This window comes from Silurus meridionalis, chromosome 4 (assembly GCF_014805685.1).
Source record: "Silurus meridionalis isolate SWU-2019-XX chromosome 4, ASM1480568v1, whole genome shotgun sequence".
Taxonomy (NCBI): Eukaryota; Metazoa; Chordata; class Actinopteri; order Siluriformes; family Siluridae; genus Silurus; species Silurus meridionalis.
The window spans coordinates 14,875,853-14,947,941 of NC_060887.1; the positions used below are offsets into that span (position 1 = coordinate 14,875,853).

Sequence of the window (72,089 nt, forward strand, 5' to 3'; positions counted from 1 at the left end):
TCCCTGAATTGAAACCTATTAAAAATTTCTCGAGAGACCTGAAAGTGGCTGTCCACTGATGGTCCTTATCCAACCTGCACCAGCAAGTGGCTTAGGGACATCTCTGCGAATGTCTCAGAGTGGCCAGCCAGATCCCTGAATTGAAACCTATTAAAAATCTCTCGAGAGAGACCTGAAAGTGGCTGTCCACTGATGGTCCCCATCCAACCTGCACCAGCAAATTTTTTTATTTTTTTTATTTATTTAATAAATGTAATTTGTGCCAATTTAATTGATTACTCAATTTAATCAATATAATAAAAAGGTGTATTGCATTAATTTAATTTAGTTTATTTTATCTTATGTAAAATATAATAAAATATTATTTCCATACTAATGGTCCCCATCCAACCTGCACCAGCAAATTTTTATTTTTTAAATTTATTTAATAAATGTAATTTGTGCCAATTTAATTGATTACTCAATTTAATCAATATAATAAAAAAGTGTATTGCATTAATTTAATTTAGTCTATTTTATCTTTTGTAAAATATAATAAAATATTATTTTTATATTATTTAACAAAGCATACATTTTTTCAAATTGTTTTAACTGGTGAAATGTTCATGATCACAAAAATTTAAATGTTTTAAATTTTTTCCCCCTAACCATAACGAAATTGAATCAAACCGTGACGTTTTTAAGTCTTCATCTCGCACTTTGAGCTCATTTTTTACATTATTATTAAACTTAAAAACATACACAACAATACCAGGGGTATAAAAGACAAAGCAGAGGTAGCGCATTGTTACTGTGGCTACTCTGCACTGGAAATCATAAAATTGTGGCCACTTACGGTTTTACAACAGTCTCGTGATATGGCTTCTTTTGCATTTTATGTCCAACTACAAGACTTTTGAAAGCAGACAATTCCGCATACAACCCGAATTCCGTAAATGTCCGGACGTTTTTAAGATTTTAATAAAATAAAAAGACAGGAGCCAATATTTTATTCACAATAGAGAATGTGAATGTAGAGAACATAACAAATTTTTAAACTGAGAAAGTTTACACTTTTTGTATAAAATTAGCTAATTTCAATTTTGATGCCTGCTACAGGTCAAAAGTTGGCACGAGGGCAACAAAGAGCAGAAAAAGCCAGAAATGTTGAAAATATTCAGCTGGAAGGACATCTAGCAACTAATCAAGTTAATTGACACCAGGTCTGTAACTTAATGAGCTATAAAAGGGATGACTTAGAGAGGCAGAGTCTCTCAGAAGTAAAGATGGGCAGTTCCACATCTCCAGATCTCCAATCTGCAAACGATTTGTAAAAAGATTGTGGAATACTTTAAAAACAGTGTTCCTCAAAGTCTAATTTCAAAGGCTTTGCAAATCTCTTCATCTACAGTACATAACATCATCAAAAAATTCAGAGAGCCCGGAGTAATCTCGGTGCGTAAGGGACGAGGCCGAAGACAACACTGCAACACTCATCGGCATGATTGTGTCATTGACATTACTAAATAGACTCAGAAATACTTCCAGAAACCACTGTCAGTAAACACAATGATGCCGTGCCATCTGCAGATACAAACTAAAGCTCTATCATGAAAAAAGAAAGCCATATGTGAACATGGTCCATAAGCACTTTCGTGTCCTGTGGGCCAAGCCTAATTTAAAATGGACTGTTCCAAAGTAGGAAAGTGTGTTCTATGGTCAGATGAGTCCAAATTTAACATTATGGTTAGAAATCACAGAGACCGTGTCCTCCAGGCTAAATAGGTGGGAGACCTTCCAGCATGTTATCAGCGTTCAGTTCAAAGGCCAGCATCTCTAATGGTATGGGGGTGCAAAAGTGCATATGGTATGGGCAGCTTGCATGTTTTGAAAGGCACTATGAATGCTGAAAGGTATATAAAGGTTTTAGAGCAACATATGCTCCCCTTCAGATGACATATATTCCAGGAAAGATCTTTCACCTATAGAGAGCATCATTAAACAAAAAAATAAGCCAAAGAACACAAACTCTTCAGCAACTGGATCAGGCAAGAATGTGACCAAAAAACTTAAAAAAATGCAGTGGCGGGCCGTGCATTTGGTACCTGGGCCTTCAGTGAGGACTTACCCGACTTAATCCGACTCTTAATACCACCACTATCACGTCGCAATTATAGAAACCATCAAAACTATAAATAAAAACCCAATATAACAAAGCATGGCATTACAGAGAGAGAAAGACATTTCACATATGACGGGTGAATACTAGTTTACTAAAGCAAGCTCCAAACCTCTACACTACAACCACAACTGTGCCGCCTAGATCATCTGGAGCAGTTCAGAATCAGTATTTGTCTAATAACATGACAAAAACATTAAAATTAAATAAAATACAACCTACTGACAGGGGCACAATTAACAGTTTTAAGGGGGGTATGCAAGACAGAATTTTGGTGCCCCATATATATATATATATACAGTGAAACCCGGTTATCTCGCCCTCGGTTAACTCGACAACCCTATTAAGTCGACGTTTTTGAAGTGGAACCGCCAAATTCTCGCTTTTTCTACGCATTTTGTATCGGTTATGTCGACTTTTTTTATGTCGTGGAACCCTAATATCTCGAGCACGAGGGGGAAAAATTATACATTTTAACGTCAGTTATGTCGATCGGCACTGTGCAGCCGCAGAAGAACTCGCGAAAGTGGTGGAAAAATCAAACCTTACAGATACTACAGGTGTTTGTATTGTATACTGGTGAATCTCTGCTGTTAGTAAGTGCACATATGCATTTTTTTGTTAAATGTTATGCGATGAACGGGAGCGCGGCGCTCCCGGCTTCAACTCCTTACCGGCGGCGTCGCTCCTTACCGAGAGCCGTGCTCCTTACCGAGCGCGCGGGCGAGCAGGGTAAGGAGCACGGCTCTCGGAAGGAGCGACGCGCGGCGCCGGTAAGGAGCACGGCTCTCTCGGTAAGGAGTTGAAGCCAGGAGCTTCAGAGAAAGCGGCCGAGAAAGCACCTGCCACGCCCCCTTCGGCCGTTCACGTTTGAGACTTTTCTGTCCCTCGTTTTTGGTTTCGGGTTCGGTTTTGGATCTTCCGGGTTTTTTTCCGGCTTCGCGCCGTGCCTCCGGTCGCGGTATTTCTCCTCCTCGGCATCGCGGACGTAAGTTTTTTCGGACACTTTGCTTTGTGTGTTTGTGCGGATTACTTCAGCCTGATGGTCATAACTTTTTAAAAAATTTAGTTACTGTTTATTTTTTCTTTTTTTTCCACATGTGGACTAAATGTGAGACGGCACTGTGCAGCCGCTGTTTTTTTTTTTTTTTGAGCGATCTGTGTGTTTATAATGTTGGAGAATATAATAAAGGTTTGTATGGAGAATGGACGGTGGTTTGTATTGTATACTGGTAAATCTCTGCTGTTAGTAGGTGCACTTATGCCTTTTGTTGTTAACAAACGTATGTACATTCAAAAACACATGCATGTACATTCTCTTTTATTAACGCACATCATGTACATAAAGAAATTACAAGCACGTTAATATACTGCCGCCATTTTGATTTTCGTTTATCTCGATCATCGTTTACCTCGATGCTTTTTGGTGACCCCCTAGGACATCGACATAACCGGGTTCCACTGTATATATATACAATGTTATATTATTAATAATAAAGTAAATATAGTTTAATTTTATTTACAGGGAATTTATTTTATTTCACCACAGTGTTATTATTTAAAATATATGTGTGAATGTACGATTAAAAAATAAAACTAATTGGAAAAATTTTAATTGATGATTGTGGGGCCCCCTAGCGTTCTCTAGGGCCCATATGCCTGGCATACTCTGCACCCCCCCCTAACGGCGGCCCTACCTACTGACCAGAGATGCATACTTATAATTTGCACCGTTTCTCAGAGGCTGAAAGCCAGTGGTACCACTCGTATTCACTGGTCTGGAAGTGGTGAACAAACCCTTTCCCGAGCTGAGAAAAGCTAGCTAGCTTCAAGGTTGGCCGACCTCTCCTCACGATGTCTAGCTTTCTTGAAAATTAATTTTTAAATATGTCCGTTACAAATCAATTTGACAAATCAATTTCTCTTCCTCCTTAGGCATAAAAAGTCTAACGATGATGTATTAATGTGTGCAGCGCTCTTCACATGCGTTTCGACAGTCAAACTTGGCTGTAACATTTCCCTCTGACCAACCAATGAGAGGACGGAAAAATGCTGACGCTATTCTGGGCCAGCTAGCAAGGATGGACACAATGCGGGCAGAAGCCCTGAAGACTTGCTACGCCCGGATGCAGCTCTAGTGGCCTTGAGAGAGGTGGCGAGTACTCCTGGTCCACAATGATGCCAGGTGAAATCCAAGGAGGGAGCTTGCTGGAGCTGGCTGTGCCCTAAAGCACATTTGTGGCAGAGTGAATGAACCAGGACCCCCCAGAATGTCCTGTCAGGACCTTTTGGTCAAAGCTCTCTTATTAAAGATGACAGTCCTCAGATCTGTCACCTCATGGGGCTTCGGAGTGAGAAGGGAGGATGGATAAATGAAACTTTGCATCCTTTAAATCTAACGTGACAAACCAATCCTCCGATCTGATCTGAGACATGACCTGCTTGAGGGTCTGCAGTTTGAACCTGAGTCTCATTAGTGAGCCTTTCTCAGGAGAGTGCTTACTTCTTATTCCATGACCAAAATGCTGTTGACGCAGCTTGAGTTCCTAAAAGGGAACGTCTCCAGGTTACATATGTAACCCTGGTTCCCTGAGGAAACGAGACTCCTGGCACCATCTTTCCAGGTTTTTAATCTCCTGTAGATAGGCCGTCTCATAATTTTTAGAGATCAGGCCCACCACAACAGTGTCGCCAGCAAACTTGATGATGGTGGTAAAGTTGGTGGCCACACAGTCATGTGTGTACAGTAAGTACAGCAGGGGGCTCAGAACACAACTCTGAGGTGCTTCAGTGCTGAGGGTTAGGGTGGATGAGCTGTGTTTGCCCACCCATACGTCTTGTGGTCTGTCTGTCAGGAAGTTGGAGATCCATTGACGCAATAATGGGCTGAGTCACAGGACCTCCAACGTAGAGGTCAGTGTGAAGGGAATTGCGGTGTTAAATGCTGAACTGTAGCTTACAAACAGCATTTTTGCATAATTCCCTTTTCTGCAGTCCAGGTGGCTCATTGTTGTGTGGAGAAGATGTGCAATAGCATCCTTACTACAGCGGTACTGGTGGTACCTGAACTGTAGAGGACCCAGTATGTGTCTGGTAGTGTTGCAATGAATGCAATTCTTTGACCAGTCTTTCAAAGCACTTCATCACTACTGAGGTCAGGGCTATGGGGCAGTAGTCATTGAGGCAGGTGGGCTGGGTTTTCTTTGGGACAGGAACAATGGTGCACTGTTTGGGGGACAACAGACTGATTCAGGGAGAGGTTAAATATCTCTGTGAATACCAGCGCATTTGGTCAGCGCATGCTTTCAGAACCCAACCTGTGATGCCATCTGTTCTTTCCTGATACTTACTCTCCTAAAATGTCCCCCCTCACATCATGCTCCGAGATGGTAAACGTGTTTACCTCTCCGGCTCTCTTAGTGTGCATGTGGTTAGCTGCAGTGAACATAAAAGATGTTTAGTTTGTCTGCCAGAGAAGCGTCCACATTCAAGTCCGCACAGGAGATGGTGTTTTATAGACTGTGATGGTTCTTAGGTCCTGCCACATGATGCAGCCTTGTACTCGTCCATGTCCCTGGTGGTGAGCCCTGTGTTGTAGGCAGCAGAGCAGGATCTCAGAGCATCACTGATCACCCACAGGGTCTGGTTGGGAAACGTTCTACAGGTGGTTTTCTGTTCCGTATCATCCGCTAGTTTCCAGATGAATCCCACAAACATGTAAACATGTTCACGTCATTAGAGCTGCGCCTGAACATGTCCCAGTCTGCATCATCTAAAGCATCCTGCAAAGTGGCCACCGATGGATCAGTCCAACGTGCAACCTCCCTCTGAACCGGAGCTTCCTGTTTCCTGTTTTGCATGAGGAAGATGGCGGCAGGGCCTGATTTTCCAAACAGTGACCGTAATTGTGCCTTGTAGCTGTTCTTAAAAGGTTTGTAGCAGTGATCTAGTGTCCTTTCGCCCCTGGTGGGGCAGGCGATTTGCTGCTGGAAGTTCAGCAGTGGTTGGCACTGATGAAGTCTCCCACCACAATGAGTGCAGCTTCCCAATGCTGTGTTTGGTGTAGCGTTAGTGTCTCAAGTAAATCCCAAATTGCAGTGTCCGTGTTCAGTTGAGGTGGAATGTAAACGTGACTGACTATGACCAAGCTGAATTCCAGAGTTAGATAGAAGGGGCGACATTTGATGGTCAGAAGTTCCAGATTTGGTGTGCAGGAGCGAGAAAGAGGAACAATGCTCGCACTGTCACAATAGTAGTTGTTCACCATCAGACACTCTCCACCTCCTCTTGAATTCCCCGACTTCAATGTTCTGTCCATGTGGTGAACTGCTAAAAACTTTTGGCCGGCCGAATGGCATATTCCGGTACTGCTTGGTTCAGCCATGTCTCGGTGAAGCAGAGAAAGTTGCAGTCCCGAATGTCTCTTTGGAACTTGACCCTTGCCCTGAGGTCGTCGAGCTTATTTTCCAGATAATGAATGTTGGCTAACAGGATACGAGGTAACGGAGCGCAGAGCTCAGCCTTTTCCTGAGGCCGACTCGTTTCCCTCACAGACACCGGTACTGGTCACCTTTGTTCTTCCTCAGGCTCTCGCTTAGCCAGCATTAGTCTCGGTTTAAAAACAGTGAAAGGTTAGTAGATTGTAAACCAATAGATATAAGAGTGGCTCTGTCATATGTAATGATGGCCATCTTATATAAAGAAAATGGTAGATACGAAAATAAATAAAAAAAACCCCAAAAAAACAAAGTGTAGCCGGAGCAGACCTCACCGGCACCATCTTGAAAATTGGTTATGTTCTCTATGTTCTGTTGTGAATAAAATATTCGCTCATGTGATTTGAAAGTCTTTTAGTTTTTTTTATTTTATTCAAATATAAAAAAAATTCCTAACATTTCCGGAATTTAGGTTGTATTGGATTAGTGAATGAATCAAGGATGAAAGGAAGTAAAGATATTTGTTAAGGTATGCTGAAATAAGTAGAACAGTTAAGTAGAACATATATTTAGGAAATTAAATAATAAATGTAAAATAAACACACAATTACATAACCATCTGTATTACTCAAATAGGGTATAACAAATTTAATATATTTTTTCATTTATTTATTTTTTCCATTTATTTAATTTAACAATAACGGACTGCGAGTGTGTGGAGGTGAGGGGCTTAAATAGGAGATGGGATGAGTGAGTGAATGAGAGTCAGGTGTGTGTGATCAGCATGACTGCGACGAGCTCCGTGAGGGAAAAGAAGCACGGTGCTTCGGGGAATGCCGCCGGCGAAGGGGGCGTTGCAAGCGGATTCCTGACATAACCGATGTTAAGTGGCAAATTTGCCCCCCCCTTGTGCTCGAGATATTAGGGTTCCGCGACATAAAAAATCTACATAACCGATTAAAAAAATGCTAAGACAAAGCGAGAATTTGGCGGTTCCACTTCAAAAACGTCGACTTAGAGTTTGCGAGTTAACCGAGGTCGAGATAAGTGTAATAATAAAGACTGTAGACTGTAATAATGAAGTTGATTGCATTATTTTGATTTATTACATTTTATTTTCATATTAAATTTTTTTATTAAACATAAATTTATAAAATATTTAACCAAGCAGGCATTTTTATTTGAAAATGTTTTTAAAATAGTAAACTGTTAATGCTCACTGATGTTAAGAATAATAAACTGCGTTAATAAAAAACAACAAGCAATTAAAGTTTTTTTGCATTTCCTCCCCCTAACTGTACTGAAATGTAACCGAATGGTGACTTAAAAACCAAGGTACATACCGAATTGTGAATTTAGTGTATAAATATATATGCCAAATGTAGAAAGGATGTGAGAGGTCTTTTTTTACTTGTGATTTATTCTTAAATGAACTTTCTAACCTTCTTCTAAGTAAAAAAAAAACAGACATGATCTGGGACCAGGGATTGGTGAAGTGTTTCTAATCCATCACTTATCTCCACCGAAAAACAAAAAAAGTCAAACTGCATTTGTGTTCAATAACAGGCTTGTGGATAAACAAGCATCAGATAAATGAAAGTACGCACAACCGATTAATGAGAAATGAGCAAGCTTCTGCTGCAAAAAATTGCCATTTTCAAACAGTTTATTCATACACACACAAATCCAATCTGTTTTTCTCACCAATACATCAATATCCAATCTGATCATCAACCTCACACATCTCTTACATAACACCACACTCAGCACTTAATAAAGGGGAAAGCAGATGGACTCCAGCCACCTGATTGTTTTGTGATGATTCGCGTGCTGCTGAATCTAAGCTTCTGATTATTTCGAGGCCATGGCCGGATTGTCGTTTCTGAATCGGATAGCTAAAACCCGAGCAGCACCTGAGAATGATGGGGTAAAACATATTAACTCAGGGACAGAGAAAACTACTTGTTTTGTCGGATTGAGACACAGCCTGTGGTGTGAAAAAAATAATAAGGCTGATGTTTTAAACAAAGAAATCAAACCAGATGGGATAAGACAAACAGAGAGTGAAGTAAATTAAGTAAAATAGTGCATTGCATGACCCCATAATGGCGCCATGTCCTTTCAGGAAGTGTGTGCTCAGCGCTCGTGTCACCACGACCCAGTTATGAAGCACTTTAAACTGCTTGAGAGTGGAGTGTAAACAAGGTTATTACACAACAGCACTGAGGCATAATATACAACCTCTAAATACCAAAAAAGGCCAAAAATTTGATCATGTGTTGGGCTGGGGCTAATGCATCTGTACTACACTATTTACTATTACAGTTTTATTATACTCATGTTATACTCAAACCTTATGTGTAATCCACTACACACAAACTTTGGTAAATGCATGTTTTCCTGGGCTTGGTCTTTCTTCCACTTTGACGTTCAGCCACATCTTTTACCTATCAGCTTTGTGATTCTGTATACACCTCATGACCCCACCAAGCCCTGAAAGATCTAAATATGTTTATCTTGCAAAATGATAATTAAAATAAAATTAATTAAGGGGTATACCAGAGATGGCAAAAGTACACACATCCTTCACTCAAGTAAAAGTACAGATACTCATGTTTTGAAAGACTGGTAAAAGTTGAAGTACTGACTACACTTTTCACTTAAGGTAAAGTAAATAAGTGTGGACTTTGACATGTACTTAAGTAAAATGTAGCCATTACTACTACCTGTTTTAGTGTCACATTGGTAACTGAGCCTCACATCATGTTAATATATTAATTCAAAATAATTTTTTATTTTGTTATCTAATGAATGTATTCAGGCTGAACAACCACCATATAGAACATAAGCAGAGAAAAGATGATGATGATCAGGTGATCAGGAATGTCTCTGCTCTCAGTCATGTTTACACCATGTTGCACTTGTTTATACTTAGAGCTAAATGCAAAAGTTTGTATCCTGAGCTTGTAGTTGAAATTTGATTGAATAATCTTTATTTCAAAATTGAATGTGGTTGATCAATTTTTAGCACTGTATTCTGAACATTTTTGCTACACCAAAATGCATGTATTCACATGGACCTACACTAAGTCAAAAATGTATTGTGTGAATGCTAATGGATGTGTTACATTAGCACATTAGCTTTCTAAAGAAATTGAACAAATGAATTTTATATATGTATATATATATATATATATATATATATATATATATATATATATATATATATATATATATATATATATATATATATATATATATATATATATATATATATATATATATATATATATATATATATATATATATATATATATATATATATATATATATAAATAAAATTAATTCGTTCAATTCTTGGTTGATGATGCCATCTTTTGGCCAGTAACTGAAACACAGCAGAGTTCAGAATGAGCAGGTTTATTCCGTAAGGTACTTCAACCCCCATGATGCCAAACTAGGCCTTTGCTTTTCTTACTTGTTAGCAACATTAACCTTAATACTTCGATCAGAATAAAATAATAAAATTTCTTTACCTTACATTTCAATGAATGATTACGTTTTATAGTTACATTAACATTGTCTGCTAAACAAGCTAGTTGCTAACCAAACTGATCCATGAAGCATAAATTCCTCTTTCCACTTACATTGTAACAACATCTTATGGTGTAGATATTATAAAATTATGGAAGAATTTACATCCACATTTTTATTCTGTTGAACCTCCATACACACTTTGGTCAGTTAATAAAGGCTAGGCTCATACGACACTATGCTATTACGTGTATTGTACCTTGCTACATATTATATAAATAATATGTGCAAAACATTCATCCTCGAAACACAACCAACTGTTTACACTATTGTCACTAATGCAAGGTGCGGCAATGTTAATGGCGCAACAGTGTATGCAGTGTGTATGTTCTGGTGACAGAGGATTTGTCCTGACACAAAGAAATGAGTGTCACTAAATCACCAGTGAAGTATATTGCGGTGTGTGCATTGTAGTGTAGTGTGTGTTGCACAGCCATAGAGTCCAGCATGGCTATTAGGGCAAAAAACAAACTCAGCAGCATTAATGTGGGTCAATGTTATTTTTTCTTTTTATGTAATTTTTTAAGGTTACAGCATATTGTTGCTAAGTTATATTTCATTCCTTTTATGTTGTTTGTGTTATAGTATAGTTAAACGTTTCTTGTTTGCTGTTTTATGTTATGTTCTATTGATACTATATTTTTTGTAAACTGTTCATTGTCATGGGATTCTTATGTTTAAATAGATCCTTGTTATAATGTCATGCTGGTGCTTATGTTATGAATAAAACATGTGTGTGTGTGTGCGGTAGATCTCATTGTACTCAAAAGAGAAGCATATTCTGGATCACAGTGCCCAGGTCCATTCTCTCTCTCTTTTAGAGTCTCTCTAGGTAAAACCCTGGCCCAGTTTATTTTCCTGAATCCTGTCTCGAATGTAATTAAGTGTTGCATGTCTGAAGTTAGATTCCAGTGTTGTTATGCAACGCAATAAACAAACACATTGTACTGATGCAGGTTCTAACTTCATAATACATTCCCTGTGTGTCCAATTAATTTGCTCCTGCCAAGCAACACACAGCCAGTGGAACAGACACATTTATACACAAGAGGTATATTATTAACACCACTATAAGGCCTTACATTAACACAATATTCCCACCAAATAAGCTATAATTACATAGATATATGACCTTAATGTAGTAATGTAGTACAGGGAAGGGGTCTGAAGCCTGACAGTGTGGTGTGCAACCAACAACCTGACCCTGAACATCATGAAGACTAAGGAGCTCATTGTTGACTTTCGGAAATCTAACAGCAGGAGACACTTACCAGTCTACATTAATGGAACTGAGGTAGAGAGGTTCTCCAGCTTTAAAGTCTTGGGAGTTCACATCTCTAAAGATCTGTCCTAGCACCAGAACACTTCAGCTCTGGTTAGGAAGGCACTACACCACCTGTACTTCTTGAGGAGTCTTAGAAAAGCTCATCTGTTCCCAGGGATTCTTATAACTTTTTACTGCTGCATCATCGAGAACATCCTGACCAACTCCATCACTGAATGGTATGGAGGCTTTGCTGTGTGTAAACGTAAAGCCCTGCAAAATGTGGTCAAAACGGCCAAATGTATCACTGGTATCCAACTACCTGCCATTGAGCATATATATATATATATATATATATATATATATATATATATATATATATATATATATATATATATATATATATATATAATAGTGTCATAGTGTAAAAAAATGCTATAAAGTATATAGAAGAAAGAAATCTTAATCAAACCAATATTTGGTGCACTTTGGATTTATTCACTTGCAAATAATGAGGGATTTTTTAGAATCAGATTCAGATCTATGATTAAACAATTATACCATGCAAGTGCAAATGGACATGAATTTCATATGTAGGTTGAAACACAATCATTAACTGAAACAGAAACAGTTGTATAGAAGGCTTAAAATTGGGTGAGGAACAGTCAAACTCTGTTAATAAGGTGATGTTGTGCAAGACAGTTTCATGTCAGGTCATACACCATGGAAAGACTGAGCACAGCAACAAGACACAAAAAAAAAACAGGTAATGTTGATGACCATAAAAGCAGTGATCAGCCAAGGAAACTTAATGCAGCATATGAAAGACACATCATGTTCACTTCCTTTTAACTTTAAAAGATGTCCTGCAGTGCCATCAGCAAAAAAATTGTGGAAACCAATAGGTCCCAGGTACACCCGTGTACTATCTGGAGACATCAGGCCAGAAGTGGTTTTCATTAGACAGAAGACAAGAGACAGTAGATATTATATTATTATAATTATAATATCAGAGAGCACTCTCAACTCTCAAGATGATTCTCAACAGCCTAAAGATCCAGTAAATTACTGAGCAACTCAAGAACTTTAAGGATAAGTTTAGACTGTAATTAATATCAACAGTCTACTGAAATGGCTCATGACCACAGGTTGGATAAAGGTTTGCATTTGAGCACCTATCAACGCACACCTCAACAATGATTAACCTGTAATGAATGTACATTTGATTGCCACCCAAATGAGGATGGTTCCCTTTTGAATCTGATTTCTTCCTCATGCCATCTCAGGGAGTTTTCCTTGCCACAGTCGCCACTGGCTTGCTCATTAGGCATACTTACAATAACTTACAATTATAAGGAACAAACTTACAGCATAGGCACTAAACATATACAGTATATAGGCACTCTCTTATACTATATTTACTCTATCACTGCTTTATCTCTGTAAAGCTGCTTTAAGAAAATGTCCATTATTGAAAGAACTATAAAAATAAGAATTAATTAAACTGTAGTGGCAGCTTTAACCTGTCAGAGCAGGTTAGTAACCCTGATACAAGATCCATGGCTAGGGGTGTTATACCATTTTAGTGTTCTCTGCTTTGCGCTGTGAATTAAAATCGTTGTGCACACCTAGCTGTGGATTATTCCTTACTAATATCAAACAAGCACACCACAGTAAAGCACAATTCTGAATTCTGAATTCTGAATGAAGTCCACATTTGAGTTAATTTCACATTTTTTCAGTCTTTTTTTTCATGTCATTCCTAATGTCCCACAAATTCACACAGATTCGTCAAGGTTTAAAATGTAAGAAAAGACTCTCAAGTGCAGTCAGGGGTAAATCTGTAACATGAACAGTATGGTTTGTCTTTGAAGTGTCAACATGTGGTGGTTTTTTTTTTTTTTTTTTTTGGGTCTTAAAAGTGAAAAAACATAGTTGATTACTGTAGGTAAGTAGATAAGTTAATTAGGGCTGTTTTTTTTTTTATTATTATTCCTGGGTCCATCTTTCCAAGAACAACTTCCACACAGTTCTCACACAGATGCATCACTGTGATAAAGGTACTGTATAACATTTAAGGAAGCAGTCTTCTTTGCAGTCAGAGATAAAGCTGTAACATGTACTCCTTACATTTAACATGTGACAAGATGCGTTTGTTCTTTCTTTAAAGAAAGGAAAAAGGCGAGGAAAGCGGAGTAGGACTGTTTATACGACCTGACAGCTGCTACAACATTAATTCTATTTGTATAAATAGAAATAATCCTTGCCCCTGTTTCCACACCTGTGCCTTGCCATGTTTGTTTCAGATCCACCTCTTGCATCGGGTACCGACGTCTCCCTGACAACCATTCAAAATAATCCCAGTGTGACCCGAAATGCTCGGCGTCAGTTCTGAGCGCGCGCGGCACGGCCGCTTCTCCTCCTTTATTTTCTGATTATTACACTTTTTTCTTTTTCCAAATTACAATGCAGTGCTTTTAACATCGATTGGTAATAATGATTATAATGATGATGGCTTGCGCGCGACTGCCTTCAGAAATTTCCAGTAATTTTCGGATCACTATTTGGAACGGAGATTTTAATCTGCCTACGTTATGTATCGTTAAATCCAACTTCCGGTGATTTTTCTAATTTCTTTAAGTTCCCCCCCTCTTAAATAAATTTTTAATACATTTGAAAGTGATGTCCGATGATAAGACGAACTTCCGCGCGCAGCCGGCGGTGAAGAGCATCTTCGTGTACCGTAACGGCGACGCGCACGCGGACGCGCGGCGCGTGCTCATCCACGAAAAGCGCGTGTGCGACTTCGAGACGCTGCTGCGAGAGGTGACAGGGCGCGTGCGCGCTCCCTTCGGCGCCGTGCGCTGCATCTACACGCCGCGGGCCGGCCACCGCGTGGACGCGCTCGAGCACGTGCGCCACGGCGAGCAGTACGTAGCGGCGGGGAAAGAGAGGTTCAAGAAACTCGAGTGAGTGTATTCTTGTATTGGTCCTGTATTGATGATGGGTGAGTCAGATCGCTGCGTAGTCTTCTCCAGCACATCCAAAACAATTCTCAATGCTCTTACGGTCTGGACTCTGTGGTGGCCACTGACCCACTTTTTTTTTTACTATTTGAACCTGATGAATCATGATACTGTCATCTTGAAATATAACCGTGCCATCAGGGAAGAAAAAAAAATAGATGGAAAAATCATACTGATTATTCGGTATATTCAGCTGACTTCATTTTTTGGCACATAACATAGTTTAACTTAAACCTGACCAACTGAAGTAACCCCAGGTCATAACACTTTGTAAAGTAGGCACTAGGCATCATGGGTTCATCATTTCATCTACCTCTCTTCTTACCCTGAGGGACCCATCACTAAATCTGGACTTGTGACTGTTTTCCATTGCTCCAGAGTCCAATATTTATGCTTCCCTTGACCCCTTCCCTAATCTCTTTTTTCTTTGCTTGATGCAGGCCAATAATCGGACCCTTCTGAAACAGAGTAGCATCTTTTCCATGACCATAAGATATGTCTTCCCACCTAGTTGTTTAAAAAAACGATAAGTTACTCACTGTAGCTGTTATGTTTAAACAACTTGTTACCAGCTGAAATATATTTATCAATGCAATAATTATCCAATGGGAAAGTTCTTGCTTATTTGCTTATTGAAAAGGTGGTTACTTTTTCGGCCAGACAGTATATGTGCACAATGTATATATAACAGTGCACATTCAAAAATGATGTATATAGTTTTTCAGATAATAGATAAATACACTAAAAAAAAAAATTAATAGGATTCTATCACGAACAGTTCCCACAAAGCTGGAGACACACATTTTATGGTCTGTCTTTGGTTACTGTAGCATTAAAAATTTCTTTCCCCTGCTGGTTTCTTACAAATGTTCCTGTATATTCTCCTTGATGGGAGGAGTTGAACAGTTTGTTATAGGAATGTGTTGAGTCCCTGACACCGTGCTTTGTGCAGACATGCACCTTTGGTGAGGATATTTGGTGACTGGTAGATCATGATGTGTTAGGTGGTTTTACCCACCATTTGCATGTCTTTTCTTTCACACACTGTAGAACTCTAATGAAAAGCACACAATAAAAAAAAAAGAAAAAAAAAATCCTTAAATTTATTATAATGGCATTGTATTTATCACAAAATAAATAAAACATTTAACATTAAATTTAACATTTGTATAATATACCAAAATAACCTGCATGCAAAAAGGGCATACCTATCCATAAATGTTAATTGAAGAACTAATAACACAAAACTGAATATCTAAATATAAATCACTAACTACACAGAATTCTGTAGCCTTTCTATTTATTTGTTTTAAATGCTTCTAATTTCAAGGAAATTGTATTTTATATGAATTGTAAATTATTAAGAGTCTTACAAGTATGATTAGACTTTCATTTTAATTTGTAATAATAGGTACCAGCTCTAATTTCACACCTGACTCTAACCCCAGTAACTGCTGAGTAGACCATACAGACTTTTATTGATTTAACATCTTAATTTAACTTTTCAGTGCTACACTGTATTACTACAACTTACTACATATACTACAACTTTATTTACTAATTTGACAGTTTAGATATATGATATATAATAGTTTTTATTTTTCAGCTATTTGCAGATTGGAAGCAGGAAGAAACAAATGCTCCAAAACAATGGACTGGTGAGGAGAAAACTCAAATATCAGCTTTACAACCTGTAAATAAAACACTTGTGTGTTTGTAAATAACATAATTTCCACAAGTTTCCCTGGTATATAATCCCACCCACTTAAACAAGATCCTTAACCATATATCTATTATGATTGGAAATTTACAGATACAAAGTTGTGGCAATCATTATTATACTGTAATTTGAAATAGCATTCAATTTTTTATTGCTGTGAGTTCAGACCTGTAACATGAAGGGTTTATATTAGTCAATTCTAATATATTAATATTTACATAGTACCAACCTATATATTGTTACAATTATTAGGTCAGCAATTTAACAGTTTGAGGCAAAGCTCTAACTTTCCACATACCCCAGGACATGTGCCCCAGGGGTTAGAGGCTGTTGAGGCAATGACTGTTTTTCACTGCTGGAATTTAAGCAAGAATGTTTTGAATGTGTGACCATAAAAAAAAAAAAAAATGAGTGTCACCATTAGCAAACTATTGTGGTACAAGAAATAAAACACTTTGCAGTTAACATGCAGTTATAGGAAAATTATCAACACTACTCAACAACAAACACAAACAAATATATAAAAAAGCAAATTTAATACCTGCAAACGTTCTTAAGTTTCAGAATTTGGTGATAATTCATTAGGACAAACATTATACAATTTTTTTAATCGTTCTTGTTATAGAAACAGAACTCGAGCTGTATGATGGGTAAGCAGCACCTCGATAACTCTTTAAGATTCCAATTAAAATGCTGCAGTTTGCTTTCCAAGTAAAGTGTGGCTGTTCCCTCGACACACACACACACACACACACACACACCTCACCATGTTGCTATGAGCTGATGCTAAACAGGAGAAAGGACAGTATCCACACTAATAACAAGGGTGTTTTTTGACTCTGGAGTCCTGAAGTCTTTCATAGTTAAGTGTGTGTGTGTGTGTGTGTGTGTGTGTGTGTGTGTGTGTGTGTGTGTGTGACCATCAAAGTGAAATTAAAGATTAAATTAAACTGTTTTGATTAAATTAAGTCCCTGCTTTTATTATAAATTTATCAAAGCTTAATTTTTCTTAATGTAAAGATAAAAAGCACTAGTTATGACTGGTGTGTTTTAGGTGAAAGCTGCACCTCAGAAGCGTATTATCGTCTCTGCCCGATTCCTGAAGCCCATCAAAGAGCCATGTGCAATATTGTGAGTATTTTTCACACACATTTTACACACAATTAATCTATCTCAACATAAATAAAAAATGAAAAACAACCATGAATATCTTAATAATCATCCATCAATCCTATATATATATATATATATATATATATATATATATATATATATATATATATATATATATATATATATATATATATACAGGAGTGCAGAATTATTAGGCAAGTTGTATTTTTGAGGATTAATTTTATTTGAGGATTTAATTTGAACAACAACCATGTTCTCAATGAACACAAAAACTCATTAATATCAAAGCTGAATATTTTTGGAAGTAGTTTTAGTTTTAGCTATTTTAGGGGATATCTGTGTGTGCAGGTGACTATTACTGTGCATAATTATTAGGCAACTTAACAAAAACAAATTCATACCCATTTCAATTATTTATTTTACCAGTGAAACCAATATAACATCTCAACATTCACAAATATACATTTCTGACATTCAAAACCAAACAAAACAAATCAGTGACCAATATAGCCACCTTTCTTTGCAAGGACACTCAAAAGCCTGCCATCCATGGATTCTGTCAGTGTTTTGATCTGTTCACCATCAACATTGCAGCAGCAACCACAGCCTCCCAGACACTGTTCAGAGAGGTGTACTGTTTTCCTCCTTGTAAATCGCACATTTGATGATGGACCACAGGTTCTCAATGGGGTTCAGATCAGGTGAACAAGGAGGCCATATCATTAGATTTTCTTCTTTATACCCTTTCTTGCCAGCCACGCTGTGGAGTACTTGGACGTGTGTGATGGAGCATTGTCCTGCATGAAAATCATGTTTTTCTTGAAGGATGCAGACTTCTTCCTGTACCACTGCTTGAAGAAGGTGTCTTCCAGAAACTGGCAGTAGGACTGGGAGTTCAGCTTGACTCCATCCTCAACCCGAAAAGGCCCCACAAGCTCATCTTTGATGATACCAGCCCAAACCAGTACTCCACCTCCACCTTGCTGGCGCCTGAGTCGGACTGGAGCTCTCTGCCCTTTACCAATCCAGCCACGGGCACACAATAAAAAAAAAAAAAAAAAAAATCCTTAAATTTATTATAATGGCATTGTATTTATCACAAAATAAATAAAACATTTAACATTAAATTTAACATTTGTATAATATACCAAAATAACCTGCATGCAAAAAGGGCATACCTATCCATAAATGTTAATTGAAGAACTAATAACACAAAACTGAATATCTAAATATAAATCACTAACTACACAGAATTCTGTAGCCTTTCTATTTATTTGTTTTAAATGCTTCTAATTTCAAGGAAATTGTATTTTATATGAATTGTAAATTATTAAGAGTCTTACAAGTATGATTAGACTTTCATTTTAATTTGTAATAATAGGTACCAGCTCTAATTTCACACCTGACTCTAACCCCAGTAACTGCTGAGTAGACCATACAGACTTTTATTGATTTAACATCTTAATTTAACTTTTCAGTGCTACACTGTATTACTACAACTTACTACATATACTACAACTTTATTTACTAATTTGACAGTTTAGATATATGATATATAATAGTTTTTATTTTTCAGCTATTTGCAGATTGGAAGCAGGAAGAAACAAATGCTCCAAAACAATGGACTGGTGAGGAGAAAACTCAAATATCAGCTTTACAACCTGTAAATAAAACACTTGTGTGTTTGTAAATAACATAATTTCCACAAGTTTCCCTGGTATATAATTCCACCCACTTAAACAAGATCCTTAACCATATATCTATTATGATTGAAATTTACAGATACAAAGTTGTGGCAATCATTATTATACTGTAATTTGAAATAGCATTCAATTTTTTATTGCTGTGAGTTCAGACCTGTAACATGAAGGGTTTATATTAGTCAATTCTAATATATTAATATTTACATAGTACCAACCTATATATTGTTACAATTATTAGGTCAGCAATTTAACAGTTTGAGGCAAAGCTCTAACTTTCCACATACCCCAGGACATGTGCCCCAGGGGTTAGAGGCTGTTGAGGCAATGACTGTTTTTCACTGCTGGAATTTAAGCAAGAATGTTTTGAATGTGTGACCATAAAAAAAAAAAAAATGAGTGTCACCATTAGCAAACTATTGTGGTACAAGAAATAAAACACTTTGCAGTTAACATGCAGTTATAGGAAAATTATCAACACTACTCTTAACAACAAACACAAACAAATATATAAAAAAGCAAATTTAATACCTGCAAACGTTCTTAAGTTTCAGAATTTGGTGATAATTCATTAGGACAAACATTATACAATTTTTTTAATCGTTCTTGTTATAGAAACAGAACTCGAGCTGTATGATGGGTAAGCAGCACCTCGATAACCCTTTAAGATTCCAATTAAAATGCTGCAGTTTGCTTTCCAAGTAAAGTGTGGCTGTTCCCTCGACACACACACACACACACACACACACACACACACCTCACCATGTTGCTATGAGCTGATGCTAAACAGGAGAAAGGACAGTATCCACACTAATAACAAGGGTGTTTTTGACTCTGGAGTCCTGAAGTCTTTCATAGTTAAGTGTGTGTGTGTGTGTGTGTGTGTGTGTGTGTGTGTGTGTGTGTGACCATCAAAGTGAAATTAAAGATTAAATTAAACTGTTTTGATTAAATTAAGTCCCTGCTTTTATTATAAATTTATCAAAGCTTAATTTTTCTTAATGTAAAGATAAAAGCACTAGTTATGACTGGTGTGTTTTAGGTGAAAGCTGCACCTCAGAAGCGTATTATCGTCTCTGCCCGATTCCTGAAGCCCATCAAAGAGCCATGTGCAATATTGTGAGTATTTTTCACACACATTTTACACACAATTAATCTATCTCAACATAAATAAAAATGAAAAACAACCATGAATATCTTAATAATCATCCATCAATCCTATATATATATATATATATATATATATATATATATATATATATATATATATATATATACAGGAGTGCAGAATTATTAGGCAAGTTGTATTTTTGAGGATTAATTTTATTTGAGGATTAATTTGAACAACAACCATGTTCTCAATGAACACAAAAACTCATTAATATCAAAGCTGAATATTTTTGGAAGTAGTTTTAGTTTTAGCTATTTTAGGGGATATCTGTGTGTGCAGGTGACTATTACTGTGCATAATTATTAGGCAACTTAACAAAAACAAATTCATACCCATTTCAATTATTTATTTTACCAGTGAAACCAATATAACATCTCAACATTCACAAATATACATTTCTGACATTCAAAACCAAACAAAACAAATCAGTGACCAATATAGCCACCTTTCTTTGCAAGGACACTCAAAAGCCTGCCATCCATGGATTCTGTCAGTGTTTTGATCTGTTCACCATCAACATTGCGTGCAGCAGCAACCACAGCCTCCCAGACACTGTTCAGAGAGGTGTACTGTTTTCCTCCTTGTAAATCGCACATTTGATGATGGACCACAGGTTCTCAATGGGGTTCAGATCAGGTGAACAAGGAGGCCATATCATTAGATTTTCTTCTTTTATACCCTTTCTTGCCAGCCACGCTGTGGAGTACTTGGACGTGTGTGATGGAGCATTGTCCTGCATGAAAATCATGTTTTCTTGAAGGATGCAGACTTCTTCCTGTACCACTGCTTGAAGAAGGTGTCTTCCAGAAACTGGCAGTAGGACTGGGAGTTCAGCTTGACTCCATCCTCAACCCGAAAAGGCCCCACAAGCTCATCTTTGATGATACCAGCCCAAACCAGTACTCCACCTCCACCTTGCTGGCGTCTGAGTCGGACTGGAGCTCTCTGCCCTTTACCAATCCAGCCACGGGCCCATCCATCTGGCCCATCAAGACTCACTCTCATTTCATCAGTCCATAAAACCTTAGAAAAATCAGTCTTGAGATATTTCTTGGCCCAGTCTTGACGTTTCAGCTTGTGTGTCTTGTTCAGTGGTGGTCGACTTTCTGCCTTTCTTACCTTGGCCATGTCTCTGAGTATTGCACACCTTGTGCTTTTGGGCACTCCAGTGATGTTGCAGCTCTGAAATATGGCCAAACTGGTGGCAAGTGGCATCTTGGCAGCTGCACGCTTGACTTTTCTCAGTTCACGGGCAGTTATTTTGCGCCTTGGTTTTTCCACACGCTTCTTGCGACCCATAAAAAAAAAAAAAATGAGTGTCACCATTAGCAAACTATTGTGGTACAAGAAATAAAACACTTTGCAGTTAACATGCAGTTATAGGAAAATTATCAACACTACTCTTAACAACAAACACAAACAAATATATAAAAAGCAAATTTAATACCTGCAAACGTTCTTAAGTTTCAGAATTTGGTGATAATTCATTAGGACAAACATTATACAATTTTTTTAATCGTTCTTGTTATAGAAACAGAACTCGAGCTGTATGATGGGTAAGCAGCACCTCGATAACCCTTTAAGATTCCAATTAAAATGCTGCAGTTTGCTTTCCAAGTAAAGTGTGGCTGTTCCCTCGACACACACACACACACACACACACACCTCACCATGTTGCTATGAGCTGATGCTAAACAGGAGAAAGGACAGTATCCACACTAATAACAAGGGTGTTTTTTGACTCTGGAGTCCTGAAGTCTTTCATAGTTAAGTGTGTGTGTGTGTGTGTGTGTGTGTGTGTGTGTGTGTGTGTGTGACCATCAAAGTGAAATTAAAGATTAAATTAAACTGTTTTGATTAAATTAAGTCCCTGCTTTTATTATAAATTTATCAAAGCTTAATTTTTCTTAATGTAAAGATAAAAGCACTAGTTATGACTGGTGTGTTTTAGGTGAAAGCTGCACCTCAGAAGCGTATTATCGTCTCTGCCCGATTCCTGAAGCCCATCAAAGAGCCATGTGCAATATTGTGAGTATTTTTCACACACATTTTACACACAATTAATCTATCTCAACATAAATAAAAATGAAAAACAACCATGAATATCTTAATAATCATCCATCAATCCTATATATATATATATATATATATATATATATATATATATATATATATATATATATATATATATATATATATATACAGGAGTGCAGAATTATTAGGCAAGTTGTATTTTTGAGGATTAATTTTATTTGAGGATTAATTTGAACAACAACCATGTTCTCAATGAACACAAAAACTCATTAATATCAAAGCTGAATATTTTTGGAAGTAGTTTTAGTTTTAGCTATTTTAGGGGATATCTGTGTGTGCAGGTGACTATTACTGTGCATAATTATTAGGCAACTTAACAAAAACAAATTCATACCCATTTCAATTATTTATTTTACCAGTGAAACCAATATAACATCTCAACATTCACAAATATACATTTCTGACATTCAAAACCAAACAAAACAAATCAGTGACCAATATAGCCACCTTTCTTTGCAAGGACACTCAAAAGCCTGCCATCCATGGATTCTGTCAGTGTTTTGATCTGTTCACCATCAACATTGCGTGCAGCAGCAACCACAGCCTCCCAGACACTGTTCAGAGAGGTGTACTGTTTTCCTCCTTGTAAATCGCACATTTGATGATGGACCACAGGTTCTCAATGGGGTTCAGATCAGGTGAACAAGGAGGCCATATCATTAGATTTTCTTCTTTATACCCTTTCTTGCCAGCCACGCTGTGGAGTACTTGGACGTGTGTGATGGAGCATTGTCCTGCATGAAAATCATGTTTTTCTTGAAGGATGCAGACTTCTTCCTGTACCACTGCTTGAAGAAGGTGTCTTCCAGAAACTGGCAGTAGGACTGGGAGTTCAGCTTGACTCCATCCTCAACCCGAAAAGGCCCCACAAGCTCATCTTTGATGATACCAGCCCAAACCAGTACTCCACCTCCACCTTGCTGGCGCCTGAGTCGGACTGGAGCTCTCTGCCCTTTACCAATCCAGCCACGGGCCCATCCATCTGGCCCATCAAGACTCACTCTCATTTCATCAGTCCATAAAACCTTAGAAAAATCAGTCTTGAGATATTTCTTGGCCCAGTCTTGACGTTTCAGCTTGTGTGTCTTGTTCAGTGGTGGTCGACTTTCTGCCTTTCTTACCTTGGCCATGTCTCTGAGTATTGCACACCTTGTGCTTTTGGGCACCCAGTGATGTTGCAGCTCTGAAATATGGCCAAACTGGTGGCAAGTGGCATCTTGGCAGCTGCACGCTTGACTTTTCTCAGTTCACGGGCAGTTATTTTGCGCCTTGGTTTTTCCACACGCTTCTTGCGACCCTGTCGACTATTTTGAATGAAACGCTTGATTGTTCGATGATCACGCTCAGAAGCTTGGCTATTTTAAGACTGCTGCATCCTCTGCAATATATCTCACTATTTTTGACTTTTCTGAGCCTGTCAAGTCCTTCTTTTGACCCATTTTGCCAAAGGAAAGGAAGTTGCCTAATAATTATGCACACCTGATATAGGGTGTTGATGTCATTGGACCACACCCCTTCTCATTACAGAGATGCACATCACCTAATATGCTTAATTGGTAGTAGGCTTTCCAGCCTATACAGCTTGGAGTAAGACAACATGCATAACGAGGATGATGTGGTCAAAATACTCATTTGCCTAATAATTCTGCACTCCCTGTATATATATATATATATATAAAACCATTCTTTCATTAAAATTTCTATCAACCTGTCCATGTGCATTTTTGATATGTGCTTGTGTATGTGTGCTTAGTGTTATTGCTAATGGGGATGTGTTGAATCCGGCTGTGAGGTTTCTGGTTCCTAACCGCCTGCTCAGTCAGTTTGAGAAAATCCTGGAGATGATCACAGAGAAAATGGGACTGAGGATTCTGGGAGGAGTGCGCAGGTATCAGCGCACCTGTACACTTGATCATCTGTACACTTTCGCACATGATCTAGATGCACCTGTAGAAATCTGCATCTTTATACCTACTCACCTGTACGTCATTACACACCATCTGCATGCATGTACCACAAAGCATCTACATGTCTCCACACCAGAACATCTGTATGCTTATATGGCACCTGTATACATTTAAAACAAAGCACCTGTAAACCTCTAGACCATATCACCTCTGAACCTCTTGATATTATATTAAACAGTCTATTTAACACAGAATAAAACCCATCTTTAAATCAGCTCCTTGTAACTGTGAATAAAACATGAAAATTAGTGTTTCAAAGATTGACACCATTGTAAAAAGTAAATTATTACTATGAATTATATAACTAGCATAAATCTTCTACGGAAAATGTAAGACATGTACAAGTGTGATAGGACACATATTGGAACTAGCTAGAGACTTGGCTTACAAGCAGCAAATGCTTTAAAAGGGCTGCTATTTAATGTGGCCTGTCCAGTACAGCATTAATTCTTGTTTTTGTTTATATTTTACAGTTTGTGTTCGTGTGAAGGAGTTCCTGTAACAGATGGGAAAGATCTGGAAAACGGGCAGTTTTATGTCGCAGTGGGCAGAGACAAATTCAAACCCAGGCCTTACGCCGATTTACTGTTCACCAAACCTGCAGGCATGAGGAGGAATGTCAGGTAAGAATTCACTTTGCTTTTGAATTCAGGATTATGACTGGTCAAAACACAGCGCTTTTGAATTCTGGATTATGAATATTCAGATGTGATTTGTTTCTTTACCAGCAGCTCTGACAAATCACAGGTTTCTATAAAAGCATTTATTTAAAAACATTAATGCTTCTTTTGTAACATGTTAAAATTTACTAAAAGTAGACATTTGTTAAACACTAATTAATTTGTAACAGCTATACATAAAACTTTAACATTGTACAAGCAACACAACAGCACAAGCAAAATAACAGTGGAACTTTATTAACTTCAAGACAAAAAATAGTGATAACAGGAACTGGCTGTTTGTGCCATTTTATGCAAATAGTTTCATTCTTACTCAAACATTACTGTAATAAATTATAGTATACATTACATTGAGTACTGTGATACAAGTGAAAGCTTTTTAGAGAATTCCTGATTTTACAGTTTTTTTGACAGTTGTACTGCTAATACTTGCTATTCACAAGATTTCACTATTGTTACAAATATGCCATGTTCTAATTTTTCCTGCTACGTCCATTTAACCAAACTGTAATTTTGTCCCTTACAGATCGAAAGCAGCTTCTCTTCCACCTATCTACACAAGACAAAATGGGGATGTAAGTAAACACTTTAGACAATTAAAAAATTTGACATTTATTTACAAATGAAGCAGCTTTTAATATTCAGATTAATACATAAAATTTCAATCTTCAGAATTAGCTATAGTTGGCTAAACCTGACTTTAGCAACTAATACAACTTTCTTAAAAAAAATACTTTTATTACCTATCTAATCTACTGCTACTAGGTAAGCATTATCCCAATCCTTACATCTTGGATGGCAAAAACTCTCTTTATATTAGTTCAACTTCAGTTCACATTGAAAAGTGAAAGATTCGTCATACAATTTTGTAAAGCTAAAATGTGTGCTCACACACTGGACTTTAAGTAGCTTCAGTGAATAAGATGTTGGACTTTGAATGGAAGGTAATGGGTTCAAATCCCAGCACCACCAAGCTGCCATTGCTGGGCCCTTGAGCGAGGCCCTTAACCCTCAATTTCTCAGCTGTATAGCTGTATAGATAACTAACTTATTCTGGATAAGGAAGTCTTTCAAATGCTCTAAATGTAGCTAGCAAGTCATAACATTTTTACATCATATAAGAAACAAAAGTTTTCCTAGCATCCTTCTGTGTACTTCTTGACATTTCAAACTTGTATGTTAAAATTTGTAAGACACTGATTAAGTTCAGCACAAAGACAGTGTGTTCATCACATGAACCACAAAGAAATCCCTTACAGATTGTCTTTTCTCTCCTTTAGGCAGTTAATGGTGTGATTAAATCAAATCAAAGTGAGGAAGCGAAGTTCACTGAGCCAACCGCATCTCTGGTGAGACAGATCTCCCAGGCCAGACTTATGGCCATAAGAAAGAAGCGGAGCAACTTGACCAAATCATTCAGCACCCAAGATAACGGTAACACACAGTTACCACATGCTCTAATACTGCAAAAAATGTTCACTTGGCAGTTGCTCTTCACCGTTAAGGTAGTATTGCATAACACCAAATTGGTGTGCTTGACCTGTGATCATGGATTGTAAGACAGCCAATCATACATTAGAACTGTGCAATGTTTTGTCCAACTTGAACTGAAATGTACATTTATTAGGGGTAGGGTTATTGTAGATTTATTCGAGAAAATTATGCAGAAACAAAGGATAGAAAATGCTGACTCAAAAGAAATAGCTTTGGTTTTATTTTGCTTTGTATTGTTACACAATAAAAGTGCTTCCACACATCTTATTTAGCAGTTTATAAAATAGCACTTGATCCACTACATCATCTTATTTTATATAGTGACCTACTCATTACTTTAGTCTAAATTAGCAATTTTATGATAAATCCTTTTTACACACACTTGAGTTGAACCTCAGTTTGTTTGTAAAAAAAGGAGGGATGAGGTCATGCTAAATACAGTTTACTTCTGATTAGATGCATCACATTCACATCATTCAAAAAGCATTTATTTTTAAGATCCCAAAAACTGAGATTGTGCCAGAATTGACATCATTGCAAAGATTCCATCATGTTTGGCATCCTTCCTACCTCTTTCTCTTTGGATTCAGTCATGTTTGGCACTCTTACTACCTGTTTCTTGCTATAAGTCATTGAAAATCTCTTTTGCCGTCTTTATCTTTTCCCAACCCATGACGTAATGCAATTCTATTTTAGTGTTAGCACACATTCTTACCCTGAGATGGCGCTATCGCTTCATGAGTGCTGTCTAGCCAATAATGTCATCGAGTTCACTGCAGTGGTAAGAGCATTACAACATCCCTCTTCTTCTCCTGTCGTCATCATAAAGCTAACACACACATGCAAGTTATTCAGTCGGTTCATTAACACCCTGGGTGGCTGATGGCACTCCATTAAATCTCCATGGTGATAAAAAAACATCTCCCTAGAGCTCATGTTCTTCAATAAATGCTTAGGGTCTGAGGATGTGGACTAACCACTAGTAAAGAGATTATTACTCAAAGATATTTTCCGATTAAGTGTTTTTAGATTTTGCGACATGTTGGAATCCAACCTGCTTCATCATGCCCTGTTTAATTTTCCGTCATACTCACTTTATTCGTACAATAATGCAGTTCTGAGACGATTTCTTGTTATTGATGTTAGTATTAGAGTTAGTAATAGAGTAATAGAGTAATTAATAGAGTAATTGAGGTTGGTAAAAGATTGTATGGTTATTGAGTTAGGGAATGGAGATCGGTTGGTCATTGAGGTTAGTGATGAAAATTTGTTGGTAAGTGAATCTGTTACTAAAGATTGGTTGGTTAGTAAGGTTGGTAAAGGTTGGGTATTAGGAGCAATAAAGCAGAATGATAGCTTACTAGGTTAACACACACACGTAAAATAAAAACAGAGCAGTCATATGAACTTTTGACACACTCACCAATCCAGTAATGTAATCTCAAACATTTAGTCTTTTGCTTTTATGTCTTAAGTAGTGTTTACTGTCTTTTCAAAGAAAAAATCTTTTGTCTCCTCAAAAAAATCTGTTTTCTAACCTATACATTATGAACCTTTTCTAACAGTATGAACATTACTTTAAAGCTCTCCAGTAGAGGGATTCAACACCTATTGTAGAACACCATGTGCTGGAAGACAAGGCGAGGGGGGCTTTACAGGGGAAATGGCACAGTGTGCAACAAACTAAAATTGTTAAATGAATGCAGGGCAGATTACATCGGTTAATGAAGGCAAGAAGATAGAATGACTGATGAACGTTTGTGTGTGTGTGTGTGTGTGTGTGTGTGTGTGTGTGTGTGTGTGTGTGTGTGTGTGTGAGAAAGAGAGAGAAAGAGAGACAGAGCAAACAGAAAACTAGAGATGGAAGGAGGTGGTGGGGAAGATATGAGGAAGAAACCTGGCATGATGCAGGTGCCTCACTAGCAGGAAAGATGAGAGGTTGAGGAAGCATGTGAGAGAAGGCCAATGATAGCTTTCACAGACTCGTTATGTTTCTTGTACAATTTTTCAGTAATGGTGTGAAAATGTTCAAATGGGTCTGCCAGAGCCTCAGTGTCCACTCTGAACAGAACACATCCCTTTTGTCTAGCAGAGTTTGTTATTCTTTGAAGAAACCAGACCCTAGGAAGCTGTAAAGACTTTTCAATCAAACGTTAGCTGGTAATGGAGAAACTAATACAATAGAGGAACTGATGGGTTGACAAATTGATATAGCTTTTGTACATCTGGTGTATAAGTTCACTATAATAAGGACTTTCCAACTCTCACTGGTAAATTCTACAGAAAGCTCTGTGGCCTATTATCACCATCTAAAACTTACAAGAGAAGCTTTCAACCTTGACTTCTGCAATATGCAATCCAAATTCATTAAGGAATACCCGATGATGTCAACATTACAAATGATTGACTGAACTACAGATAATCGATCATTGTCAACATGTGTGTGCTTGAATAATAGGGATGCACTCTGATCTTTCACTCAGAGCCATTCTGTTCTCTTTTATTGATCTTTTTTTTCCAGAAGTAAACTAAAGACTCCTAATTAAGTCTTAGTCCAAAAACATTTATAAACAATAAGCCCTACATCCACTGTGTCTAAAATTACCATTTCATAACTTGTCGAACTTGACACAACTTGTGGTAATGTCATTTGCTATAGTTTATTGTTTTAGTTTGTGATAAGCCATGACTGTGTTTGGATTTCAATACAAATAAATCTAATAAAACCTTAGACTTCAGGAAAGAAGCCCACATAAAAGATCCAAATGCTGGATCAATAGCCTTTTTATATATATAATTTTACGAATGCTTTTTAATCACTGGACCTTTTTTCTTCTTTCAAGGCCAGTGGATAAGCTGCTTTGACTGAATACATTAACACAAAAAAACTGTGAATAGAAAGCTTTTTTCGGTTGCATGTCTAACCTGTAATCAGTCTTACAAATAGCGTTATTGTAATGAAACAGGAGTCGAAATTCAGTTTCCTTATGGCTGTGTTCAGAAGCATCTGGCTTCTTTGTACATGTCAAGTTCTTTCCCTATTCATAGAAATAAATGTAGTTTTATTATGTGTACAGATTTAAAATCACTGACATTGACCTTGCTTAAAATTACTGAACAATTGTTTCTCCTCTATCGGTTCTTTTCCTATTATTTTTTTTTTTTTGTGCAGTGTTTCAGACAGAATTCAAAAAGCACCTTAAAAGCAACCCAGCACCACTGATTGAAAGTTTTGAAAGAACATTGAGAGAAGTCAAACAAAGCAGTGCTGTGGCCTTGATCAATGACCAGCAAGCAGCATAATATTAACAGTGCTTAGACATGTGTGATATTTGATTCTTTCATTTCACACTGTAAAAGAGCCTGATGGCTACAGCGAAGAGTAATGGGAGTCTGTTTCACCAAAAAGACACAACCAATTACAAAAATTACTGTTTCTCCAAACTTTATAGACTTAAGTTATTATACAATTTAATCTAATTGATTTGAAATAGTATTTAGTTATTTCTCTAAATCTGTAGCTTTTAGATAATTGTGAAGTAAGTGGTAGTGGTAGTGATGTTAAGATGTTATACCCTGTATTGTCATGCTGCCACTGCTGGCCCTTAGTCTTTAACTGCTGAGTTGTAGAAATGAGATAATTGCAAGTCACTTTGAACAAGGGCCAAATGCTGTATATGCAAAGCCATAATACTCCAAGATACTCTGAATAATTAAGATAATTAAGAAATAAATAATCAGGGAGGTGTGATAAGATTATCATTACAACCCTGAATGTTTCTCCTTTTATCAATATGTACCTCATGATTTATTCCTTTTACAATGCAGCAATTTATATATATATATATATATATATATATATATATATATATATATATATATATATATATATATATATATATATATAAGATAAAATAACAACAAAAACTGACTGTTAAAGTGCAAAGACAGAAGCTGTAATCTGATTCCCAGTGGCTTCATTACTGCAGCAATGGTGTAATAAAAACACTGATGTATGTTAAACAAGATAGCAAAACAAGTGAATCATGATTTAAGTGTTTAGCTGTTTCCTATTGGATGTCTTCTCAGGCTCATATTTACCATGCGATAAAGGTGTTATTTATGACATGAAGTAGGCTTTATTTGCAGAACAGTTAAAACCAGGTTGCTAGGAATGGTGTGGACCCCCAGGAGGCTTCCAGGTTATTAAAACAATCCATAAATATCACATCTATTGTTGTGTAAACACTTTGGGAAATGTTTGCCTTAGTTCTAATGCATTAGTGAATATTGCATTTGTATTTGTTGACTTTGCCTCCCTCTTTCCCCTTAATTTGATCGTTTTTAACAATTTTAAGGGCTGTTCAAATATTTTATCAGCACTACCAAATGTTCTCAAGATCCATCACTCTAGAAGATCTACATGATTTTTAACACAATACTGCATACTGTATATTGCGTATATCAAAAGTAACAGTTATGAGGCAAATTAGCAAAAAAACGTATTTTCCATAATATTCTAAATTGCTACAATATCTGGCTATATAAATTAGTTGAATATAGCAAGCACTAGTAATGATCAACCATTAGTTAAGGTTTCTTTAGTAATAGCTCATCAACATTTACTTCAGTTTAGATTTACACCACTGATTACAGCATTTTAGAAATGTAAAACATTATTTAATTAGAAAAGAACTGCTATTAAAATATTGATTAAATATTGATTTAGCATTTTTTTAAACATCTTTATTTAAAACATTAAGTTGTTAATAAGTCTGGTATCTTTATAAATCATTTAGTGTTTCTTTTCAGTGTTTTGTCTCAAGTGCTTAAATTGAATCAGCTCCTGCATTTGAAATGAATTAAACATCAGCACAGTCATATTTATTTCCTTACTTTCATTCATTCTACTGGTTAATTATTAAGTGGATATTGATATCTAGCTCATAACCGGGCTTTAACGCCTAAGAGGCAAGGGATATTATCTCCTTTGTCAGTGCATAAATATGAAAATCATTACGACCTAGTCAGAATAAAATGTGTTTTAACATTATTAATATTAATAATATGAAAGTGGTTGAAGTAATCAGTCATTTGTATCTATCTTTAAAATTTCAAGACTTTAAATACACTGAATAATGTGAAAAATGTAAAACAAAAGATAATGCTTTACATTTAATGTAACATTTGTATCTTCTGATCCTTCCAATGGCTTCTTGTAGCTGCCAACATTAGTTCCCTTTCAGGAATTCAAGCTCCGTCAACAAAGCTTTGGTAACGCTTCCACGCTCTGAATCACGTGTGTAATCTATCCAACTGAGAGGCGGGGTGACGTCATGACCAGGAAGCTATAAAAGGCGCACGCTTGTCCACGCTCTAAATCATGCATGTAATCTATCCAATGGAGAAACGGGGTAATGTCACGATCAGGAAGCTATAAAATGCGCAAGCGCTGGAGCCGACTCTAGCTTCTGTTTGTTCAGGAAGTGCTCTATGTGCGTGTCTGTGTGAGAGAGAAAAAAAAAGTAAGAAATAAGAAAAAAATAAATGATTAAGAAAAGCAAGAAAAGCAAGACTTCCGGCTGTGTGTAGGATGCATGGGAGAGAAGCATGTTTAGTGGGCTCTCGAGAGATTGATTGGTCGCATTGCACCCGCATGTCGATGCGGACTCTCTGCTCCTGGAGAGCACTCTTCGATGAGGGCCTCGCAGCTCTGGCCCCGCTGTTGCTGAGGCAGGGCGGCGCCAGAAGTCGTGGGGCATGCAGGCGGATGTGGCAGAGGGCTTGGAGACAGGCTTGTCCCCAGCCTCACCTGCCAAGTCCAGCACTCGCTTTCTGGGTTCTGAAGCATGCCGTTCAATGGTTTCTTCTCCTTTCTCTGTGTTACTGATCTGTACAACCCGGATTCAACACACACTCATATTCACTTCACACATCCATGTCTTCAGCACCACCCATATTATATTACTTCATTATTACAAACTGTTTACTTGCTGTTTACATGCTGTTGTTGCATATCCGTTTGCCCGCTGCTATATCTGTTTTGCACAAACCTTTTTGTTTACATTTTGTTTACTTACAAGTACGCTGCTGTACTCAGTTCTCTCTGCACACTGTACTCTATAATATACAGTATGTTTACTGGCGGGGCTATTTCGTGTTTTGTGTATTTGTCCTACACTGTCGTGTTGTCTTTGCCCTGTTTGTCTTGCACTGTTCTCACCAGGTTGCACACAATGAACTTTATGTGGTAAGGACACTTATTAGGCCTTAGTTCTGTGTTTTCTGATATGCAACCTTATGGTGTTTAATGTAGCACCAGGGTTCTGGAGGAATGTTGTCTCATTTCGCTGTGTACTGCATCAGCTATATATGGTTGAAATGACAATAAAAGCTTGACAGTAGAAGCAGCACTGCACTCCACCTCTCTTCCTCCGAGGAGGGGAAGGGTATGGAGACTAGCGTGCCCACAGACTCCTCCCAGCCTGTGCCGTATGAGCAGTTTCAAGTTAATGACCCCTATATGCAAATGTAGTGGGGATGAAAGAGAGCAGAACCGGGTTAAAGAAATACTAGCTGTCTATCTCATTCCGGGTGCAGCATCATTTCTTAACGCCCTGGCTCTGCCCAACAAACCCTTGCGATCAACTTCGGCTTTGGTGGGCAAAGCATACACCATGGCAGTGTTGCAGGCATACCAGGCTGACTTGCTGCCTGAGGGCCGTCATCCCTACCATGGGGGCTTCGGCTCAATAGACCCTGACAATCAGGGTTTTTTAGCTGGCACCATCAGCATCATCCTCAGCACCATAAGGAGGTCAGCCTGTTAACCCTGCCACGACACGTGCTTCAGGGCACAGCCACCTCCAGCGGGTGTTTCCCTCCACCCCCGCCCGATCCGGTAGTGGATGGGGGAGACCTGAGGCCTCTCAGGAGGCCCCAACAACTGCAGGGCATTGCTCCAGCAGCTCTGGGCAGAAAAGAGACCAGCTTCGAGATACTGGCTCCCTTAAAAGACTAAGGAAGGAGGCCATCCAGGTGGTTCCCCCCTTTAGACAGCGAGTCTGGGTTCTACAGCCGGTACTTCGTGGTTCCCAAGAAATGAAGGAGGGGGTTGCGTCCTATTCTAGATCTACCTTCCTTGAATGAGGCTAATGAGGCTTAGGTTCAGAATGCTCACCCTCAAGCAGGTCGTGTCTCAGACCAGGTCAGAGGACTGGTTTGTCACAATAGATATAAAGGACACGTACTTCCACATATCCATCCTTCCGGCTCACAGGAAGTTCCTGAGTTTTGCTTTCAGTGGGAACCTTACCATTATCAGTTCCTTCTGTTCAGCCTTGCGGATCAAGTCTATTCTTAGGGCAGTCAAGAGAGTGAAAGAAGGCCACTCACCCACTGTGAAGCTGTTCCAGAGACTGCTGGGGCTGATGGCAGCAGCGTCCAATGTGATTCCACTTAGCCTTCTGCACATGAGACCCCTCCAGTGGTGGCTCAGAGACAGAGTGCTCTTCCGGAAGGGCAACCCACTCTTGCAGTGAGCCCTTTGAGCCTTAGATGTGTGGAAAGAACATGTGTTCCTGTCTTAAGTTTTATTTAGAGGAATTATTCTATATTAGCTGTAAATGACATAGTTTACTTGCTTTGCTAGCAGTGTCACTAGCCTTCATTTGCATTCTGTTCTTGTTGATGTCAGATCCGTTTTGAAAGAAAATGTCCGCTTTGAAGACTTTCAATTGCTGTGTGAGAAAACAAAAGATAACAAACCTAAGTTGCCAAAAAAAAAAAAAATGCAGAGTGGTCACAATAGCTATGTTTCAATTTTTTTCACTTTGTGTATTCACCAAAAATTATGTAGTGTAGACTGTTAGACTTCTTTTTACTGGGATAGGGCCACCATACAGTGCTGCAGTTGATGCTAAAATGCTAAAATGTTAAATGTCTTAACTCCATGAGAATGATACTACATTCTCATGTATCTACTTTATAGTGTATAGTATGTAATGTATGCAATAATTTATATAATGTACCATTTCTGACTCATTTGTACACCTTCCTAATATATAATCACAGTTTCATACTACTAAAACACACATTTTCTACCACAGAAACATGCTTCCATAGTACAACAAACAGCTACAAAAACACAGCTACAAAAACACACTTTTATACTATACAGGAACACATTTATAACACAAAAACCTGCTTCCATACACAGAAGTACACATTTACACTAAAAAAGAACACTTTATTATTACAATATAGAAACACGCTTTCATACTACAAAGAACAGTTGAAGCAGAGCAGTAAGTGTATGGGTGTGGCTCAAAGCAAGGACTTCTCGGATTTGGAGATGAGATGTTCGTGGGAGAAAAATATTTACTTTTTTTAATTATATCAACAACTTCAAATCACTTCAAATGCAACACCATCTGACCCAGCAGTGTAAATTTATTTACATTTTTTTATATGGACATGATTTACAGAATCTTGTCTTTTTGAAGTATTTTTCATTCCATCTGCTTTATTTCTCTTACCATCATTCCATCGAACACAGATGATGCAGATCCTAAACCTGAATGCGAGGACATGGAGAGCGAAAGAAAGCCAGCGGAAGTCGAAAGTACATCAGATGAACAGGTCTGAGTTCACTACACAACTGATCACATTAAAAAACACCTCCAATTCGGTAAAGAGTGTTTCTATTGGCTGTGGGCTATACAAAGTGTTTCTATTTGTCATACGTTGTATAGCATGTTCTTATTGGCTGTGTACAGAGTGTTCTTAATAGCTAAAAGCTGTACAATATGTTCTAATTGTCTATGAGAAGAAACTTATTCTCCTATTGGCTGACATCAGTAGGGATGCCTGAAGACATATGAACACAACACCAGCATTCTGCCTGTTAACAATGACATTTCTCTTTCATGCAGGTGTACAGCAATGAGGACAAAGCAGCTGGAGAAAAAGAGGCAGCAGCTGGAGAGGATGAGGCATCCGAACAAGCAGAAGATGCAATAGAACAAGCAGAAGAGGCAGCAGAACAAGAGGAAGATGGAGCAGCACAAGAGGAAGAGGCAGAAGAACAAGAGGATGAGGCAGAAGAACAAGAGGAAGAGGCAGCTGCACAAGAGGAAGAGGAAGCAACACAAGAGGAAGAGGCAGGAGAACAAGAGGATGAGGCAGAAGAACAAGAGGAAGAGGCAGCTGCACAAGAGGAAGAGGAAGCAACACAAGAGGAAGAGGAAGTAGCAGTTCAAGAAAAGAAGCAGCAGAGGCGGAAGAAGACACAGGAGCAGGAGAAGATTGGGCAGCAGAGGAAGAGACAGTAGCAAAGCAAGAGGCAGCAGTGGAGGATGAACCGGCAGCAGAGGATGAGGCAGTAGGAGAGCCAGAGGCAGCAATGGAAAATGAACCCACAGAGGAAACAGGAAGTGGAGAGGGGGAAGGAAATGGCATGGAAGCAGCAGAAGAAGGAGATGAATGCCAAGAGTAGTGACTATGGTTTACTAAAAATATAAAGATAAATTTAACAACAGTGTAAGAAATGATAGCATTTATTATTTTAGCTATTTTTATTAGTTGTCATAACTATATATCTCGAACATTTTGTATATTGTACACTAAATACATAATAGGTGTGTATTTGGCTCCATATATGGTAGAGAATTTTACAAAGGAAATTGGATCGTATACAATTTGTGGTGTATTAGTCAAAACTGTTGAGAGTGTGTGTGTGTGTGTGTGTGTGTGTGTGTGTGTGTGTGTGTGTGTGTGTGTGTGTTTTGGTCTTAGTTACATTCAGGTGTGTGAGGTGTCAGGTTGTAATGTATTAAAGGCTGCTTTATTTTACAGAGACAAAAAAAATCTAATATTTACAGAGTTGTATTTTGGAGTAGTGCTTACTTATTCTGTGTAGCTCTATTAACCATCCTGAGAAATAAATCAAAATTTACAGTTCCCATAAAAAAGGGTGTTTTAAAAATGTTGAATTTGTTTTCTTTATAACATGAACAATGGAATTCCACAATTAATCTTTAGCTAAGGGCATCCATATTGGATCGTAAAAGAGATGGGTGTTTCTATAGAATTAGGATTTTTAACGTGATAATTATCGTTGAAAATTTTCAACATTTTCAGAAATCCGGATTTGCATGACTTAAAGCTATCAATATAAACAACTGCAAAATAATTATTCAGTATATATATATTTTTAGCAGTAAACCAGTCTGCAACCCATCCTTAGTTATTTCTTTGGAGATAATGGCAAATAGGTACATCCTGAGCTGTAGATAATCATGCACAATTATTTCTAATAAGGACGCAGTAGCAAAAACGTAAATGTAGACCTGGCTTTTATTATTTTTACCAATATGGTACACTCAGAACATCCACCGTTTAACAGACCTGTCTTTTCCATATGTGACATTGTTGTACATGAGAATGCAAAAAACAAACAAAAAAACCAATAACGTAAGTAACTAAAGTGATTCGCACAAATCAATAACAAAGCACATAGACAGGCTCTAAATTCGGACAAAACATATTTAAAGGCATTTTGACCAATAAAGATGTTGGATTTGGCTCCTTAGTGCCACCCTGCAAAAGAAAAATACCACAGATTTAAAAAGTAAAGCAAACAAATTGATTACAAATGGCCAATATATCTTTAAATGATAATTTTTCTTGGAGGTAAAAATTTGGCATCATTTAGAAGTTTGATTTATAGAAAATACCAAAAATAAACAAACAAAAAAAGTGATGAATAAACAAAATTGACCTCACTGGATTTTAAAACTAGCATACATAATTAGCATTTCTAACAATGTTAGTATATGTGCAGCTTACTGCAGTGATATCTATGGAAACTAACCCACATTAATTTCGGTATTTTTTAGCATTTATTTCTTTATTTATGGAGGTATAATAATTAGCTGATTTTTGTGGATGATATATTAAGAAAAAGAAAACAATTCTAATGATATAGTTATGGTTATGACAAAAATGAAGAGTATTTCATTTCAAAACAAAAATTACTCCAGGAGCAAAGTCTGTCTCTGTGGAAAAAACAAGAACAATTAAAAAAAACTTTTAAAATGATTAGCATTTGTAGCTGGACCCAAGGTATGCAAACATTCATGCTAGCAAGCAGCACGACACGTGTTTGTTTATCGTAGGCATTGCCTGTCCAGAAAATTAGTATTTAAATATTCTGTGTGAATTGGTTGTTTGTTATGTTACATGATTGGCTTCATATCAACTTTGTTCCCAGAAAAACTATGTATTAGTTTCTTACAAAAGAAAATGTCACTTTGTCATATATATTTTAAAAACAAAATTTTATAAGCCTTGTTTTGTGAAAAACCCTTAGTTTAAACCTACATCAAATGTCTTAGAAGGAGTTTCTCATTTAGCAGACAAATATAAGTCACTGTGTTCCAGCAATGATTATCAGCTGCTAATAGATTCCTATAGTAAGCTAATTTGTTCCTTTCATGACACTTATCAACTTCACTTAGCTTCAATATATCTAAATAACAAGATATGTGGGTATGAGCCTATTATCGTTGTTTTTTTTTACACATTGCTGTATTCAAAATGCACAATTACTTAATCATGTCAAAGTTTTCATTATTTAAGGTCATTTTCAGATTATATATTATTATCAGCAAAACAATCCGCTAAGAAGAACCAGGAGGTAAAACTGTACGTGTTTGTGACTGGTAGAGAATTCTTAGGCATGATGTGTGCTGCTCTACAAATGAAACATATTTATTTATTTTTATATAATAATAAGCCTTGTTGAGTTTATACTTTTTGTGGGTGGAGGTCAGGGTTCAGCACCAGGCTGGATGTTCTGCACTTTGGACAGCGTGACGGGAACCTTGGCATCTCCAGGGTTAGGAACAGATGCCTGGATCTCTGCTAGTCGCTCTTTAAAACGTCGCTGTAGCTGGAGCTCATCTTTGGCTCCACCCTGCCCACAGACTGCCAATAAAAGGAGACCAGCTGCCACACCGGCCCCACCTACACAGAAGAGCACGGCACCACCCAGTTTGCAGGCGTCTAAGGCACGATTAAAGCGCATGGCTCGTCCGTCCACGAACAGCAACTCATCCTCTCCAAATGCCTCCAGACGAGGGGGTGTGGCATAACCGACGAGCAGCACTGACAAACCTGAAACCAAGATCACCGCTCCAACCGCCACACACACCTGAGACACGGAGAAAGACAAAAACACTCATTAAAAATTAAATACTTAAGTGTTTTCCCCAAATGCAACAGCCATACACAAAGACTTGCTTAGCTACCCCAAAAAAACCTATAGATCTGAAGATGCTCCTACAATACAAAGTTAAAAATAAGATGCAACGATAAACATTAAAAAGCAATTTTAATATTCTGTAGATATTAAAACCTTCAATGATAAAGTAAAACTCCACATTTAAAAACAAAACAATGGAGTTTAAATATGCATAAACCACATAATAAAACACCAATGTAAATGGCACAAAAACATTAAGGTAAAAGCTTACAATATTAATTTAAAACTTAAAATCTGTAAACAGAAAAGTAAATATGATCATTAATTCTTAAGAAAATATAAGTGAAAAGCTTTTTGACTAAACGAAGTTGATAAGAGATAACCTAATATAAAGTCTTAAAAGCAATTAAAATCACATAAAAAACAAATGTGACATATAGAGTGGGCCCCTATAGAGGTTTCCAAAGTGAAATAGGATAACAAAAATTCAAACTAGCTTTTAAATTGTCTGAGGTCAAGAACCTAAGAAGATCCTTAAGCTAAAAACCTAAAGAATTTGAATCTGAAACCTTGAATAAGAAAGTAGTTGAGTTATTGAAAACATCTAAAATCATTTAAAACATCTTACAATAAGAATAAAAAAAAATGGGTGCTACAAAAGAAACAAATTTAAAACTTAAACACAAAAATTAAAAGGAAACTTATACCTCAAAGGGGTAAATATGTAAAAGTCTAAAAGGCTAAATTACTAAATGCTCAGAATTAAAATGCAATTCAAAGTTGGAAATGAAATGTAAAGTATTTTTGGCAGGATCCAAAAATGACAATTGAAAACTAAAAAAAAGATCTATAAAAGCTACTAAAAGGCATAAAAATAAAAGCGCAAATTCTATTAAACAACCCAAAACAGAAATCTATAGTTATCAACAAAAAGTACAGAAACATAATTTAACAAGTAATTAAATCTTAAAATTCGAATTATAAATTTTAATTTAAGTAATGTTTGTAAGACCTTCCAGAGGACCGAGCTCCACCGGCTAGGCGATCTCTGCATCTGGAACTCATCATGGTGGCGCTCCCAGATGGAAGAGGTGCAGTCCTCGTAGAACTGGTGCAGGTAGGACCGAACACCGTAGCGCTGCGGGCCTCCATCCCCATACTCCGAGCCACACAACTCCGGGCATGACGCCATCTTCACATCTGATACACAACACACAAAAGAACAAACCTGAATACAAATGCAGCAACATTTATTACCCTTGCCTTAGCAATGACATCGGGAATGAAAAATAAAACCAGCCTAAAATAATAAACAAAATTTCCTGCTTTTGCTTTTACTTTATAACACTTTATACACACAAGATAAGCTTTCAGCTTAAAGGATGCTTACAGTGACTTAATTCCTCAAATAACACACATCACAGAATGTAATAAATAAATGCTGAACACTAAAGTATTTTATTATTGTCTTGGTGTCTAGAAATACAGTAGAGCTTTAAATATTCAAGTCTAAGTTTGCACTTTTTTTAGGATTTATTCCCCCCTGGATTTAAATCAGCAGTTCTAAGGGCAATGAAATGCAAAACAGGTTTCATGATGGATGATTGACATTTTCTTTCTCACACATGCTAGTCCTGTATCAGGATCATACAGTTTATTATATATCAGATAGACTTGACATGATCACTGTAAAATTCACAACACACCACGTGAGTCTGTAAAATGTTTTTATTAGGTTTTAAACTGCATCCATGTTGCTGCAGTTATGTTGCTTAGCTACCAGAGCTGACAGTTTACAGGCTCACAGACCCTTAAGGGTGTGCAGCAACATCTTCACATCATGCTTGAGGATGTTCTTCACTTGTTATTAAATTATTATTGAATGGCTTTATCACTTTAACAGCACAACTGTTTTTTTTTGTTTGTTTGTTAATCTTCCTTGTGGAAATAACTGTTGTTTCATAAAAATAAAAAAAATTGTAGAATGTGTTCAAATGTATTTTAAGCACAAGAGCATTGTGTGGCTAAAAAAAAAAACCCTGAATTAATTATCCAGAGTGTTTTTTTTTTTGTTTGTTTGTTTTTGTTTTTTTAAAGCCTCATCATTTCATAGACACTCTGCCCAAAACCACTAAAATCACTAACTGCAGAGCACAGTCAGATAATTCATCCTTGAGGAGGAAAACTAAACAAAACACCAGACTTGCTGGTTAAAAACAAAAACCAAGAAACCCAGTTTGATGCACATTAGACACCGTCACAGCTATTCCAAGAAAGATTAATTTATTACTGTTCATGAATCAAGCTGGAATTAGTGAAGCTGCTTTCTAGTTTTTCTAAAGATGTTATTTTATCACACTTTCAGGAGAATTTTTTAAATCTCCAACCCATAGCATTTGCTTAAACTCTTAAAGCTCCTGTACAAAAAGCCTGGAAAATCAAGTTTCTATATTAGCCAGAATACCAAGTGTAGGTCAGAAAAGTGTATGTGTAAATTCAGAAGGCTAGAGCCTTTACTATCTAAAAAACATTATGTTCATTATGTATCAAAGTGTTGTTTATGTATAGTTGTTTATGCATAGCTAATGTTCATGAGAGAACATCCACTATTTTGAAAATAAATAGCAATACTTAGAAACATAAGACACATAAATGCGTCTTTTGTGTCTTCCTCTGTAGGTAGAACAGATGTGTCCTTGGAAAAGGTTAGTAGAAACTCAAGAACTCTCATTCATCAAATAAACTATTACTTCTAACATACACAGCATGTTACAATAGTGCTGTTTGCGTTCCTGAAAGCCCCTGTCCAGTTTTTTCTTGTATTTTATCTAGGACAAATCTATAAATGCTGAGATTACTTAAGCAGATTTTAATAAACAGGGCAGTGTAAACAGTAATGAAAAATCTTCATGGTAAGAACATTTCAAAATTAGATTTAGAGGAGAGCACAAGCAGAGAGAACAAAATGTGCTTCCTGCATAGTGGCGTAATTAAATCATGACTGGATGATGGTTTGTGTGTCTGCTCTCTCTGGCTTGGAGGTAGCCTTTGTGTTATTTTCTGGTCCCCTTTAAACCACTTCTCCTCCAGGAGGAACCAAATGATGCATTTAGTGTGTGTTTGGTGTGTGTTGCTTTTTTTAACATACATTTGTGACTTGTTGATTTGCGTATACCATTAAATAAAAAAGCACAATTATCTGGGTATTGAGCATAGAAAAATCTTTACGCAGGTTGATCTGTTAAATGCTAACTTTTTAAATATTTATTTTAAATGTAGACTATTTATAATATTGTTAGTGATCAGTACACTAGTTAAACAGAAGACAAGCAGCTCATTCTACATAGCTATAAACTTCTACCTCAAGTTTACATCGATGTCTAACACTACTCATTAGGAACACATTATAAGCGTGACAAAAAGCACATTTAACTATAGTATCTACAACATATCATATCTATATACTATATAATTGACTTATCAGTCAGTAGTTCAGCTTTTACAAAAAAAAAAAAAAAAGCCGGAAAGATTATGTCACAAAGCAAAACTCCAACATTAACAATGTAGGTGTTACGAACTTAGGACAAAATTCTGACATGTGGACCACGCAAATATTTTAATCCTGGTTACAGCCCTAGCTCTGGATATTAAAATGACATGTAGTTATTTTACAAGTCAAATAATGTTAATTGTGATACAAATACGTAATTTATTGCACAGAATTCAAGCAGAATGTAATCATTCCTTCTGAAGGGAATCTCTTAACATATATCATTAAGATGAAAGTCAGATTTTATTTTCATCTTGTCTAATTGTGTCTGATTAGGACTTAGAAATAGTTTTTAAAAATCTACAATCAACGTAATATATACAATGTTGTCACAAGTACAATTTCCCCTGTTGTGTTTTGGCTTCGGACACGTGGCGCGCGCCAGGATGTCAGCCTACGTATTGCGTCATCATGCAGCCCTGCCGTTGTCTTGGCAACAGCAGCTGCTTTCCGGTACTTAGGGCACGAAAGCACATTTAAAAATGACTTTTTTCTACCTCCTACGCACGTTCATATATATATTAATTAATGAATATATTTATTCATTAATTGAGCATATTTAATGAAATTGCCGTATGTTATGTCCCTTCTAAAAAAGAGAGAGAGAGTTTTCAGTTAGATAGCACATGACGTCACGCGAAGCTCCTCCATCACATCCGTTTCTCCATTGCTTTTCTAATTCAGAGATTAGAACGCAAAGGTGACCTATTATGGTTATATATTTGTAAAACATAAATATCAATAATTACACTATTACCAGATTATATTATTATTATTATTATTATTATTATTATTATTATTATTATATAATTAATGAGATATTTATTTTAATAATGATAATCGACATATCCACATTATGACTTCTTTTTTTTATTATATTATTGAATTTTCTGTTTGCATTTTCAAAACATACAAATTATTATTCTGTAACATGCGATCACGAACGTTTTGGAGGAAGAAAACTGTCCTTTGTAAGTTAATATCTCTATATAGTTGACGCTTTCACCAAAAACGCCATTGTAAACATTTCCATGCAGTTAAACTCGCTTACAAATCACCATGCGTCTAAATCGAATGTTGAAATATTTAATGAAAGTAGAATTGTGTATAAATGTACGTGTACCTGTGCTATCCGAAGGTGGAGAGTGATGTTTGTCCTCCTGTTGTCTCCCATCACCCTGAGCCCAGCTCACGCTGCATCTCCTGCAGGAGAGAGCGGCCAGTCTTCTGCGCATGCGCAAAACTCCAGCCGCTTACCTAAATCTGAGATCTAGGGTTAGTTGTAATGTGAACAGGGTGCTCATAAAGAACACCGAGACAAAACACACATTATATTTGTTCTTTTTATTTCGGCTCCTACCTTTAGGGGTCGCCACAGCGGATCATCCGTCTCCATAACCGGATGATCCATAGATGACCTCTACATCTGTCTCTTTCAAAGCAAACACACAGTATATTTATTATTGTTAAAAAATAGTAATCACTCACACACACACACCCACACACACACACACACACACACACACAATAATAATAATAATAATAATAATAATAATAATAATAATAATAAACGATTGGAAATGCCCAATTCACTCTGACTGATTGATTGAGTGACATGTTGCAGCTAATATGTGACAAAAACTCTTTTACCTGTCAACAGTTGTACACAGACACCATTTCTAAAATTGACAGTCTAAAAGTGATGAGTCATATGAGCTCAAAATTAAATTAAACCAGATTAGATTAGATTAGATTTCAATTTTATTGTCATTGAGGGAAGTACAAGCACTAAGCTAAGGAAATAGAGTTAGCATCCAGCCAGAAGTGCAAAACAGCAAATTAGTATTGAGTGTGTAGTGCAAGAGGACACAATGGGCAGATGGACACTAAAGTGCAAAACTAACAAATGCACATGGAACGGCATGAAACACAATGCAAGTAGCATGATATGACATGTGAATCCAGAGACATGGATTCATTTAATCCCAAACAGTGACACTGGATACACTGACATGGATTTTTTTGTTTGCTGGATGAGACACTGCCAGTCAAGATACATAACCTGAAAAGAGACTGAATTTTATAACAGGACAACAGTGTAAAACATACCTCATCCTCCATCCTGACTCAAAAACACAAGCAGAAGCTTTTATAAAATTCTCACTGTCGGCATTACATGTGTACATCTTAAATATGCAAGTCAACCCAAGAATTTTACACAACTAGAAATGTTTGACAAGAAAGAGTGGATGACAATTATTAAATTAAACTTATATATATAATTTAATATATGTTTAATACATTATATATTAAACATATAATAACATAATTTAAAAAGTACTGCTGTGTGTTAGGATACCCTGTCCAGTGATATTAGCAGCATCTGCAGTGTGCAGTCTTGTGTTAACATTACAGTAAAGACACTAAAACAATCTCTCTCTCTCTCTCTCTCTCTCACTCTCTCTCTCTCTAACTTACACACACACGCAGCCATGTGTGACTCACACAGATGACTCATTGCTGTATCTGCTGTTCTCTGTGATATTTACAGATCAGACATACACATACTGTACACACACACACACACACACACAAACACACACACACACACACAAACACATACATACACAGATATAATATCCAATGAATCTGGATATTATATAAAATATTATATCTGTGTATGTATGTGTTTGTGTGTGTGTGTGTGTGTGTGTGTGTGTGTGTGTGTGTGTGTCCAGATGGAGTTTGGTGAGAGCGAGACGCCAGACTTTCAGTCTCCTGCTGTTTCAATGCTTTTTATTCACGCTATAATGACAGAAAAAGGCAGACAGAAAAACAGACAAACAGATGGACCGATAAACTGGCAGATGCAGGCAGAGAGCTACATTTCCTGACAAACGCATAAATATATAAACAAATAAAAAGACAGATAGATACATAAACACACAGGCAGCCTGATAAACAGATAAATAAATAAATGAAGAGACAGATGAACAGACAGACAGATAACCAGAAATACACAATTGAAAAGTCAGACAGATAAATATATAGCTAGACAAACATATAAATGAAAAGACAGCGACAATTGAACACATTGGCATGTAGGCAGGCAAAAATAAATTGACAAAAAAATTAATTGACAAACACAAACAAATGAATAAATAGACACATTGATAAAAGGTCAAAGAAATAGACAGACAGATCACTTAAATTGACTGACAGGTCAACAGACAGATAAAAAATTTTTAGAAAGACAGATAAATAAACACACAGGCAGGTAAATCACTGGAACTGAAGATAAGCAAAACAGACAGAAAGGTGGCTACAATACTTTTTATGTGCAAGTATAAATTTTTTTATAATTTGTTTTCTGTCAGGCATGCTACACAGTCACACACACATACATCTAGCAGGCATAATTCCATGACCATCTGCCTAATATTGTGTTGGTTCCCTATTTGCAGCCAAAAGGTTTTTAGGTTACGAATGTAACCCAAGTTCCCTGATGGAACGAGATGCTATGTCAACAACACTTTGGGAACACTTCCGCGTTGTCCACGTTTTAAATCAAGTGTGTAATCTGTCCAATGAAAAGCACGATTTCACTGGCGGGGCGATGTCACGACCAGGAAGCTATAAAAAGCACATGGAGTTCTGTTTGTACATGAAGTGCTCTGTGTGTATTTCATGTTAAATTGTCTGTCTATTGTCTGTGAAAATTTTTAAAGGCGAGCAAAAAATCTAAGCACACCTTTCAGCTCTGTGGGGCTTGACTGGGAGTGGTGCACGCTAAGTCGTTTCTTGAGGGAGCCCACTGCGAGCACTGTGCTCACATGTCATCACGATCGCTCCTCTCCCGATGGGCACTCTTTGAGGAGGGTGCCCTTACTCCTCGTGGTGTGGGGGGGCGCTTTGCGAGTCCAAAGTCGAGGAGCTCATGGAGGTTGTGACTTGCACCTTCGTGAAGCTGGATCTAGCTTGGCCGGCCGATGAGCAGAAAGCCCCTCCTCCAGTAAACTTGACAAGCGCTTTTGGTTAACGTCATCACATCCTTCATGTCGGGATCTAGCGTTCTTTCCGGACTGTGTTGCATGAAGTTGCAGCAGGAACTAGGGTTACATACGTAATGTACATTGACTTGCAAAGTACTCCACCTAGCATGCTGCTACACCTCAGTGAGAGTGGGGCCATAACTGTGAGGAGTAAGAGCACTCTCCTCAAAGAGTGCCCACCGGGAGCAGAGCGATCAGTTTTAGCAACCTGTTAATGAATTGAGGCTTTAGTAACCCTACTCCCTCTTACACACACACACACACACACACACACACATGTTCCTAATAGCAGGTCAGATGTCACTACCACAATGTTTAGTAGTGAAATAACCATGTATTTTAATCATTAAACCAAAGCCCATACAATGATTTGAGTAAGGGATGGTAAAATGTGTTCGTGTTCTCGTTTGTGTGTGTGTGTGTGTGTGTTTGTGTGTGTGTGTTTAAAGATGGCATCAGAATAAGCGTGTGTCGCGACAACAAGTCAAGTCAAGTTTATTTCTATAGCGCTTTTCACAACATACAATGTCTCAAAGCAGCTTTACAGAATTTTAACAGTTAAGGTGAATGGTGTGTATTTATCCCTGATGAGCAGCCGTGGCGACTGTGGCAAGGAAAAACTCACTTAAATGTTATGAGGAAGAAACTGGGAGAGTGTGTCTGAACCACGAACACTGTCAGGAAGACTATTCCAGAGTTTAGGAGCTGAATGTGAAAAGGATCTACCGCCTTTAGTGGAATTTGCTATTCTAGGAACTCATAGAAGCCCAGAGTTTTGAGATTTTAGGGAGCATGGCGAATTGTAGCGTGTTAAAAGACTGGAGAGATACATGGGAGCCAAACCATTTAGTGCTTTATAAGTAAGAAGCAGTAGTTTGAAGTCTATTCGAAACTTAACAGGAAGCCAGTGCAGGGATGATAAGATTGGGGTTATATGGTCATATTTTCTTGACCGTGTAAGAACTCTTGCTGCCGCATTCTGAACTAACTGAAGCTTGTTTATTAAACACAGCTTACTGAGTCCTGTACAGCCTAGCATTGTGTTAACTAGCCTCAAGCACACTACACCTTACCAACAGCTAACTGAATTTATTTTAAATGCTGGAGAAAACTCTAAATGCTGCTCATGTCCTTTATCTAAGCTTATTGAGAATATTCATGGCCAAGCATTGCAGTGTTTAATCTATGATAAGCAGAGGCTCTGATTGCAGCTGCGTTTACACTTCAGGAGCTACTGTCCCCCCTCTCTCTCTCTCTCTTGTGCTCTCTCTCTCTCTCTCTCTCTCTCTCTCTCTCGCTTTCTCTCTTCAGTTTCTATAGTTACAGTGCTGTAAAGGTCACCTTCAGGAAGTTCCTGGTGAGCGTGTGCAGCATGATAATAAACACATTATCACACCACAATGATGGTTGACTTCATTAGCTCTCCATGTGTAATGTGTGTGTGTGTGTGTGTGTGTGTGTGTGTGTGTGTTTGTCTATACTAGTATATTTATAATCTGCCTGAATGATTAGAGGACTAGAGCTAGCCTTATATGTTATTACAGATACATTTAATCCATGTGAACTGCAGTGAAGGAAGATATAAGAATAAAGATCTGTTAAAGAAGAAACAATCACACAAAGTTATACCATGCTTGCATCATGTTGAGCAAGGTCTGAGTTTGCAGGTTCACTCAACTCATCACCATCCACTGATCACTATAGTTTCTACAAAAAATTACAACTATTGACTGATCACTCTTATTAACAACAACTCACATTTCACTTTGATTTGTGCACCTGCAAAATGTGTTTTTGGTTATATAGGATAATTATTATGATGGCAATTATCGTAATATGCTAATTACAAGGTTCATGGTGTCATTCACTGTTGTCTAGCTACTATAATTTACTTCTGAATAGTTCAAGTTCAAGTTAAAATTTTAGTTTACATACACATACATACAGAGTACAACATGCAGAGAAATGCTTTATAAGACTGTCCAACATTTAAGCATAAAAAAAAATGTAATAGGATATAAGTATAAAAAAATAAAGTAGATAAAGAAAAAGTATTAGTATAGAAAATGTATGTATATACATGAATTCTAGACGGGTATGGATGCGTATAGCAGATATTGACAGAGTACAAATTAAAGTGATTTAGTGTGATTGTCCTTAAATTGTCCATGTGCAGTATGGTGTGGTATAAAAATTGACACTGTGCTGTGCAAGTTCAGAGTTGAAGTGACAGTCCAGAGTTTAGATGTCATTTAATAGTGCAAAAAGATTGTGCAAAAATAAATTAGAGTTAGCCATGTTGCAATAACATGGTTAAGATTAAGCTAGACTTCTCACTCTTACTTGCAGTATGGCAAATTAAAAATGATTTTGTAAAACAAGCATTGTGCATTATGTAATTTGCAGCCACCTAGTGGCTGAGTTTCAAATGGCAACATGTGTATTATTTCACCTTGTTACTAACGTCTTTTTAAATTAGTTAGTATGTTATTTATTTTCAGCATTTATTTTGAAGTAATATTATATTAAATAGTATTTTTTAAATAGGTCAGTTACATAGACTTTTTTGTGCTCTTTGTTTTTAAAGACAGAAAAATTATTTGATGAGATGTGTTAAGAGTTATTAAAAAGGACAAATATATATATATATATATAAAATCAGGATTCACAGACGTATCACAAGGTTAAATGTAGCTATAAATAAAACTCAATGTTGTTAATATTACAGAGCAATCTGAATTATTTGAACGGGATCAAATAACTCTAATTGCTGAATAGACTTGCAAGTGTAAACATTTCAGAGCTTTTTCTCTCCTGGTGCTGTTTAATATGAAAAAGAAAAATATTCCCTATACTCTCTCTCTCTCTCTCTCTCTCTCTCTCTCTCTCTCTCCCTCTCACACACACACACACACACACACACACACACACACAGAGTCTAAGGTGTTTGTTTCCTCTCTCCATTCCTCTCTGTGTCTCTCTCTTCCTCTCCATCTGGGATTTTTTTTGTCATTTGCTGAATGGGCTTTGGGTTTGGGGGGGTTAAGTGCTTTATTCCCATCATAATAAGATGGAGAGAGAACGAGAGAAAGAAAGAGACTGAGGCAGAAAGAGCGCGAGAGACAGAAAGGAACAGTCAACGTTTCCTAGGCAGCCAGCGACGGACATTTTAATTCTCAAATTATAGCTTTGGGCTCATGTCGCGCTCTGCACCTGCCTCCATTCCTCCTCTCCTCCTGGCCCCTCCTCTCATCCATATATCTTGGGTTTTAAAAAGAATTGTGGGAAACAGACATAGGAGAGGTATTATGTGTGCAAAAAAATAATAAGATAAGTTCAAGCCCAATAAAATGAAGAAAATCTACAATAAGTACTTAGCTTTATTCTTTTAAAAGTTTAAATAAATGCTAACTACCTTTGAATTAAAAACAAAACAACAACAAAAAAACATACAGTGCTTTCTAGAAGTTACTGGTTAGCTAAAAATTGATTCCAAAACGTTACTCACTGAAATAAATTAAAAAAAAATAAAAATAAAAAGCTTGCTAGCTGCATCTTATTGGAGCCAAATAATACATTGATAATCTGACATAATATGGTTGGAAAAACAAAACAAAACAACAACCCTTTTTCTGCACTGTTATGCACTGCTGATCCTGTTTTTTATCATTGAAAAATAAAACTTTCCTTACAGATATCTTAAACATATAAATAAGTTTTAATCTGTTTGCATTTAGCATCTGTCTTTATGCGTCCATCAAAATAAGTGGTTACTATAGAAACATATTACAACAGGCACATTAACATAATCCTTTTCTGTGAATATTATTCAGAAGACAGCGTGACTGAATACTCGAATTAAAAAGCTAAACATGCAGGCCAAACTCATAAACTCCTTATTGGATGCTTAAACCCTGTCTCTTAAACATGTCTAACTTTGTGTCAGATTACATATTATAGAAAGACAGGTTTGTTTACAGACAATGCAGTGTTAAAATGTTAAGACCCAAAGAACCTGACATGTCTCTTTAAGACATTTGTTCCTAGTAAACCCCCTATTTAAAGAATGTGTTTTTTGAAAAAGGGTCATTAAAAATAAATATTATTTTTAAATAAATAATTGAAAAACATCTGGCCCACAAGATAAGCACCTGACCTATTCCCTGAGGACATTTGGTCCTCATAAACTCCTCATTTCCTGAATGCTTGTTTACAGATTAACACAATTATTAGTTCTCTAATCATGACACATGACTTTCATTTCCTAAGCAAAGTGCATCAACATCATGTAGAAATTACATAACGGCACTATCTCTCTCCTCCTCGATCCTCGGATTAGCAAGCATGGCCTGCACGCTGACAGACCTCTTTGATAAATGACAAGACACAAATGACACTTTTAACCTTGCTGTATAGAGTAAATGGCCCATAAACCAAATGATGGAAAGTGCTTTTTATTATTTATGATACATTATTCCTATTCAGAGTTAATAGCACATTACACCTCATTCCAACACTCGACTAAATTACACAGCTGTCCATCTGAGAAGCGAATGAAAAACTTACAGATGATAACCATGCAATGCAACATTACCCCTGTTATTTATTTATTTTATTTATAATTTTCTAAAGCAGGTTTGGTAAAAGCTTGTAATCATTTTAGCAAATCACTGCATCAAGAAGTATAATTATATGCTAATGAATCAGATAAATATTAACACTATACTGACAATTTCTATCTATCTATTTAATTTTGTGTCTTCATGCTAAGCCATCCATGCTCTAACTAATGCAACAACAGTACAGTAAAGCAGAGTTATTCTTAATATGCTGAAGGTTCTATAACATAATCTTACTATGCTTATTGCTCTATTATATTTTATCTGTTTAGTGTTACATTTAATGTTGTAAAGAGGTCTTGTAAATGTATTCTGCGAAATGTTTAAAGTTCATTGAATTGTTTCTAAAACATTGTATTACATGCTTTTATTAATAACAAGTACAGTAATTCATCATTACACAACACTGAAGCTAACTTAAATGATACAGCTGTATTTATACGCAGTGTTAATCTTATTGGATACAGCTGAAGTGAATTATGGTTAACCACTCAACACCCCCTTTAATCCATGTTAACCATACATTCACTCTAGCGAGCTATACATCTGCAAACAGTTGTTCATTTTCTGTAAGTAGGCAATGCAGAATTTCAGTATTTCAGTATTCAGTATTACACAGTAATTCATTTTGCCCTGACTCACCTGGACAACCCCGACACCTATGCCAGGATGTTGTTTGTTGATTTCAGCTCAGCTTTTATCACTGTTAGCACGCACACATCTCTGAAACTGGACCCTGGATTTCCTTATGAACAGGCCACAGTCTGTCTGACTCACCGTCACCTCACCCTCAGCACTGTGGTTCCACAGGTATATGTATAGTCTATACTCCCTTTTTACCTATGACTGCGCACTTGCCTATGCCTCAAACAGCATTGTTACGTTTGCAGATGACACCATGGTGGTAGGCCAAATCAGAGTTAACGATGAGACGGCTTACAGGGAGGAGATACAGCACCTAGTAGCATGGTGTGAGGACAATAACCTGGAAATCAACACCAAGAAAACGAAAGAGGTCATTGTGTATATAGACGAGCCGGCAATCACTCTCATGCTCCCATTCACAACAACGTAGCTGCTGTTAAACGTGTACCTAGCTTGAAGTTCCTTGGAGTTTACATCTCTCAGGATCTCACCTGGTCTCTGAACTCTTCTATCCTGATCAGGAAGGCACAACAGCACCTGTTTTTTCTGTGGAGACATAAAAAATCCCATCTGTGCTATAGGATACTGGAGAACTTTTAATGCTGTGCCTTAGAGAATATCCTCAGTGTGGTACAGCAGCTGCACTGCTTCGGCCTGTAAAGCCCAAAAAATCTTTGCCACTCAGCTACCCACTTTGGAGGACATTTACAAATGCTGCCTGCAAAATGTAAGGGGCATTGTCAAAGATACCTCTCACCCAAACCATGGACTATTCACCCTTCTCCCATCGGGCAGATACTACAGGTGACTCAGAGCCCGCACAAACAGACTGAAGTTTTTTTCCTGTGGCTGTTACTGCACTAAACAGCTGATTCAGTACTGTACTGCTTATCCATTACACATTTATTTTGCACCATCCATAACCCTACAGCACTACTATACAATCCACCCATATTTATACTGTATATACTGTATCATACATACATTCATACTTGTACATAACTATATCATGCAATTGAGTATGTTATCTTCTGACATGCAAATCTATGCATACTTTTGCACAATATATTGCATATTACTATATATACCATATATTATTAGCTACTGTACCTTCTGTACATTAATCATGCTCATCTTTGTATATATGGACCTCATACCCTATTTATCTTGCTGTTATTTATTGTAAATAGGCCACTTATGCACTTCTGGTTAAATACTAACTGCATTTTATTGGCTCTGTACATGTACCTTGCACAATGACAATAAAGTTAAATCTAATCTAATCTAATCTAATTTGAACATACTTTTTTCAATGGTTAGTAAATAAGGTGCAAATACATGACTGTGTGACTGATTTGTGTTTAGCTAGCTACAGTACAGTAGTTACAGCCACATCAGTTTCATATGCAAACCATACCATGTTGGAACACACATACAGTTTTATAATCGTGAAATTCTGTTTACAAATAAAATTCACACAAATATAAACGAAAGCCTATGAGTTTACAAATACAAATTAACAAAGTTAATGTTCAAATGTATTTTTTTTTCACATCTTCATATGCCTCTTTCATGCATTATGCATCTCGATCCATCTTTTCATTGTCGATAATGAGACCATACATTCGTTTGCTGTCACTGTTCGTGTCCTGCCATGTCGGTAATGTGAGAAGAAAGCAGTTATTTATTCACTCCCACATAAGCTGCTGATAGAGATGTGCACACAATTCCCAGGTGTAACGAAGAACTGATTAGGCTTTATAACACAGGTATTAGATCATAGTGTATTACACCACCAGCTATATTTAAAGAGATGAGACTTGATATATAAGTTTATTACTTATGGATTTTGTGCTTATGACCAATAAACAAAGAGAAGTTTGTGATGAAAATCACAAGGGTCAAGAGCTTGAATTCACTGAAGAGGAAAGTAAATCACATTTTCATGTACTTATCTGCAACAAATGGAAATCAAAATAGAGGAGTTGCAGCCACTGAAAATGGAGGAGCTGATAATTTTAAATTATCCCACCAAATATTTGCCTTGCTGTTTGCTTGTTTTATCAACAAAATAGCTGGCCAGCTAATGTAAGTCTTCTTCTTCTTCTTTTGGCTTCTCCCATTAGGGGTCGCCACAGCGGATCATCCGTCTCCATACCCCTCTGTCCTCTACATCTGCCTCTTTCAACCCAGCCACCTGCCACTCTTCCCTCACCACAGCCATTAACCGCCTCTTTGGCCTTTCTCTTTTTCTTCTTCCTAGTGGCTCCATCCTCAGCATTCTCCTACCGATATACCTCATGTCCCTCCTCTGCACATGTCCAAACAATCTCAATCTCGCCTCCCTCACCTTGTCTCCAAAACGACCTACATGCGCTGTCCCTCTAATAAACTTATTTCTAATCCTGTCCATCCTCATCACTCCCAACAAAAACCTTAACATCTTCAGCTCTGCTACCTTCAGCTCCACCTCCTGTCTTTTACTCAATGCCACTGTCTCTAAACCATACAACATTGCAGGTCTCACCACAGTCCTATAAACTTTCCCTTTCACTCTTACAGATACCCTTCTATCACAAATCCTCCTGCCACTCTTCTCCGCCTACTCCACCCTGCCTGCACTCTTTTCTTCACTTCTTTAAAACACTTTCTATTACTTTGCACTGTTGACCCCAGGTACCTGGACTCCTCCACCTTCTCCACCTCTTCTCCCTGCAACTGCACCACTCCACTGCCCTCCCTCTTTTAACACACATGAATTCTGTCTTACGCCTACTGACTTTCATTCCCCTTCTCTCCAGCGTGAACTTCCACCCCTCCAGGCTCTTCTCAACCTGCTCTCTACTCTCACCACAAATCACAATATCATCCGCAACCATCATAGTCCATGGAGACTCCTGTCTGACCTCGTCCGTCAAGCTGTCCTTCACCACTGCAAACAGGAAAGGGCTCAGAGCCGATCCTTGATGCAGTCCAACCTCCACCTTGAACAAGTCTTTCGTTCCTACTGCACACTTCACTGCTGTCACACTGTCCTCATACATGTCCTGCACCACCATCACATACTTGTCTGACACACCTGACTTCCTCATACAATACCACAACTCCTCTCTAGACTATTTCGGCTATTTTCTTCTTGGTTTCAATGGTAATTCTATTTACTTTATTTTTCCCAGCACCATCACTGATTTTCTTGGGAGCCATTTTTCAAGATTTCTAGTGAAATAAAAATATAACACTAAAAAAAGTTTTTGCTGCACTGAACAACGAGAGCAACCGAGCGATAAGTTATCAACTAAGCGACTGGTGCTACCTCGACCGGAAGCGGGGAACCGGCAGCGTGGGTTTGCTCGTGCCTTTGAAATTTGCTCACAAAATACAGTCAAATTTTGCGAGCAAGGTCGCTCGTATATCCGTTTGCTCATACTATTAGTTGCTTGTACAATAGGGTTTCAGTGTACCTTTCTAGTTGTCCCCCTTATCACTTCTGCAGTAGTTGCCCAATCATCCAGCACCTCTTCACCACCACCAAGCCCCTGTCTGACCTCTTCCCTAAACCTCACACCAAAGTCTTCCCCCTTCAGTTTCCACCATCTTATTCTTCTTTCAGTCCTCACTCTCCTCCTCTTCTTCTTCACCTCCAAAACCATCCTACAGACCACTACCTGATGCTGTCTAGCTACACTGTCCCCTGCCAGCACCTTACAGTCTCCAATCTCCTTCAGGTTGCATCTCCTACATAAAACATAGTCCACCTGTGTGCACCTTGCTTCACTCTTATACGACACCCTATGATCCTCCTTCTTAAAATTAGTGTTCACCACTGCCATTTCCATCCTTTTAGCAAAATCTACCCTCATCTGCCCTTCCACATTCCTCTCCTTAAAGCCATACCTACCCATCACATCCTTATCACCTCTGTTTCCTTCACCTACATGCCCATTTAAATCTGCCCCAATCAGCAATCTTTCATTCATAAGTACCCCTTCTACCTCTTCATCTATCTCACTCCAGAATGTTTCCTTCTCCTCCATCTCACAAACCACTTGTGGAGCATAGGCACTGATGACATTTATTATCACCCCTTCAACTTCCAGCTTCACATTCATCGCCCTATCATAAACTCTCTTCACCTCCACTACACTCTTACTAAACTCTTCCTTCATAATCACCCCTACACACACTTTCTCTTTCCATTCACACCATGATAGAACAGTTTAAACCCAACTCCAATGTTCCTGGCCTTATGCCCTTTCCACTTGTTCTCCTAAACACACAACATATCTACCTTTCTCCTCTCCATCATATCAGCTAACTCTCTCCCTTTACTAGTCATAGTACCAACATTTAAAGTACCAACCCTAACCTCCACCCTCCTACACTTCTCCATTTCCTGCTGTTTCTGTAGTCGTCTTCCTCCTCTCCTTCTCCTCCTTCGGTCAACAGTAGGCCAATTTCCACCGGTACCTTTTCGGCTAACGATACCTGTGGCGGTTGTTGGTAACCCGGGCCTCAACTGATCCGGTATAAAATTCTCTTGATCTGCATATTTAATGTTTTACACTGGATGCCCTTTCTAATGCAACCCTACCTATTTATTCAGGCTTGGGCCCAGCACTAAACGTGGACTGGCTTGTGCAACCCTAATGGCTGGGTTGCTAGCTAATGTAAGTAATGCCAACTAAAGTTAAAAACAATATTACGACTGCTTGTGATCGTTTGATTTAAAATCGTAGATGAGAAAAATACCACACAATTGTTAATAACAGCAAAATTTTGGTTTCAACAAATCCCCTTGTTATTTTTCTGCTTTAAACAGTGAAAAGAGCACAATGTTTTAGTCTCAGTAAATCCTCCTGTAAGAACCATTTTACATTTTACCTTTAACCAAAAAAAATGGCTCTTACACCTCCTAATTGAAGACAAGATAAAAAAAGAAAATACTAGTACAAAAATAAATTGGTTAATATGGTTATGATACAATAACATGCCTTATTAGATGGACTATTCAAGTGTATGTGTAATGCTGATCTATGATCTTTACATACACACACACACACACACACACACACACACACACACAGGTCAGAGGAAATGCAGCTCCAATCCATCAATAAGTAATCAAACTGTGGGAGGTCTGGATTAAGTACAGTAGTGAGCACTCACTGCCTACAGCCAAGTCTCCTTCTCTAAATTAGCACAGTGATGGATTCTGCCGAGCGCCAAGATAATAAGAGACCTTGTCCGCTCAACATCTGTCTCTACTCGCATGGGAAGAGATAAAGAGGGGCCGAAAGAAAAATTGAGGGAGGGAGGGAAGGAGGGAAGAGTACTGGACTTTAATTGTGAACAGAGCTGAATGTAATGTCAAAATCTTCTGAGAGAGAGAGAGAGTGTGTGTGTGTGTGTGTGTGTGTGTGAGAGAGAGAGAGAGAGAGAGAGAGAGAGAGAGAGATGCAGAGAGAAATGCAAAGACAGACAGGTGGAAAATAAGGCAGTGAAGAAGCACAAAACGAGGTTAAGAATTACAAAAAAGAGAATGGGAAATAAGGAGAGAAAAACTAAAGGGAGATATAGAAAGGTGTAGAGAGATAGACAGAAAGAGATACAAAGTAAGGCAGAGGGAAAAAGAGAAAGAGTGAGACAAGCCAAACAAAATTGACATATAGACAAACAGACATAAATAAAATTAGAGATTTAAAAAGAAAAACAGAGGGAGACAGAAATGTGTAAAAAATAGACAGAAGAGTGAAGAAAAGTGATACAGGGCGGCAGATAGAAAGAGAGTGATACAAGGAAAGGTGGAGAAGGGATAAGAGAGATATACTGACAGCAAGAGAAAGATATAGAAGATTTACTTTTTGTCCTCCTCACAATAATTTGTACATACACCAGGCAGTCGTGTAAAGACGTCAGTCATTCATTAGACCAAACTCATTTGTTGTCTTCTATGTTCTCTTGAAATCTAAGAAAACAAGTTCCGGTTCCACAGAACAGGTTCTCTGAAGCAGAACAGTAGATGGCGCTGTTAGTCCGCAGTCTGGGCTCAGAGCCAGCGTTGGTCCTGGTGCTGATGATGTAATCCCTTTACTGAGTAGAGATGAATTTCATGACGATGGAAATACATGCACATCCAGCAGAGTTGTGCTCACACACACACACACACACACACACACACACACACACACACACACACCTCAATTTCCATAATTAAATAAACGTCATCCTTGTATATCCACTTACAATCCTGTTATATTTATTAGATTTATTATTATATTATACACCTGCAACAGAATACTCACAGTGTTTCTCTCACATACATGCACTACAGGTCATAGAGCAGATTATATCCAGAAGAAACACATTTAGGTAGATAAAGAAAAGTAGTTAAATTTAAAAAATTACGAAAATAATAGATAATAAAAGAACTTTTAGATTTCTTTGAGAATGTTTACATTTTTTGGTCAAAATATTTTGCTGAAGTTTTAAGATTTGTTGTTATTTCGATCCAGTTGAATGTCAGAATACTATTAAGTTGAAATGAAGGCAAAGTAATAGTAAAATAAAATTTGTTTTTTGACATTTTGGTTTAACCAAACATTTACAAAAAATAGCAAATTAACGCCCTATAAAATCGCTACATTCTATACACATTGCATTTCACAACATTGGTTTTTTATTTGACAACTTCGGTAGTAACTGGAATAAAAAGTTAATAAATAAAACACAAAAATACCAGTCTGTGCTGGATCAAGTGATATGACTAGGCCTATACATGTGTCAAAAGATTTTAGTTCACCCCATCTCAAGAATTTGAAGACAGTCATGATGCTGATAACAGATGATTTTATTTTTTATTTTTAAGTGGTCTCTGGACTGGGTTCAGCATTTATAAGAAACAGATCAAGTTCCTGTGCTTGATTAGCTCTATACATAAGGATGCTAAATATCCCTATTAATTTTAATGTGAAAGTTTAAGCTCAGAAAGTTTAGGATTTTTTATGTCATTATGTTTTCTGCTACTTCCTTTCCCATTCCTGTTGAGACATTCCGACATCCGAAGCGAATAAAATGTCACAGGAGGTTTACACAGCCAATTTACTGAAGAACATGCGCAGGGACAAGAAAATCATTACTGTGAGCTTCATATCGACAGGCGTTCTCTTAATGCACCGAGTTTGGTTTAAAGTCCCGCAGCCAACACACTCAAGGATAGATCAATGTCGTCCGAGTGGGGAACAGGAATAGCAATGGGAATGGAGCAGCTCAAAAACGAGCAGCTTCAGGCATGGAAAGCCATATCAAGGGGTTTCATTTCATGAATTCTTTAATGCGAGGCAAAGTCCAAATGGCTCCTTCAATGCACCGGTCCCAAAAAATAATTGAGGACTTTTTTTTTCCAGGTTCTATCAAAAATGACCTCGTCGTGTTTCAGAGCTTTAATGGCTTCTGGGCTGAGAAGATGGAGTCATGTCGAGCTGTAATCTACAGAGGTGTCAGGGAATGGACCCCCAGAGGATTCCCACATATCTGACATCATTTATCCAGCTGTCTAATCTCGGGGCTCGGAGATCAATATTAAGAGCCCAAGTGAGGGAAAGTGGAAGAACAGGGAATATGGAGTAAGTGAGTTCAGGTCTGGGATTTAAGTTATTTGGGGGTTCAAGGTCTATTTGTAAATAATAAACAATTGGGACAGAAAGTAAGGAATCAATCACTGTTAAAGTAAACTAATCAATATTGTGGTTGAAGTAAAATATTTCCTGGGGCATTTTGTTCCTCTTATACCACATTTTCTTGCTTAATGGAGATTAAGTAAAGCTATAAATAATATAAAATAAAGTATGATGTAAACTAAATTTGTTAACTTTCTATTAGATAATTAAGCCAGTGTATCAAAGCAATAGGAAAAATAAATTGGCTCAGACTGGTGGTATTTGAGATCTTAATTACAAGGAATGAAATCAAACACCATAAATTGTGAGTTAAAAATCTATAAATGCACCACAAGAACGCTTTCTTTTGCCTGGCAGCATGTTTAAGCAATAATGATTAGCCTTCATTTACTCACACACACAAAAGTCTTGTCCCAAACAAAAAAGTATTTACCCAAATGTAATAGTGAAAACACAAAAGCAGAGGTGTATGAGCTCTGGCTTCTCTCCCTGTCACGACTTGTGGTGCAATAAATGTCCTCGACTGCTACACTGCATCCCCACAAGAGCAGAGAAAGATGCCGTAATTTTCAAGATGAATGAATCTCACAGCTGTAAGGTACACAACAGAAATCCAATGTAAGGGAATACAGCATTATTTGATGAGGCGTCCTGAAGGTTGGTCCCTGGGGAACTTAAGACCTGAGGCTATAGGACAAAAATTTAGTAGTTGTGGTGTTTTTTCTCTCAACCTATCACTATCAGACATTATCAGACATTTGCACTGTGTTGCAACCACCAGCATGTTTTTTTGAGCTCATTAATCTGGGAGACAAATCTCCTCTTCCTGTTAAACTGCAAACAAGCTTTTAACACACAGTGATCTTTATCCTTATTTTAATCTGGTCCACCCGTTCACGACAAGGCTAATAGCGTAAGTTTATTTTATTTTAGCACAGGTTTCAGCTATTTACGAGACATTGACAACACATCCATCCATACACCCCACAAATAGGCCCCAGGCCTGCACTTGTCTCCTTAGCGGCTCCTCAGGTAGCATAATGTGGCTGCACCAGTGCATCGGAAGTTCCTCAAACCACCTGCCTTCCTCACCTCAACATTACTCTGCATAGCAATGAATCAGCTATCATGACATCTTTCTTCCATTAAAGGACTATCTTTGGTTTAAATTGTGTTATATTGGCCTGCTTGGGATACTTATCGAATACACTTGGGGATTTATAAATCTTAAGAGAGTTGCGTGGCTCAGATACAGGTATATTAAATTTTGTCAAAGCTTACAGAGGATGTCTAATGCTTAATTTGATGCCTTTTTTTCATCTCAAGGATAATGGAATTTCTCTTCTTCTCAATGACTTTCTATGTCTCTATCCATTTCTGTCTCTGTCTGCTTAGTACTCTACATTTAACATATCTGTTTACTTTATACACTTTTGGGCATTAGAACAATGAGTGCACTTTTGCTTTTCTACAAAGATATGTGGTTCAGAAAAAAGAAAGCTCATTCTCCATTACCTACTTGCTATACTATAACAGTCTTTCCTCTATTTCATGGGTGTGAATCTTCTCCACATAGTGGGATTTTTAATCACCCCTCTAGTGAGGTGTTGGAGTTTTAAAGAATGTCAGGAAGACTTCTAATTAATAGAATGGAGCTGAAACAAAATTTAAGTTTTCACGCTAAATTTAACCAGCAAGTTAACAAACATGTTATGAATTTATCTTGATTTCACAATCAATCCATACATCATATGGCTTGGTGCTAAAATTGTATGTGAACACTCTCATCAATCACAGCGTAAAACAATACTTCCTAATGCCAACACACAGACCTGTAGATGAAAATGAAAAAAATACCCACAGATACGTGTAAATGAGTCCTCATTTTCATACAAAATAGAAAGGCAAGTTAAAACTAAATCGTCATATATGAAATTGTAATTATTCTAATAAATATGTAAAAATCACCAACAGATGATAACTTCACATGATTTTCTTTATGTGTGTTGATCTGTTCTTTACATCATTTAATCAATAGTTTCCTTTGTTATTAAAGGTTACTGCTAAACATAGGTTAGGACAATCCATAGGTTAGGACAATCCTCAACATTCTAAAATGTATATTATTAAAAGTTAAGGAAATTACTCTGACCCGAAATGGAGCGGGGAGACCACGACCAGAAAGTATAAAACGCATATCAAATAAAGGCAGCGGCAGCTTCTGTAATGAAGAAGGAAGCGCTGCAGGGACGCCGGAGGTGTGGCATAGAGACGCAGCATCTCGTTCCCTCAGTGAACTAGGTTTACATACGTAACCTAAAGACGTTCCCCTTTCAGGAACTCGAGCTGCATCTAAACACATTGGGAACGAGTGTCCAATACTGACCAGTCCCTGCCTAGTGTGTGTCTGTCGAACACAGCTAGAGGAGGACTGAGGGGCCAGGAGTGGCACTGCGGTCTAGGTTATAGAACCACACGAAGGTCAGCGAGATGGAACAACCTGCAGCGTTACATATGTCTTGGAGGGGAACTCCAGAGGACCAAGATTTTGAGGCAGCCACACTTCAGGCAGAGTGAGCTCTGACCCCGAAGGGGGGTGAGAGCATCAACAATCCACCTGCTCAGAGTCTGCTTATTAGCAGGAAGGCCTCTCTTTGGAGGGCCATAGCAGACAAGCAGCTGATCAGTCTTTCTCTAAGGACCTATGTGTGGACGTAGGTGTCCAATGCGCGCACTGGACAGAGCCAATTCAGTTTCTCCTGGTCTGGGGCCTAGAACGGAGGCGGATAGAATGCCTGAAAACTTACAGGTCGTGGGACGACCATGGGCACCTTGGGAATGTAACCTGAACGGGGGTACAGGAAGGCACCAGCCATACCTGGGGGTAAACTTCAAGAAGGAGGGGGCCACAGAAAGGGCCTGCAGGTCCCCTACTCTCTTGATAGAGCAGATGGCCAACAAGAACAAGGCTTTGATTGAAAGGTGCTTCCAAGATGACTTCAGGCTTGAAGGGGGCTCAGACAGAGGCCAGGTCCTACCCAGGCACTCTAGGTCGTACCGGGTTATCCATACGCGTTACCATGGGGACTCTGCCCAGAGATTGCCCAGCCACAGGTGGGCATGATAAGCCGAAATTATGGACACATAGACTTTTAGGGTGGATGGAGCCAACCCCTTGGTGATCTGCCCCTGGAGGAAATCCAGCACTGAACCAACGTGGCAGTGGACTGATACAGCTTATGGTGGTCACACCACGAGCAGAACAGACCCCACCTAGCAGCATATGACCACTTCATGGAGGAAGCTCTGGAGTGAAGAATGGTCTCTACCATGGTTTGCTTAGCCACCTTGGAGTTACCAGGAGAAGATGGACTACTTCTCAGCAAACTCTCTCCAGAACTCCTGGAAGCAGCACGATGGGGGAAAGGCTTACAGGCACAGCCTCAGCCACGTCTGAGCCATGGTGTAAGAGAGAACCAGAGGGGACAGTGCGACGTATCTCGAGACATGAACAGATCCACCTGGGCTCTTCCGAATTTCTCCCAAACCTGCTCCACCACATCGAGGTGGAGCCGCTATTCCCCTGGCAACTTTGTAGCATACAACCTCCTTGTGGAGTGATCTTTGGATTGGAGAATTGTCTTTACAACCTCGGCCAAGAGACCAGACCCGCCTCCACAGCTCAGGGCGGGGGTGAATCAAAGCACCCCCTGCCTGAGAGAGAAGGTCCAAACCATGGCTCTGCCTGGCCAGTATAGGGATACCAGGAGGAGACTGAATCCATCCTGGCAAACTCTATCCAACATTTCCAGGAGCGGAGCTATAGGGAGAAAAGCATACAGGTGGAGCCTGGGCCATGCCTGTACCATGGTGTTCAGCCCAAGTGGAACTGGGTGTGTAAGGAAGAACCAGAGGGGACAGCACAACGTGTATTTAGTCGCAAACAGGTCCACTTGTGGACCACTTCTAGGTGGAGCCTCCATTCCCCAGTGCTTGGCCCTTGCCTCGAAAGGGCATCTGCTCCTTGATTCAACCACCCCTGGATGTATAGTGCTCTCAGAGAGAGCAGTTTCCCTTGGGCCCACAGGACGATCTGTTGTGCCAGCTTGTAAAGGAGGTGAGAGCTTAGACCCCCCTGGTGGTTCAATGCAAGTAGCATGGCCAGCATCTCCAGGCAGTCGATGTGCTTTGAAAAAAAATATGAAAAATCATTAAAAAATAATACAAACCAGTCTCTTGAGACTAAACTCTGGTGTGCCTAGAGCTGGGGCTATGCCTTGGCACAGCTCTAGGGGCCTCCTGAGAGGTGGTGAGCCTCCCTATCCACTAAGTTCTTGGGCAGAGGCTGAGGAGGGGTACACGCTGGAGATGGTTGTGCCCTGAAGCACTCTACCTTACAGGCAGCCAACACCCCAGGGCAGAGACTTGGTGTCTTTCTCTAAGGAGGCGCAAGTGCTGACACTCCATTTCTAAATTTCAAAATGCCCAGCATTTGTGCTGTTAGGGCTGTGCCCACTGAGCCCATGAGAGTGGCAAGGGGAAAACTGCTGTGACTGGTGAACAGGCCAGTCAGAACCACACAAGCGTCCAGTAGAACCAGATTTGTTTGACAGGGTGAGCCAGAGGTGTCTCTGTGTAGAGACCAGGGCAGACATAGGCTGGCCAATGGCCCTAGTGGTCTCTTTCGTGGCCCTGAGAGCCAGGTCTGTTGCACGATGCAGCTCTTTAACCCCATCAATGCCCGTAGGCATTCCCTCATCAAACTCTCGCAGCAGGTCAGCCTGTAAGCCTGTAACACAGTTACAGACCTGCCACCATATAAGCCTTGCCCACCAAGGCCGAGGTAGTCCTCAGAGGCTTGGTGTGCAACACCCAGGGAGAGATAGCCACCAGCATTTCTTCAACCCGGGACATCTTTCCACACATGCACTCCTTTAGCCCTACAGTATTACATTAGCGTAGAGAGAAACGTTAGGACTGAAGAGGCGGGCCAAATAAGGGTTATTCCATGACTTTGTCACCTCAGTGTGCAGCTCTGGAAAAAAAACGATGAGGCAGCAGGAAACCTTTGTCCAGCTTGCTTAGGGGACGTTGTTTTCCAGCTTGTCTACAGCCTGAGTCACTACATTCAACAGCTCCTTGAACTAAACTGACACCCTCTTCAGAGGGAGAGAGGTGGGGCGCAGTTGAGGAAGAAAAAATTGACAGGTCTCCAAACCCTCTGCAAGATCCAATTTCAAACCCAAAGACATGAATCGCCGCTTCAACTCGGCAGAAGTGGGGCCAAAACCGCAAGGAGTGGGAGCGCCCTCCTCAAAGAGCGCTCGCCTGGAGCAGATTGTCCACATAGACATATGCTCGCAATGTGGGCAGCCGGTTTCCTCAAGAACCGACCGAGCATGCTCTGCCTTTATTTACATCCAGATTTTTTCTTTTTTTTAACCGACTTACCAGTAAATACCTTCGGCAAAAACAGACACACACAGAGCGCTTCCTAAAAAAACAGAAGCTAGCACCGTCTCCACAGCATGTGCTCCACAGCATTTGTTTTTATTTTTATTTTTATTATTTTTATTTTTTTAAATTTATTATTTTATTTTTATATTTTGTGTATTGTGTATTGTCCTACACTGTCCTGTGTTGTCTTGCACTGTCTTGTGTTGTCTTTTGCACTGTTTGCACCAGTTGCACACATGCACTTTATGTGGCGAGGATCTTAGTTCCTGGCCCTGTGTTCTTCTGTTCTCTGACTGTTGTTTTATGTTGTTTTATGTAGCACCTGGGTTCAGGAGGAACGTTGTTTCATTTCACTGTGTACTGCATCAGCTATATATGGTTGAAATGACAATTAAAGCTTCTTCTTCTTCTTCTTCTTTTATAGCTTATTGGTCATAACATCACCCCGCCAGTGATTCATGGTGACACGCGGGATTCAGAGTGCGCAAACACGGAAGCATTCCCAAAGCGTTCACGCAGCTCAAGTTCCTGAATGGGAACCAAAAATACCTAGTGAACCCTTAAGGGACATTCTAAGTGTGTACAGAATGTATAATTTGTAAGTTAGAGGAACTCTTAAATATCTGTACACTAGAAAAAAGCACCCTAAAAAAGTTAGTGATAGAGGAAACCTGTTGTAGGTCTCTACAAAGGATTTTTTAAAGTTTTTTATCAGCAGGACAATCAAAGGACACTTAATAGTTAAATGGTTAAAGAGAATAAACCTTTAGGTTCTATAAGCTTTTAAAATAGTTGTGTTAGAATGTGATTTTTTTTTAAAAGTAGTCCCAGCATTTCAACTGTGTGAACACTGCTGTATATATAAAACTATTACTCTGCCCTAGGTGACTTTTTGTTCTCAGCATTTCCTGGAGCTATTAGTGAATTCTAACACAACATTAACGACTTTCATATCCCTCATTTCTCACATGCTCATGCCACCAAGGTCACCTTCAAGGGATCCCCGTGGAAGGATGCATGATTACTCTGACTGTGGTCGTCATTAACACGAGAGGAGGGAAGAAAAATAGTCTAAGGCCCAGGTATTAAATCAAAACATAGCAATATCTGTATGTTCTATCTGACGGCTCCATGTTAATTATCCCTCACAGGCTTGAGGTTTGCATATTTAAAAAAATTGGGACCTGAATGAGGTCTCTGGTGGGCATCACAAGACATGAATAATGTTTCATTTGCACTCTGTTCTGGAAAATCCACAAATGTGTGTGCATTATTAAAGTTGTTTGAAGTGGAATGATTCATCAGTGCAAGGAAATACAATGTGCAGTATGTTATTTTGAGTGTTCAGGTGGTGTGATGAAAGGGAGTTACTGATACAGCCCTAAAGTTAATTATTTTTTCATATCAACATGTCCTAAAGATGAAGAGTCCTATCATACAGTAAATACTAAGTAAGTATCTGATTTGCTTTGGAGTTTATATATTCAAATGTACGAATCAACACTTAAGCTTTAAGTTAATCACCAAAAAAAAAAGCTATTTCCTTTTTTAAGTCTTTAATAAACAGTTATTTGTAAAGCTTTGGAGTTGATTCCCTATTTTCATGATTTAGTAAATAAGACTTAACAGCAAATATAGAGAGTTGACTCACCCCCAAAACTTGTCACAGTAATACACCTGAAGTAGAAATTATGGTAACCCAAAGCAGGTAAAATAAGACTTCACAGCAATTGAAGTAAATTTTCAAATGAAGTAAAATGAGTGGATCCATCTTAAGTTCTCCTGTCAGGTTCAGTTTTTAATCACAGTGGTAATATTTACAGTATGGCTTGGATTTACATTACACAAAAACATGTCACGTTGACACACATCATGACACACTGGCTTAATGTCAGTAAAGTGGATGAGTTCAGGAGGGTGTTTGTTCCTCAAACCCACTCCTCTTGCTGCTGGCAAAAACTTTTAAATATAAATCCAACTAAAGTCTCTTAAGTCACAGAGAAGAAAAGAGGACTATTTATGAGTGAAAAATGAGCAGCGTCCTAATCGTAATGCGCTTGGGTAAATTGATTGGGCCTTGGAGTATTCCATGGATTTCAGGCCTCAGAAGTGAAAGAACACAGTAAATGAGGGCAATTATTGCAGAGTGATTTAATGGTGCAGAGCACAGGAATTTCTGTAACCACAGCATGAGGAAATTAGCTTAATTTTCAATACGCATGAATACGGCATCATAGCAAATGTTTTTTACTTGTGTTACTGGGAAAGTTCCAGATAAAATTATTAATAAAATTATTAAAAAAATAACAATAATAATAATTTATCAAAGATGTATTTGGTGTTAGAAAAGTGTGGTCTCAGCGAAGGTGGCTTCTCTACCATAAATCTCAGTGCCTGTTAATCTTAGTAAAAGAGGTGTCAATATTATTGAAGAAGGCCTGTCATTTGTTACTGTCAATAAAATACAAGCAAGCATGTCATCTGTTACTTAAGGAGGCATGTGATCTGTACCTGTCAATCTTAAAGAAAGATGTGTGTCATCTGTATATCAATGTTTGTGAAAGAGGTGTGGCATTTGTACCTGCCAATCTTATTAAAAGAGACATATTATCTATACTTGTCAATCATGTGAAGGAGACCTATAATTTGTAGTTGTCAATCTTAATGAAGGAGATGTGTCATCTGTAGCTATCAATCATGTGAAGGAGGCGTGGCATCTGTACCTATCAAACTTACTGTAGGAGGTGTGGCCGTTGTGCCAGTTTTAAAGAAGGAGAAGAGGTCTTTGTGTCACTCTCAGTAAACAACTGTGAAAAACCTGAAAATCATATTGTTAAGAAATGCCTCTAACATAGCAAATTTTCAACAGCACACAAACCCGATTCCAAAAAAGTTGGGAACTAGAAATTGTGAAAAAAAAAATGAATGCAATAATTTACAAATCTCATAAACTTATATTTTATTCACAATAGAATATGGATAACATATCAAATGTTGAAAGTGAGACATTTTTATATGTCTTGCAAAATTTTGGCTTATTTTGGATTTCATGAGAGCTACACATTCCAAAAAAAGTTGGGACAGGTAGCAATTGAAGGCCTGAAAAATTAAATGTACATATGAGGAACAGCTGGAGGACCAATTTGCAACTTATTAGGTCAATTGGCAACACAATTGGGTATAAAAAGAGCCTTTCAGAGTGGCAGTGTCTCACAGAAGTCAAGATCACAGAGGATCACCAATTCCCCCAATGCTGTGGCGAAAAATAGTAAAGCAATATCAGAAAGAAGTTTCTTAGAAAAAAATTGCAAAGCATTTGAAGTTATTATCATCTACAGTGCATAATATAATTCAAAGATTGAGAGTATCTGGAACAATCTCTGTGCATAAGGGTCAAGGCCCGGAAAACCATACTGGATGCCTGTGATCTTCGGGCCCTTAGACGGCACTGCATCACATACAGGAATAACCAAGTTGTTATCAGCGCTCATTTAAGAAGCCTCTGATGGTATTGGGTTGCATGAGTGTGTGTGGCATGGGCAGCTTACACATCTGAAAAGTCACCATCAATGCAAAAAGGTATATCCAAGTTCTAGAACAACATCCTCCCATCCTGACGTTGTCTCTTTCAGGGAAGACCTTGCATTTTCCAACATGACAATGCCAGACCACAAACTGCATCAATTACAACATCATGGCTGCATAGAAGAAGGATCTGGGTACTGAAATGGCCAGCCTGCAGTCCAGATCTTTCACCCATAGAAAACATTTGCCGCATCATAAAGACGAAGATGCGACAAAGAAGACCTAAGACAGTTGGGACAACATTCCTATTCCTAAACTTGAGCAACTTGTCTCCTCAGTCCCCACATCTTTGCAGACTGTTATAAACAGAAGAGGGGATGCCACACAGTGGTAAACATGGCCTTGTCCCAACTTATTTGAGATGTGTTGATGCCATGAAATTTTTAATCAACTTATTTTTCCCTTAAAATGATACATTTTCTCAGTTTAAACATTTGATATGTCATTTATTTGTATTCTGAATAAAATATTGAAATTGTAAACTTCCACATCATTGCATTCTGGTTTTATTCACAATTTGTACAGTGTCCCAACTGTTTTGGAATCGGGTTTATATTAAAATAGACATCATATCACTTTAAAAACACAGCCATGCCCCAGTACTGCTGGGAAATTATAAAAAGGCATGTTCTAGTATCCTCCAACTGACCTTCACTGCTTCCTGTTTATTTATAAAAGCATTCTTTATTCAATTGCCCTCATATATCACCATAATGGAAGGTCAATAACATCTATAAGACTTATAGTGATGCTATAAAACCCAATCAATGGAATCACTCATGTTTCCATCTTGAGTTCTGATTTAAAGTTTCAGCTTTTTATACAGAAGGAATAATCTTGACAATATACCATATAACGATAGGTTACTTAACATAATCCCGGGTTCTTTGATAACAAAGTGAGGTGTTTTACTATGGGAATCACTTTGGGCATGACCAACTACGGAAGCTCCTATGACACCACATCTGTCTTGACAGACAGGTCGACCTAAGATCAGGCTCCGCCCCACCTTTATTTCTCAGGTCGACGCCTTATAATATCATTGCACAGATTTCGTCCCATCCCTGTGCAAGGAGGGAAGTGCTGGTGAAACACCTCACTGTTATCAAAGCACCCGGGATGACGTTAAGTAACCCATCGTTCTTTTTCTAACTTTGCTCTGTGTTTCACTATGGGAGCTATGGACCACTCCCAGATTGCATGCGATCCCGCTACACCTATTCACATATGCTCTGGCCGTCTGGCACTCAGCACCGCATGTGCCAAGGATGACTCAGACACATCCAGTCTATAAAACCGCACATAAGTGTGTGGCGTAGCCTAATCAGCCGCTGCACAAATTTCCTGAACAGAAATTATCTTAAGTAGGGCCAATAATGTCGTCATCCCCCTAGTAGAGTGGGCCCCCCAGACCCACAGGCGCCTGAGAACCACTGCATTCATATGCTAGTGATATAGCCTCAACAATCCAGTGGGACAGCCGCAGCCTCAACAACGGCTTCCCCTTGTGAGGAGTAGCCAAAGACACAAACAGCTGGTCTTTCTTCCCGAAGCCTGTTGTTCTCCTGACATAAGTATAAAGATCCCACACCGGGCACAAGGAACTCAACCTCTCCTCCTCTCCAGAAGACAGCAGAAGTGGGTGAAAGGCCAAAAGTTCTGTAACGGGACATCTATAAAAAGAATCCACCACTTTAGGTACAAAAGCCGGGTTAGGTGAAAGGAAACCTTCGTGAGCCCTGAAGCAAACTGTAAACAGGATGGACTGACAGATAGGACTGACAGCTCGCTCACACACTTATCTGTCACTAAAACTACAAGCAGCGCTGTCTTAAGAGAGAAATTCATCCAGCACTATGGTCCCTCCGTGAAGAGAGTGGCCACAGCTGATCCGACAGCAGCTGAACTAATTGGCGACCCAGTGTCTGGACCACCGGTCTCCCTCTCGCAGCCGTGGCTGCGGCAAAGCCCCGTTGTGCCCGCTGATGGGGCGGGTTCTGAGACAGTTTGCAAAGCAAAAAAGAGGTTGAAAGCTTCGTCCTCTTGTTTCCTGAGAGTGCTGGTTTCTCTCATTTTCTTGAGAGCCGGACCAAACAGACCTTTTAGCGGGTCGTATTCAGCATCCATCACCTTCGCTTTCTGTGTGTCGCCCAAGCCTGACAGGTTAAGCCACAACGCTCTTTTACCTGACACAGCTAAGCCCATCACGCAGCCGCAGCCCTAAACTGCGCCTCGTGAAGAGCGCAGGACTAGGCCATTCACCACACAAATCTTGTCCCAACATGCCGGGTTAGGTACTCCCGTGTCGAGCTGTCGCCCCATCTCCTCCAAAATCTCCGCCTTGTATGCGGACAGTAAAGTCACCGCGTTCAGTGAGCACACTGACTGCACCGCATATTTGTACATCCTCTGATGGATGGACGCCATCAATCTTTTGATTTTGCCAGGCAGCGAAATTTGAGAGGAGGCAGAAAGAGAGCGCAGATTCGGATGGAGGTGGTAGGCCACCGAAGGCTCCACCGCTGGGGGTCTGGTCAACCCTAGCTCTTTCCTCCCTTGAATCTCCAGCTTAGAGTACCCTTTCGTGGGAATCTTGCTTTTGATGGGGCTACACCAATAACGAGACATCTCCTTCATGCAAGCTGGCACGGCGGGCAGGAGCTGTCTAGCAGCAGGTTGAGCAGGCGGCAGCCTTTTCCTGTCGTAAAGGTCTCTCACAGCTCCCTCCGCGTCCTGGGCTGTGGGCCAAGCTAGTCCTAACTTAGCCATGGCTTGCTTGCATACCTCATGCAGGTTACTGTCTGCCTGCGAGGCCCACGCTCTGGGGTCTCGACTGTTGGGCCAGGAAAGGACCACTGTCATCCTCATGATCGTCCTCCATATCCAAGTCGAGTAGGTCAAAGTTTGCAGCCCCTCCGCGTCCACGTTACATGGTCGTTCCTCTTCCTCCCAAGGAGGTTATCGAACAGAGGTGTCATTACCATGTAATTTAATACCCAGCAGGTCGGAAAAGGAATAGCTCATCTCGATGCAGACACTATACCCTGATGTCGCTCAGCACGATCCTGTATGAATGGTCTCCCGTTTGGTGGCGGAATCCAATGACGGCCTGCACGATGAACAGTTAAGCAAAAAAACTGCTGGGAACTGGATGTGCTGAGAGAGCTTAATGTAGTCCTTTATGGGAGGAAAGCGTAGATGATATAAGGCGTTAATGCATTTTTTCTTGCTCGGTTGTTTTCAGCGTGACGAATGATTTGCCTTTCCTGTTGACAGTCCGAGTGAGAGGCAGGTCAAATGTCAGAGGAACCTGATCCATATTTATGATGTCGTGTGGCCCGATTCAGTGGAAGCGCATCTGATTTGATATAAAAAATTTCATTGGTTTAACTGAACCCGTTCAGCAATTTCATCGGTCTAATATTATGGGGCTCAGTTTTTTGGCTTGAAGCTTCTGAAACCGGGAAAAACCCAGGAAAAATCCATAAATTAGCCGTTTCATTGTTTAAGCCATGGGGTTTAAAGCGTGGGAAAAAAGTAGCGGCTTATAGTCCAGAAAATACGGTATATACCTTTTTGCTAGTGTGTGTGTGTGTGTGTGTGTGTGTATATATATATATATATATATATATATATATATATATATATATAAAATATATAATTCATACTTATACTTAGTCTGATTATATTTTAATATAGTTTTATACTTATTTGTACGTTACTTTACCCTTAAATTGTTTATAACAGTCGAAAAAAGCTTTTCACTATATGTCATACTCTGTATGAAGATTGTATGTGAAAA

General features: G+C 38.4%; 2 protein-coding genes across 3 annotated transcripts; one reads left to right on the forward strand and one right to left on the reverse strand.

Moving 5' to 3' along the window:
* The first annotated feature begins 13,899 nt into the window (after positions 1-13,899).
* LOC124384913 (doublecortin domain-containing protein 2-like) lies at positions 13,900-36,404 on the forward strand. The gene is made up of 9 exons (XM_046847903.1): positions 13,900-14,421; positions 16,085-16,136; positions 17,253-17,329; positions 24,051-24,185; positions 24,738-24,887; positions 25,471-25,519; positions 26,225-26,378; positions 34,996-35,078; positions 35,372-36,404. Exons 1-9 carry the CDS (start codon positions 14,135-14,137, stop codon positions 35,768-35,770), a joined length of 1,386 nt encoding a protein of 461 aa, XP_046703859.1. The 5' UTR covers positions 13,900-14,134; the 3' UTR covers positions 35,771-36,404.
* Positions 36,405-36,776: 372 nt separating this feature from the next.
* On the reverse strand, positions 36,777-43,554 carry nrsn1 (neurensin 1). 2 transcript variants are annotated; one of them, XM_046846294.1, is made up of 4 exons: positions 43,377-43,554; positions 39,716-39,903; positions 38,253-38,652; positions 36,777-37,037 (listed from the first exon to the last, which is right to left on the reverse strand). In XM_046846294.1, the coding sequence occupies exons 1-3, from the start codon at positions 43,486-43,488 to the stop codon at positions 38,269-38,271; spliced, it is 684 nt and encodes a 227-aa protein (XP_046702250.1). In that variant the 5' UTR covers positions 43,489-43,554; the 3' UTR covers positions 36,777-37,037; positions 38,253-38,268. The 2 variants fall into 2 exon arrangements, with proteins under 2 accessions (XP_046702250.1, XP_046702249.1); XM_046846293.1 differs by having other exon boundaries at positions 36,777-38,652.
* Positions 43,555-72,089: the final 28,535 nt, after the last annotated feature.

Bases quoted from the DNA above. Each gene is read 5' to 3' on its own strand.
- LOC124384913 (XM_046847903.1), top strand. From the start codon at position 14,135: ATGTCCGATGATAAGACGAACTTCCGCGCGCAGCCGGCGGTGAAGAGC. The intron at 25,520-26,224 runs GTAAGTAAACAC...TCTCTCCTTTAG, and splicing joins ACACAAGACAAAATGGGGAT to GCAGTTAATGGTGTGATTAA. The intron at 35,079-35,371 runs GTCTGAGTTCAC...TCTTTCATGCAG, and splicing joins AAAGTACATCAGATGAACAG to GTGTACAGCAATGAGGACAA.
- nrsn1 (XM_046846294.1), bottom strand. From the start codon at position 43,488: ATGCGCAGAAGACTGGCCGCTCTCTCCTGCAGGAGATGCAGCGTGAGC. The intron at 39,904-43,376 runs GTACACGTACAT...GTTGTGTATCAG, and splicing joins TCCACCTTCGGATAGCACAG to ATGTGAAGATGGCGTCATGC. The intron at 38,653-39,715 runs GTCTTACAAACA...TCCGTGTCTCAG, and splicing joins GGAGCTCGGTCCTCTGGAAG to GTGTGTGTGGCGGTTGGAGC.